Below are 72,089 nucleotides of genomic sequence, written 5' to 3' on the forward strand. Positions count from 1 at the left end.
TAGTCACAGTGTCACAACAGCAATGATTAAAAAATTGCTTAATATGTCATTTTAGAACTCATAAATTCTCATACATTTTGGTGACTCAAATAAAGTCACCAAAATATGGAACAGTTTGTTATTCTCAGATGTGTGTGAATATATGTTGCCTTCTTACAGGGAATTGGTGAGTAGCCATAATATCAGAGCTTTAAAAAGGTGAGAATATCCTGAAGAATACTGGAGCTTCTGCACAATGGAAAGGGTTCTATCTCTCCGAGCAGATGTATTCCCAAACCACAGCTGTATCGCACATGTTTTCATGTCACTCTAGACTGATCACAAACCAGTCTAAGCCATCTCTCAAGGACCTTAGCTTTGCCTCTGCACCCTATGTGAATCATGTCATATTTACCATGCATGCAATGAGACAGATCAAATAGGCTGGCCCGCTTCTGAACATAGAGCAGGCCTGGCTGAATATGGTGGCAGGCTGTTCAACACTCAGGGCTATTTCCATAATTACCCAACAGTCCAATCACTGTGGATTCCTGCAACTCCTGATCTCTGCTGATAATCAGCCAGTGTTCTGGTCAGTGCTGGACCCCCAAGGATGAACAGGTGCGGTAATGCGACTGATTGCAACTAATGCAACTGAGGTCTGTTCTGAGAGGATATTCCCCTCTGGACCTGCAATCTGAAGATCTCTCTATAGATGAGAAGAAAAGAAGACTTGTCCTGCGTTTGGCTCACTCTTATCAGAAACCCTCTGAAGAGCAAGAATGCCAGACATTCTCACAACTCTGTTAACGTAAGAGTGTCAGACACTCAGATCAACAAACTGTCCTGCTGTAGCCCCTGATCTCCTACAGAGCCGTTGGAAGTTAGCATCTAATAGAAATAATTAACTGAGCAAGTGCATAAATAAATATACAATACAGGAGAGATAATGTATTAGAGAGATACAGATTTACATTATCTCATGTGTTGCATTTAGGTTATTCAGTAACCATTTCCTCATCTAAATCCACAAAGTCTATGACTTTGAACTAAGAGCAAATGCAAAGGGTATAAATTATTTTCTTAAGATGGTAACACTTTATTTTACATTGTCATTGTTACATATGTTACATGTAGCTTCTATAGGAATAACTATAAATTATGCATAATTGCATGCAACTAACCCTCAACCAAAACCTAATCCTACCCTATCCCTATAGTAAGTACATGTAGTTACTTAATATTACTCAGTACTTAAATGTCTAATTACACTGTAACAACGACACCTTAAAATAAAGTGTAACCCGTAAGACTTTTTTTTTTTTATTTTTTTTTTTTTTTATAATAATAATAATAAAATGGAGTGGAATCCATCCTTTACCCTCATGTTGTCTCACCCTAAAAAGAAAGAAGTCATACAGGTTTGGAACGACATGAGGGTGAGGGAATGATGACAGAATTTTCATTTTTGGGCATATTATGGTAAGTATCAGTGGTTGCCAGAAAACTATACTGTACTGTTGGTGACTGTATATTTTACACTATTTAATTGTAGCTTTGTTTTATAAAGGGGAATCGATTGATCCTCACTTAACAATATTAATGTAAGTGATTTTAGTAATGTTATTATTAATATTAATAATATCTAATAACATTTGAAGCTAAATGTAACATTTATTATAGACTTAAAGGTTTTTGTGGTGTTTGATATTACATGAACGCAGAGCACGGTGCCACACACAAAGACAAAATCAGGATGACACATGACTGTGAAATAATGCAATAAATATGAAATAAATAATATAAAATGGAACATAAAACACTCCATTTTAGCTGATAACAAAAATAAAAACAAACTAAAATCAATCTAAACAAATGTGATGATCTGGGAATGTTCATCTGCCATATGTTATAAATTCTTACTTACAGCTGAAAAATATATCAATATTTTATAGTTGTTTTATAATTGGTTTGTACTGCTGCAATTAAAAAAAAATGTTCCCCGTTAAAATTACTAACACTTTTATAGTGTATAATACCTTTTCTTTACGTAGGCTACACCATGATGCGCGTTCCCGGACTGGATAGACGTCATCGTGCGCGTTCCCCTTCTCGCGCGCTGGTTAAAAAGAAGGTGGAAAGAGCAAAGAGAAACATGTGAGTGCACTGAAGAGCATGCATCAGACAACTTAGTGCAACTTTTGATCACACGCATCAACCTTTGTGCACCAACGGGATTTAACTTTTTGGCAAGGAGACGTACTACTACGATTTCTGTATAGGCCTATAACCTGATCACTTTTCTTTTTCTTTTTTTTATATATATATACATATTTAATTTCGCATTAATATACAATATCAGTTTTTTTTTTTTTTCATTTTAACAACATCATAACCAGCACTTGTCTTAATTTATTATCGTATTTTTTGTTTGTTATTTGTTTAATATCTTAACTATAATTTAATTCAGACTACTTTATTAATGAATAGTTGCTTAGTTATTTTATAACAACTTTCTGGACGCGTGGGGACTGTCATACAGCAGTCCTATTTATTTCTGAGCAGTCGCGTGTTTCGCTTGGTTTAATCCCTGTAAAATGAAGCATTTGCAATTTGTGCTCTTGTTGGCCGTCGCGGCCAATTTTTGGGAATGTGGTGATGCGAAATTCGGCGAGAAAGGAGAATTAAGTCCAAGGAGGAGGAGATGTTACGATGGAAGTCTGCCGAAACGCCTGAAGAAGAAGGAGAGAAAACTGTCACTGGAGGGAAGCGGTGGAGGGGAGGTTTGTCACAGGCTCTATCCTCGCGTGTCCTGCTGTCCGTCCAGGAGGGCTCCATATCAAATACTCCATCGGAGAGATGCTCGGGTATGTTCAGGCTTCTTGTAACCTCAAATTATCATGCGTGTTTTGTTATGGCAACTGGTTCATAAATTGATTATGAGATGTTTGTAACAGCAGTATGCAGAAGAAGAATGGGAATTCGTGTAATGAACATATGGATAGCCTACATGTGAGCAGTATGCATACAGTAGCATGCATTCAACGCGTTTAATGAACTGTGAGTGCAGCGAAAATAGAACGCACAAGTCTCGAGACGCGTTTTTAAAAGTTTAACTTGTTTTACCATGACACGGCGTCTTTAAACATGGAACGAGACACTTATAAACACAGTGGGACCTTTCGCAATTGCCAAACACGTACGTCGCGCGAGTGTTTACATTGAAAAAACAATTAAAAACAGCTCGGACGGAGGTAAGAACGCGTGCAGTGTTTCCATCCTGATCTGCTATTCACTCGCGAACACGAGGCACGCGTATGAATGAAATCGCTTCACTGCTGCAAAAATATTATTTCCTTAATCTGCATGGCTCTCAAAATCAGTTAAATGTTTGTATGTATACACTACCTATTTTGCGCAACTTTCACGCTGATGTTTCATTGACAGCATATGCTTCTCTTTAGTAATGGATACGATTTACATAAAACAGATGGGACACAAATGTCTCTTGATCGGTAATGAATCGCACCTTTCTGAGGCTTTCTATAGACGTGAGAAGATTCATCTCAATAGTTTTATCAATGAACACATTCTATGCAATGAAATCTCTCTTTTCTCATGTAAACAACCTCCGCAAATCGACATACGCGGCTGGGTGGCATCGCACGTCGGTTTGTGACAAAAAGCCATATTGCATCATTTAATTTGCTCAAGTCATGCAAATAAGAGCGAGGCTGAAAGGAACAAAAAAGAGTCGACATCTCCTCCTCCCCACTACACTGCCCACACACGGAGTCTTTTTGCTTATGGCAAAAGAATAACAACAACACCATTGTGTTTGTTAGTTTCACTAATGGGTGAAGCTGGAGAACATCATTCTCCCCCAGTCCTTGGCTCTGTCCAAGTGTTGGTTAATGCCTTTGAGAGGGAGCATTTGTCCTGCTCCCCACCCCAAACTTACTTACATCAATTCCCAGACGGCCAAAATGGTTTCACTTAAGCGGTTCAATACTAAGCTTACAGGTTTTGTGGGGAAGTTAGCTCAGTTGTGGTTTCATTTGGGGGGGTTGAAGAACTGTGAATTGTGTGAATCATGTCAGGTGATTCATTCTTTAAATAATCTATTTGTTGACTGTTATAGTTGCGGTAACTTCGATCGTTGATCACCTTTCCTGCACCTCACTGAGAACTTGTGAGGTTGTAGCTGCCCTTACTGTTTGTCGCTTAATGACAAGCGATTGTTTTCAAATTAGTCTTTGTGTGTTTACGCTTGTTCTGTCAGTTTCAGTGACAAAGGATATTGTGTGCTGTGATGGATGATCCCAACATCTGCTCAGATTTCACTATATAAACATGACTATCAATAGATTAGTAATCTAAATGTAGACATATTACCATTTTGATGCCGAGCAACACCATTTCTAAGGATCTGCTATTAACAAGCCTCCCAAAATCTCTGTTGAGTAATGGACAGTTGGACCTAAACTCGTATATGCCTCTTATTTGAGCTGGCATGTTTCAACGGTAGTTACATATGGCATTAAAAGGCTGTGATGTAGACCGTGGTGTGATTTGAAGCAGCTTTGAACAACTTTTTGGCATTTTTTGGAAAATACAAAAAAACAAAGGTCCTCTTGTTGCTGGTGAGGCTGATGGCAACATTGGAGCCCATCCCAGCAACATATGGGAAGAGTGCATGGTTGAGAGCACACAAATGCTTCTCTCCATGGACCATGTGCCAGTCCATGGCTCACTAAATCAATGGGCAATTTAAAGCAGGAGAGTTGCCACTCACAGACCAGGGTAACACACCAACCACTGCAAGACAGACCATAGCTTGAAAATTGACACAATTTTAGACTATCTGGTTCATATGGAGGTGTCAATACATTTTTGGACACCGTTTTATCTTCCATGCACAAAGATGGTTTTGACTCACTTGAAAGAATCTGGAGAATCAAAATCAAAGAAATCTGTCCAAATGGTTTACTATGCAGAGCAGTGGGCCGGGAAGGAGCTGGGCTGTCTATACGCTGTCTGCTGGGTGTGTTGGTCTAATTGACTTGGACAGACTGCTAATTTGTTGATACCAGCACAGGAATGATGTGCCCGTCTATCTGTAAATTGGTGTTTACACATGGACCTCACACAGAGAGAGAGGGAGGTTTACCAGACTGCTGTGGCCCAGGCACATGTCTGAGGAAGGGAGCAGATTACATTGTTGTTTTATTACAGCTAATTTGTTACATAAATAAGCCTGCTCATTTTCACTGCCCTAATCTACTGTTTACTTTTGCTTGGTGTCTTAAGAAACATTTTGAGTATCCTCATTTCGATCCGTTCGCTCCAGCATGGGTTCAGCTCTCAGCTGCCATGCGAGGTGCAATTTTGGCTTAGCTGTTTGTGAGCTCAAATAAACAAATCAGGAGAAATCAAGTCCACATGGATGTGTGGTGTTTGTTAAGAAAGATGTTTAGAATGTGAATTGCGTCCAATTAACTAGAAAACATTCCAAAAAATGTGTGTCAAACCGCATCGTTTTTTCCCCTATGATATACAGTCATTATATAGGAAGAACTTTGTAGCATAAGTAAAATATGAATTAACCATTCAATTAGAACCCTTTTTTCTCCTCAGATCTTCTCAACCAATAACACAGAGTGTTCTAGACTTCTGGAGGAGATTAAGTGTGCCCATTGCTCACCACATGCCCAGATGCTCTTCCACTCACCCAAACTTGAAAAATCACCACACAGAGAACAAGATCTACCCCGCTTATGCCACGACTACTGCCAAGAGTTCTACTACACCTGTCGGGGACACGTACCAGGTAACAAACTAAATACATACTAGAGTTTTGCATAAAGATCATCAGTAACTCTTCAGACACATGTATTACAATTATTCTGAACCAATGACCTCAGATTGATTAATGTATCAGACTGGAAAGTTTTATAGGCTTTATGTCAAACGTCACATGAACAAACAGGGAAACATGGAAACAGGTCTCATTGCATCCACTTGTCGGAGAAAGTGTTAACGGCAGTACGGAATTATGGCGATATCTATGGATTTTAAGGTAATCAGCCAACCTTGCTAGTTATTTTTATTGTTGCCACTATTCTTCTCACTAACATATCTAAATGTTAGTGAGAAGCAAAAAAAAAAAAAAAAAAACTTTTACATATCAATCTGCATATGTGATGGGCATTGGTTATGCTCATCTTTGCTTGCTTGTGTGAAACAGCTCTATATTTAATGAAGCACTTACAAAAGACCTGAACCGGAAGAGATGCAACCTGTTTTACAGATGGAAGTTTGTTGCGCATAACCCCCCTATTGTGGGAGAAAACAAATATATGTGGCAGATATGCATGGCAAACTTTGAAACAGAGAGGTTGTTTAATCTGATGTTCGGCAGATTCCATTCAGGAACCACTTGTTGCAGGTTCTTTCTTTCAGGTATCACAAAAAAGCTTAAAATTAATAGTATTATATAAGCATTTAAAATATAATATATAAATGGTAATAATTAAACTAGTTAAATATTTTATATTTAAAATTAAATATGAAATATTTTATTGTTGAATATTAATGAATCCAATGGCAGCGGAATGGAGAATTCAAAAACAGAATGAGGAACTCAAGAACATACCTTAGCTCAGATCCCACCTTGAAGCAGTCTCATAAGACAATCTTTATTAAATCACATGAAAATAATGTTAATGAATACCTTTAATCCTTCTTTATGTTGCTACGTTGGCATTTACCATTGAGGTCCATTCAGTGTTCCCTATTTTGATCTCTCAAAAATCCTGTAATAGCTTTTCAAACTTTATCATAGTTGTTAAGCTTACATGTAAACACACATTGGCGGACACATGCCCCAAACAAAGCTTGAAAATCTGTAGCTGTAAATGAATGATTTTATGACCTGTTTCTTCCCCTTGGTCCTTTGGCAAGCATCTTATTTTACGTCAGCACAGCCTGCCAAGATGTGTTTGGTGTTTATGTGCATCTGTCTCTGGGTATGTGTGTGTGCGCGGTCTGACTACGGTCTAGACATGACTGACACTCACACCTCAGCTCACCAGCAGAACACACACACTTTACAGGATGCAGTGGAAAACGAGGGCTGTTCAAGGCAATGCTCACATATAATCAGTTTGTTTTTCTTGGTGGCAGCCTACGTTCAATGAAAAGACAAACATTAAGGCCTCTGAAATGGGGGGGGGGGGAACAGATGGCAGAGGGGAGGAGTCCGAAGACCTGAAAAGCTCTAAGCCATCATAAGGTTTGTATTTTCTCCCAAACATGAATGACATCAGGAGCAAACATCCCATAGCTGCTCTATAGTGTTGCAACATTCGCTGCATGATGCATTCCATCAGTTGGAATGGTATGCAGAAAGCTGGCCGCCAGACCAAACCTTCTTCCTATCAGCGCAGCCATAACAGATTAGATGGGGGCCGATATGCAAACAGAGAGCAACACGCACATATGCACCCACGGAAATACGGATAGACCAACAAATCAGACACTGTATACATACAGTTTACCTCTTGGTCTTCCTCCATAAAACAGATAAATAAGTGTGTGCAGTCCGTTTCGACTTTTTGCACAAGGAGGAAGCCTATGGGAAGGAGAGAGAGAGAGAAAAATAGTGGTAAAGTCTCTGAGAACAGGAGCTGGGGCCAAAAGACTTACCCCCTCCCCTCTCCGCCTCCCAAATCAGCATATGTGGTGACGAATGACACATTTATTTTTCTATAAAGGTTGTGTATATGTAAAACTGCTGAAGTGCATCAAGATGTCAAGTACTTTGGGTGGCCACCCAGGTTGCTTCGGAAGATAACCAGATGGAAGTATAACTATAGCGCTAAGGATGTGGAGACTTTTTCTCTCTGTCCTGTTTTTCGTAGGCCAGTACAATAAAACTCGAAAGTATTGTGGAGGGGCTGAGACCATAGTTAAGGCCACACAGTGTTTTTGCCGTGTTTGGGGAAGTTACATGTTTGTTCAAATTAGACAGTTCATGTGAGTCATTCATGTACATATTTTTTAAGCATGTTTTTAGACCATGATTGCAGATTGGTTTTCAAGAGTAAAATATGCCTTCATATTTTCATGCTGTTTACTTTCAGTCCCCTTAGGTTAAGGAAAAGTGTTTCAGTTCCAGAGTATAAATTTTATAGCAGTTGTCTTTTCAATGTATTGCTATTGCAGAACTGGATGAAAAATCTAATCAAATAGAAGTTTAAGACTTGGCCTGTCGCTTTTGAGAGGATATATCCACACCCCTCATCAGCACAGACCCAATCAATCAAAATGATTTCTAAAAATACTTATCCAGCAATCCAAAATAACATTGACATTGAAAGGACATGGAAAAATTATGGAAATTGAAAGTGTGGGAACTGCGTAAAGGTTCTGATCTCACAGTTATTGACAATAACTCCCAGACCCTTACTTCTCACAACAGCAGGCCCAAGATAACCACTGTGGTTTGTGTGTGGGTGGCATGGCAGTGTGAGTGTAGGTAGTGGTGGGTGTGCTTGTGTGTTTGATCTCACTGTTGTGTTTAGATGTTTAGGGATATCCTATCACCTCTGTTGTTGGTGCTGCTGCCTCACTCCCACCCGTAGCCCCCTTCCTCAGACAGCATGGGGGACTCGTTGGAGATGAAAGGAGGGAGAGGAGTGTGTTTGTGTTTCTATCACTGCTGTATTTGCTCTACTCCTCCCCATGAGAGGGTTTAGCTAAGGTGGTAACCATATCAGTGTGGTTTTTAGGTCACGCTGGTCTCGGCTACCAAACCGAGTCCTGTTCTCTCCCCTCATCGTCCTACTACTCATTCAGCCAAAAGGAAGACAGTTCCTAGAAACTGACCACGATTTATTTTTGCCACATGCTTAATTTTTCAGGTTTTTCATTGCACATTCCTCAACTCTAGATGGTGGAATTATCTTGGCTACTATTGGAGAAATAAATAAGGGTGTTTTCCCTGAAAGTAAGCAAGCAGACCTAATCTCTGAAATATAATCAATCAGTTTGGGTGTGCACTTATCATTTATTTGGACTTGACCTGCATGTTTCTACTGAAAAATTTAACAGTGAAGTAGATACAGATTGAGCATTGACCGTTTGGCATTTTTGGGTTTAATTAAACTCAACATACGGACCACACATGTCTGAAATGGTTTATAATACCTCACTGGGGTTCAACCATCACATAATTGTAGCACTCAGAAGTGTGTATCAATGTGGCTCTGTCAAATATGACCGTTTATAACAAATGGTTAAAGATCTGGACCAGTATGAATGACCATGGCTTGCACTTGTCAGATATGAGAGGCAAAAACAAATGTCTTCATTTGAGACTCAGTACTTTATAAATGCACCATAGACAAGATTGGAATTAAGCTTGGCACCGGAATCACCACCAAAACGCCCACACAATAAGCAGTCTGATGGCTGAGGACATACTTGACTCGAGTACAGCTTTGACTGTAGGGGATTCAGTTGGTTTTGGAGGTTATTACATCATCAATGGACCCTGTGTGGTGTCTATCTCAGGCTGAGACCAGTTGTCTATCTGTCTGTGTTTTTTAGAACTGTTCCAAGCCGACGTGGATGAGTTCTGCCAGTACTATGGAAGGAAGGACGGTGGGCTGTGCTTTCCAGATTTTCACCGAAAGCAGTTGCGCCGAGATTCCAACTACCTGTTAGATGAAAAAATAGAAGGGATTAACAGGTATATTTAAGTTTTACACACATTTTTATTTTTTTATTACTGTTGAAAACACAATTCTGATTTAAGCTTAATTTGTTTTATATGGTATATTCAATAGAGTTTTTAAATCATACAAGAATAGTTCACCCAAAATTCTGACAAAATTAAGAGTTAATTTATGAAGAATATCTTGGCCAATCTTTGCACTACAATGAAAGTGAAATGGGGCTATCAAGCTTTAAAATGCTAATGGTCCACATGACTTGTAGGAAATATATAGTACCTTGTCTTCTAAAGTCATACAATAACATTTTTAACAAACGATAAAAATATTCATAAAACTCTTGACACCTGCCCTAGTGCTCCTTGGCACGTCGATGAGAGTATAGAAGAGAAGTAACAATGTCTGATATGAGAACTAATCGTTCTTTTTGATGAATCGGATGATCAAGTTCACAAAACCAGTTTGAATGATTCATAAATTATTTGGACTAACTGGTTCTGAAGTTCAGCTCAGACTCAATCTTGTTGCAACAGCCAATGACAAGGAAGATTATCAATGAATAACCACTTTGATTTAGTCACAAATGGTTCTGTATGGCTTCAGAAAACTTGGAATCTAATGAATCTAATGAAGTTGTATGGAGTACTTTTACAGTAATTTTGCATCCTTTTTGAAACTTGAAAGCGTCTGAATAGAAAAGAGGGTCCAGTACATTATTCAAAATTGACATGAGGGTGCTTAAATAATGACAAAAAGACCATGTTTTGGGTGAATTATTATGTGTAATGACATCTGCCTGTAACAAAATTCATCATCAGGCATGAGAGAAACTTCCTTACCGTCACCCCATGTCCCATGGCCCAGTATGACTGACCTGCTTTGACTACTTGATCATAAGGGTAGCCTGAACAAGGTCACCAGAGACAAGACACGCCTGACTAAATTTCCATGTCACAACATTCCTGCATGTACTCATTGACTGGTCCACTGTCCCCCTTTCCAAGCCAGAGCTTTGTGTCCAGACTGAGTTTAGCCAGCTTTAAGAACACAAAGAAAGTGCTTATACTGCAGGAGCTCTGATCCACTAGTGACAGTCAGAAGGCTTTGACTATTTGTGACAGGAGACGGTGACGGATGTCAACTGAGACCGGCTCTGAGAAAAAATTATCCTGCTGATTGTAACCTCAGTCAGAATAGTGTTATTCACTTTGCACAACTTATAATAATGGATATATATGTGCAGTCAACAATACCACCTGTAGGACCCAACGGATCTGGGATGTGTTTCCCAAAATCATCGTTAGCCAACTATGGTCACAAGTTCTGTTGTTACTAACATAGTTCAACGATTTGGCATTTCCCGACACCATAGTTCCAACGTACATTCTCAAACAGCATCGCAAATTTGTGTGGTTGGAACTAAAGCTCTCGATCTGTGCTTAGAAGCATAGTTTCTTATTAGAATGACATGTGGACTTAAAAAGATCATGCTCTTGTGGAAAATAAGCAATCTAACGTAGTACATTCTACAGTTGTAATCAAAATTATTCAACCCCCATTGCAAATCAGATTTATTGGCACAATTTACAGACTTTCAGCTGTTTGCAGTGAACAAATCAAACTAAAGTAATTGAAATTGCTCAACACAACAAATGTTTCAAGTGATTTCTACAAAATTCAACTGAAAATGCAACTTTTAATGACTTCTGCAGTCTCAAAATTATTCACCCCCCTGAATAGAATACCTCATAACAGTACAAATCTGCAAAACAGGTGTTATCGCAAGCACACCTGATGCAACTTTATTAGTTGCACCAGGTGTACTTGAGCTAGAACACATGAAATATTTGAACTGGCTAGGTTTGTTGAGTGTCACATTTGACTGCATGTTAGAAAAATGGCTAAGTCAAAAACAATGGTCCATAAAGTTAAGAGAAGATATCATCGCCCTTCACAAACAAGGAACAGGATACAAAAAGATAGCGAAGGAACTAACTGTTCCTAAAGACACCATTGGAAGCATAGTTTGCAAGTTCAAATGTAAAGTAACAGTGGTTACCAGGTACATTACCTGGACGGGGCAGAAAAAGGAAGCTCTCAATGGCTGCAACCAGATTTCTTAGAAGGCAGGTTCAGAAAAACCCTCAAGTGACTGCAAAAGACCTGCAGTAAGACTTGGTGGCAACAGGCACTGAGGTTTCATCTTGAACAGTAAGGCACGTACTAAACGCATGCGAAACTTTCCATGCCAGAACTCCAAGATGTACACCACTACTGACTCAAAAGGACTAAAAAGGCAGCTCCAATTTGCTCAAAATGATATTAAAAATTCACAGAAGTTTTAGGATTCTGGGACTTTTCGCCCCTATGGATCAGCGGTATGTCTGGAGGAAGAAAAATGAAGCATATGCTGAAAAGAACACTGTCTACAGTTCAGCATGGTGGTGGCTCGTTGATGCTCTGGGGCTGCTTTTCATCCTCTGTCACTGGAAACATGGCGCCTGTGGAATGCAAGATGGATTCATTGAAGTATCAGGAAATCGTAGGAGAAACGTCATGCCGTCAGTGAGGAAGCTGAAGCTTGGGTGTCATTTGACCCTCCAACAGTACAATGATCCCAATCATACCTCAAAATCCACCAAGGCTTGGTTGCAGAAGAATATTATCCTGGAATATTATACAGTGGCCATCACAGTCACCTGACTTGAACTCCATAGAAAATCTCTGGTGGTATTTGAAGAAGGCGGTTGCAGTACTCAAACCCCAGAATATTACTGAACCGGAGGCCATTGCTCATGAGGAATGGGCTAAGATTCCTCAGCAACGCTGCCAGAAGCTGGTGTCTGGTTATACATCTAGTTTGCAGGTCATAACAGCAAAAGGGTGTTCTAGTACTAAAGATGCTTGCCATGAAGGGGTTGAATAATTTTGAGACTGCAGAAGTCATTAAAAGTTGCATTTTCAGTTGAATTTGGGGAAACCACTTGACTTGATTTGTTCATTGCAAAACAGCTGAAAGTCTGAAAATGTTGCCAATAAACCTGATTTGCAATGGGGGGTTGAATAATTCCGATTACAACTGTGTATCTTTCATTCCATTTACATATATATATATATATATATATATATATATATATATATATATATATATATATGTATGTATATATATATATTAGCACTGTTCTTCAACAATTAGCACTGTTCTTGAAGGGTGCTAATGAGTGTAAATGCGTAAGGATCGGCATACATTCGGTAAATAAACCGCATATAGCCTACGAGCAGGGTTTGAAATTAACACCCGCCAACCCGCCAAATGCGGGTAAAAGTAACGCTGTCAAATCACTAGCCAATTTGGCAGGTTACTTGTTATGTTTACTCACTTCGTGGAAGTTCGTGTAAAACAAATCTGCACTGATTTAATGCAAATACTCACCTCGTGAGTCATCATGATATATTAAATACAGCTAATTGTGCAGAATCTGCTCATATCTGGCTTACTTGGACATGACCATCACTGCACAACAAATAACGGCGCGCTTGAAAAAAAGTATTTGGTTAACAAAAAGACATTTTTATTTTCCAGCATCCTACATTTTTATGTTCTTTGTACTGTATTGATCTGTCATTTTTGGTGAAAAGGATCTGGATGAAAGAAGGGAGGAGATGGCTGGATAACAGGATTTTGTTTGAATAAGAACTAAATGTATGAAATCCAAATTTTATATACTGTATATATATATTTTATAATACATATATAAGCTGTCGTAGTTAATCTTTTTTTTTTTTTCTTTTTTTTTTTTGGCTAGTAGAAGTTCTGAATGACCGGTAACTTAAAAATTTAGTAGCCAAAGTGGCCGGTGAGTGAAAAAGTTAATTTCAAACCCTGCCTACGAGACAGTAGTGTGCAGTGGTGTTCTGAAATGAGGAGGCTAAGTCCTCATAGATTTTTTGTATGTTTTTTTTAAATAACTCAAACTTAAATTCATGTTCCAGTTACACTTAATGTTGTCACATTTTCCTGGTTAAATAAACATTACTTTAAAAAGAGAAACAAAGAAAAAAATAAACCAAATTTAATTCAATTTTGTATTTTTACATTAACAATGTAATCAATGGTCTATTTATTAAAAACAAATATAAATCTCATCAAGTTAATGTTTTAAGCATTTTTGCATGCGTTCAATAATTAAAGACAGTAACAATTTAAACAATATATTTTATTTGTGAACTGATGTTCAGCTGTTCTTTGAATAGTCAACTTATTGTGGGATCATTAGTCATTATGCTCGATAAACACTCGGGTGCTTCTCATTTCTTATTTGTGCATCCTCGTTTCCTTTTCTTGCCTCCTTTCCTCGTGTCTCAGCTCCACCCCCTGTAGGATGCGAGGGAAGGCTGCAAGGAAAGATAATGAGGACGGAGGAATCGAATGAAAGCTTTTTTTATACATTGGAATACTTGATCACTCGAGCGTCACTTCACTGCGTCATCAGCAGTGCTCAAAGGATCTGCCCTTATGTTGTTGAAGTTTGTTTATTTAGGAAATTCATAATAAATTATAATAAAGCAAGATACCCTGTTGAAATATGTGAGATGTGTGGTTTATATAAACTGCAAAGGTAAAGTATAAATTAAAATGTTTGTGACCGATGTGAAGGGGGAGGAGAATTTATATGTGCGTCACGTTTTAGTCGATAAAACTCTTCCGCATAGGATACACTTGTGTATCCTCGCTCATGACTCCTCAGGAAGCCTCCTCACTCCTCGACTCCTTGCGGTGCAATTAGAGAATTGAGATGTCCTACAAGATGGCTGAGCTCGATCGGTTTCCGGGTCATAGGATGGAGGACGGAGGAGTGAGGAGATGAGGAGGGATATTGAGAAGCACCCCTCGTCACAGACACGAAGATGTACCTTTAATTTCACCAAGCTGATTGCTCATTAAAAAACTCACACAGTCATCATGTTTTCAGGCCATTTCAAGTAGTGGTCGACCGATATATCGCCAAGACCGATATATCTGCCGATATTTGGCATCTTTTAAATATCGGCATTGGCCGATAAGTTTTTCTGATTGGCCGATATGTTGGAAGAGGGACTTTTATTTTGACGGCGCTCCGGACTTTTATTTTGACGGGCGGTGCTGAGAACACCAGCGCCTGAGTGTAGGGGGGTAATCCAGCACCAGGAAAGCATACCATCCCCGGGGGCCGCCATTGGCAAACAAGCCATCACCTGCTGTTAGCATTCCATTGACTCCCATTCCTTTTGGCTTACATCTGAGGCGTTTAAAGACTCTATTTGTCCATTGTTTATTTCTAAAGAAACACGACAATGTATAAAAGGCTCCATTACCTTGTATCTTACGTTATGGCCCCGTAGAAGCAGTTTTTGTAAAAATAGGCTAACGATTGCGTCATAACCACGCGACTCTCTGGAAATTAACCGGATAGACAGGAGAAGAAGCTCTCAGTCAATCGGGGGTACGTGGAGGCATAAAGTCCGATAAAGTCAAGGGAGAAGCCCATAGAGAGTCATAAAGTTGCTCCTGCTCCTAGCTCATGGACAGCTCCTACTCATGCTTTCCGCAAGATTCAGAAGGGAATGATTCAGATTTCTCTTGGCACAGCTACTAGAAGACTTACAACTGTCAGACAGGTTGCTCACGTCACATCTACGTCATCAAGGTCAGTTTGAGTCTGCGCAGTATGCTCAGCCATCAGGAAGTGAGTGCTTCTAATTTGCTTCACTTTTCTCCATTGAAGTCTATGGGGTCGCTGTGTCCATTTCTTTTACTGTCTATGGTAGAGAGCCGCTGCGGCTAATCACACAGCGCTCACTCACATTCTACGACTTTGTTTGTTTACGATCTCTGTCAGTCATATCTAATACTTTGTTAGACAGAACTGGTAAACAAAGAAAGTAAATGGTATGCGAAAAAGTAAAGCTTTGCTTTTATATTATTTGTTACGAAAAAGTAAAGCTTTGCTTTTATATTATTTTTTACAGAAAAGGCAAACAATCAGGCTAAAATACTTTCTCATTTACCGTCAACTTTCAGCAAATGCGCACCTACATCATTTAAACAAATCTCTGAATATCTAATGAACATTTAATTTCACAAATCTTGCAGATTTAACCGAATCCATCTGTGATCTGTTGTGAAGTGTGCATTTGTAGCGTGCATAAACGTGTTACTGCGAGTGATGGTCGGTCCGTGCAAAGTGAGTGAATGCGAACAGAAGATCAGCTTCACAGGAGACGCGGTCGAAAAACTTTAAATCCTTCATTTTAAAATATGCTGTGCTATATCCAGTTGCTCACCGTCATATTCATATAGTTTTCACGCTTTATGTAAAGTTAGCATTACCTTGTCTTTATTTGAAAAAATATGATTGCCATTGCTGATGGCAACTACCAGATTACTGACTACCAGATTACTGAGTGCCCTGGTACAGTGTTTACTTCCTTTTTATTCACATATTCATATATTTTTAAACAATTACTTTATTTGTGAAAAAAACTGTAATAGGATTGCAGATACAAGAAGTTGCCATCTAAAGTATAAGCATGCTTATTTTAAAGATTTGTATTGATTTTGAATATTGATTCAAATAAATATAAAGTATATATATATATATATCTGCATGATGTCATTTACAACAGTCTGAATTCGTTGAACCAATGACCATGTTACTATGGTTTCTAATGTTACTAATGGTAACTAGTCTCACTAGCTAGTTATTCCCTAATCTGATTTAATGACACCTTTCAGTGAAGTGTGACCTTCATCTTCTTGCTGACCTCAGTTTAGTGTTAACCGTGATAAATGCCTCACTTTCGTGTGACCTTCTTAGACAAATAATCACGAGCTGTGAATCCACTGTGTGTTTTGAGAAGGCCTTGAGCCCACAGTCATTGTAAACGAACGTCATATTTCTTCATCGGATCTCCCAGTGCGAAGGGCCAGTAAAGCAGCATATCTGATCAGGCAAAGTGACTGCTAGAGTGTCAGACTGACGTTACAGCTCAGGCACGAGATGTCAGACATACGTTCACTGCCAGTCCACCCCCTATTACATCTATGGAAAATCCCTCGAAGACTGCTTGTTAACTGGAGCACCCACACCGCTGATGCCCTTGTTTTATTTAAGGCATAATGTGAGCTGGCGTGTCCCCACATCAAATGTGACTTGTGGTTAATGGAACACTTGTTTCACAGCTTGAGATCCCCCAAAGTCTGACTGTGTTAAATGAACTTCCACTGTGGAGTTTTATTCAGTCTACTCCCAAATCAGTCTGTCAAGCAGAAAAATTGTTTATAACAATTCCACTTACACAGTTATACTGTTAACAACAAAAAATAGACTTTTAGTTGTTTTTATTGAAAAATTACAACAGTTCTAAAGCCTGATGCATAAACTAATCTAACAAAATGTATAATCTTGCCATTCCCTTCAAACAGAAAACATAAACACAACTGCTACTGCGCTCAGGAGATCCTCAGTGGTCTTCGACAGCCTGTTGGCGTGGTGCATTGTGGGGATGGATCACAGCGGCTTTTTATTTTGGAGAAGGAAGGCTTTGTACGAATCCTAACATACAACATGGAGCTCCTAAAAGAGCCTTTTCTGGACATTCATAAGCTGGTCCAAAGCGGTATGAAGGTAAGTGGCACTTAGCTCTTTTTCTTCAATAAAAGGTGTTATACATAAAGACATAAAAATGAGATGTACAGTATGTTTACAGTCAATCACTTATGTCAGATTAAGATTCCAGTCTCATCAGTGGCCTGAAAAACTTTTATTTCAGAGCTTGAAAACAATAATCCATGTATGTACAATTTTTTTGGGCCTCGTAATGTTTAATCGAAATAACATAACTTGATATTCTGGTGAAAATGACTTCTATGCGGTGTCGTATGCCGAACTTCTCCAGTCATTTAGTCTGCTTAAATCCCGCCCCTTCAAAAGCGACTGCAATCTCACATTCAATTTTGAGCGCAATGACTATATCTCAAAATCCAATTAACAACTGATGGATAGAAGTCCTCACCCTACATATATTTTCTTCTGCAATTCCACTCTGATGTATGTCACAGTATGGAAGAAAAGATGCTACTTCCGTTTGACTGTGACTTTAATTATAAACTATTTATTTAGCATGATGTTGTTGCATCCAAGCCCAAGACAAATGCCGGCTAACACAACATGTACTAAAATGACAGAGTGCACCTATAACATATTATACAATGCTAAACATTTATCAGGATTGTTTATTCAGAATCGTATCCTAGTTAATACAAGTATTTTTAAGCATGCTAATAATGGTGAGTTTTAGCTAAACTTGACGTATGCTAAACTGACATATCTGCCTCTGAACTAGCTGCTATTTGAAATTCATGCAGCCTGACCTCCCACCATCAGAGAAGTCTGTCTTCCATAAATCAGTAAGCCTTGCTGAAACCTGAAAGATCTGTTGTTCATCATTTTGGTTTGGCACCTTTTCAGACAAAGCCGAGGTGGGAGAAATGAAGCCCCCTAACAGAATACAATCTTAAAGGAGCACAATAACAACTTCTATGGATTTATTTCCATTTTTCCTCTCCTCCCACCACAAATCAAAACCTGAATAGAGGGTGATATTGAAGCCAAAAATAGTGTTGGCACAATAATTATATTATTATACAAATGCATTCTATATGTGGGCTTCTATGTGTGTGGTTTGCTTGCTGTCAACTTGACTGCCAGCAGAGGAAACCTTGTGTTTTGTTGTTGAGGATCAGTGAGAAAGGCTGAAATGTTGCCAGCTGTAGCATTCGCTTACATGCATGTCTGTCAGCAGTAGTTATGGCGTGTGTCACAACAGATGTTTATCTGCCCCCACAAGAACTGAGGCATTCTGTAATTCGAGAACATTTCATTTAGGAAGTGTCCAGAGATGTAGGAAGATGACTGCTTTTTGACAGGAAGTTTATGTATATTGCATACCTCCTGTTGCTTCACTTACTGTATAAAGGGAGAAGGAGCAATTATGGAGTCAACAGCCCCACAGGAAAGACCCCAAATGTGACTTGTCATCATTAAACATAATTGGCTGTGGATAAAGTAATCATTATGACAATTAGAGTAAGCTCAAGCCCCAGCGTTCCCCAAGAGTGCTATTCTGTCAAGTTTGTCCAAGTCATTCTGAGTAAGCCATGTTTACTTGGAGCATCAACAGGACATGTGCCCTTTGTGCCCGTGGAAGGCCTCGAGACCCGCTGGGACCCAACTTGGGCATGAAGGGGAATGATAGTGTTTTATCATGAGTTTGATTCTAATGTTCTGTATTTCCTTCAAGCCCAATCCCCTCACTGCCAATTAAGCCAAACTGCTTGAAAACAATGCTCTGTCTACTTGAGGGAGTCTCCCAGAGCACTGTGGGTGTTCTCTGATGAAACCATATATCTTCACTCACTCACTCACTCACTCACACACGCACACACACTTTGTGACATTATCAAATATTCTGTGCGATTTGCGCTTCTCGGATTACAGCTAGAATGTTTGTACTGAAAAGCAAAGGCACCCTCTCCTCCATGTACTGACATGATTTTCATTTCTGGATTAAAATTTATTGTTGATATAAATTTTGGGGGCATAAAGTAAAAAAAAAAAAAAAAAAAATGTCAGGGTGATACAACTGTTGTGATATAGAAAACAAGGTTGTTAAAAGCCTTTTAGTTTGGCATTATGTTTTATTGTTATATATTTCTTTATCATAGACACTCTTATCTGTCACTGACCCAAATTCTGATCTTCTGCCTTAATGGTTTTGGCCAGGCGGAAACATCTTTGCCATTTTGCTTCTGCTGCATAGAGATCGCAAGGTGGATTGCACTGGCTGCTGTGGAAGCATGCCATAGGATTGTGGTCCAGTTTGATTTATTTCAAACTACTTTATTACAGTCTCACATCTGGGGCTAGTCTTTAAAGTGCAATCCCACACCAACCTGACTACCATGTACTAGTTTAAGCAAAGTAAGAGTGCTATTATTGGGCTCTTAAATAGTTAACTACCAGTTAACTAATTTGAGATGTCTTGCGAACACGTTACGGGGTTCCAGATGCTGAAAAATAGTCATACAGTGACAAGCAAAATCCTGAAGTGTAAGATTTCAGCGCCCTAAAGTGTTTATCTTCTAAACTATTTGTGTGAAAGAGCCCCGGTTCAGTCCATGTTGATGTGATAGGTACACAAGTATGGTACTGCTTTGTTGTTGTCCTTGCTAGATGTAGTGAATAAGACATCTGCACGCAATGTGAGCGCAGTTCCATTGTGGTGTATCAACTAACTCAAGGGGTCCAGCTGCAAAAAAATATTTCTTGCCGAAGCAAATAGATCACAGCATGTTGTGCACTCTGTCACTTGACACGCACAGCTGTTGAGCTCTTTCAGCTAGACAAGCAGGAGGGCTCTTGACTCTGTCAAAAAATAAGTATCCTAGCTTTGACAAATGGACCTTTTCCTCTCTCGTCCTTTGACTCTTTTAACAGTTCTCTTTGAGAAACAGCCGCTGCTTTGCTGTCATCTCGCATAGCTTCCTCTGAGTTCCTGGCCGAGGTTTAGACTTTGCGAGGACCCCCGAGACAGGATGAGCACCTGTGATAGAGCCATTCAGAAGATTTGTGGATTGCTCCAGAGAGCTGCCTCTGTATTGAGTGAATGTTATCCTACGATTCGATCTGCTCTTTTCACTGCTTGAAAATGAGCGATCCTCACCCAGAACTCCAGTGCTGCCACAGGATTAATGTGTGTTAACAGGTGGAGGAGGGGGATTTGACTTGGGTCTTGGGATTCATTGTGTTGAACTAAATGGAGCTCTGAATTAGTGTGAGCATTTCAGATTGCCTTTGAGGTAGGCACACATTGTTTTTCTCCAATCAGCTCGGGTGGAATGCCTCTTTATGTAGGATTGCCTGAGCCAATAAGGATCAAAAGGTGCTCAGAAACAATGTGCAAGCCAGGCCATGCATCAAGTCCTGAAAGGCAAGCAGCTGCCGATGGGTTGGGTGGGGGGCTTGGAGGGAGGCGATAGCGCTCTGTTCCTGTCTGCAAATTCATCTGACCCCTCACTAGCATTCTTGCTGAGAAGCTGTTACAACCTAATCTTCGGACTGTCAAAGCAACAGGCAGTGCACAGAATGCTTACAATAACATAGCGTAGGACCTCTTTTGAAGCCACATTTTAAAGCTGAAGAGTTCCTATCGACATCAGCATGCTGCAAGGTTACCCTAATTAAGTGTCTAACAAACGTTCTTGTGGCTGCTACAGTGGAACAATATGTACTAGCTTTGCAACTAAGCTGAGGCTTGTACACATAGCCCTACATCTGCTATGATGGATGGAGGGAGGCTATCATGAAGTTTGTCTTCTCTTAATTAAGTTTTTGGTAGAACCCAGAGGAATGGGCCTGGAAAAGTAAAGATTTTTTTGTGCCTACTTGTTGAAGGAACGATCATTAGCAAAAAGCTAATATTTCAGCTAATTTACAGTTGTTCTTTGGTGGTCCCTGGCCTGAGATCATACGACTCTCTGGAATTCTTAACTTGACCTGCTCCCTCTGTGTTTGTTTTGGGATTCAGGTCAGTGCATCAGGAGTCCAACATGTTGGGAGGGAGTTTCGGGGAAAGGAAGAATGTTTCATTTGAAAATGGAGAGAACGGATAAATGATATCAACCTGCTGTTAACTCAACCCAACCTCATTTTGTGTTTGACTAATGTAGAACAGACATTTAATGGGCACCACAAAGTTTTGCTCGTGTTTTCGCTTTGTGGTCAACTAAAGAGGCCTCCTGAGTGTTATTATTCGTGTCCCTACAGATCCAATTCGAACTCCTCTGGAGCATTCCAGAGATGAAGCGCTAGCACTTGAAGCCTATCCGAATTGGATTACTTCAGCACAGCCCAACAGAGCTGCTCTGACCAATTTATGATCTGTATGTTTTGGCGTGTACCGTGTGCTGAACCACACCGCTAACTTCAGCAATCCACAGAAGACCTCTTTTTGCTAAATTCCTGTGAGAAATGAGAAAGGAATGCCGCAGAGGTGGCACAGACAGCTAATTTCATGAAAACTCTGTTTGTTTACTTATTTGACAGCCAATATCATTGAATTGTTACTGTATGTGTTGTAATTAAACTGCCATTATGTCTTATCCCAAAGCATTAAATCACAATCATTTTTTCAGGGATTCTCCTCAAACCCGTTTGTTCATTCATTGTTTCGTTCATTCATTCATGAGGCATACGCTTAGCAATCCGTTCATTCATTTCAATTGTGTTACCAGAAAGAAAACAAAGTTGGGAAGATGAAAGGGAGGAAAGTCCAACATTATTACTTTCCCCAGGAACTAACGTGACATAGCTGCTTATTACAACAGGCTATGATGAGTGGACCACCAGAGTAGTGACAACTCATGTAGTTGCCTGCGGGATGAGAGGTTTTACCTATTACACAAGCAAATTCAATGTTTTCCAACTTGTTGCCAAGACAGTGGGAGTTTTTTTTCTTTTCTGTCCATTCTTTTTCTTGCCTCTCTCAAATGTTGCACGGGTTTAAAAATAAAAAAGAGACGGAGGGGAGGGGGGGGACTAAAGGAATCCTGGACTTTTGTGCTCTCTATGAACTGCGAGCGAGCTAATGAATTGTTTCAGCCACTCAGCACTGCATTCACGGATATCCCCCTAAGATTACACACACAAATCACTTTCACAATGGAGGCCGCAAGGAGGGCCTAGGCATCCCAGAGGAGCCTGGCCCCAAATACAAGCGTCTATAACCAAGACAGGGTTGGTGAAAAGGTGGGTGTGGAGGGGGTTTGCATGAAGTCAAATGTTTTATAATCATTTGTAATGCAGTAGTCAAGGAGAGGGGAGGTAAAAAAAGCAAGGGGGCAAGAGGGCATGGGGTAACTGGCCCCCATATGGAGAAAGACTGAGATGGAGAAAGACGGAGAAAAAGGAGAGAGAGAGAGGGGGACTTGGGGAGGCACTGCTTAAGCATTTTGCAGCCCAGCCCAATCTAAAAAAGGGACATAATTAACTTCTGGATTCTTTGTGTACCCCATCTGACTTGCAGGGAGGAGATGAAAGGGGCTTGCTAAGCCTTGCATTCCACCCCAATTATAAGAAAAATGGAAAGTTCTACGTCTCCTACACGACCAACCAGGAGCGTTGGGCTATCGGACCACACGACCACATTCTTCGTGTAGTCGAGTACACGGTGTCCAGGTAATGGGAAACCAGTCACAGCTTGACCAAGAACAGGGGCAACTAACCAGTCGTAGCCATCATAGAACGTATCCTCCTTCATATTCAGATATTGTCATGATTTACAAAACCAACAACAACATAATATTATTGTCTTAAAAAAGGGAAAAAATCTGTTGATGACAAAACCAAGCTTTACCCACACATTTGGTCGCCCCAATGTCATTATGTGGTGAGGGCCTTGGATCAAACACTTTACACATGGACGTGCATGCGTAGTGTTTGTTTTCCATCTGGTTTTGGATCCGTCTTGAGAAGCCAAGCTCCTCATGAAATGCTTTCACTGACAGTGATGAATGGTTTATAGAGAAATGTAATCACAACATATAATTATCACGATAGCTGACATCCATTCTGATTGTTTTTAGCTCCCCAGCTGCAATGCAAAACACCCAGCCTTAACAAAACATGCTGAAGTATACATTTTGTTTTAATCACATTGTAAATTAGCCTTTCAGATGTCAAGCTTGCCAGTGTCATCTGGTTGGGAGTTATAATCAGGCTTAGGCAAGTTTGTTGACTTTTCTTTTTCTGTGCTAATTTTTAGGTGCAATTTTTTTAACTATTAAGTATATTAAAATATATTTGTATATCTTACAATTTATTTTACAGATGAAAAAAAAAAAGTATATATTAATTTATTTTTGTATTTAAATGTATTTAGTTTTCTATGGCCTGGGACACTTAGATAGGCTTCAGCATACCTGCGACCCTATATAGGACAAGCGGTTTGGAAAATGTATTTTCCATATATTGGATGGATGTAGTTTTGTGTTTAAAAGTTTTATTTTAATATTTGGTTTTAGGAAAAATCCAAACCAGGTCGACACGAGGACTACTCGAGTGTTAATGGAAGTAGCTGAGCTCCACCGAAAGCATCTTGGAGGTCAGCTCCTCTTTGGGCCTGATGGGCTTCTGCACATATTTTTAGGTGATGGCATGATCACTTTGGACGATATGGAGGAGATGGATGGTCTAAGGTACAGTACTGAATGCAGTAACTGTGATAAATCAGGCTCTATTAATGAGTCAAGCTATGAGGCTAAATAGTGATTTCAGTATTTTTTTAAATATGTTCAATGGAGTGTTTTTCTGCCATAGTGATTTCACAGGATCTGTCCTTCGAGTGGATGTGGACACAGATAGTTGTAGTCCGCCCTACTCTATACCCAGAAACAACCCCTATTTTAACAGCACAAATCAGCCCCCTGAAATCTTTTCCCATGGACTGCATGACCCAGGAAGGTAAGGTCAAATATTTCACTGACTTTCCTTTCTAAAAAAACCCAAAACAATTTATAGCCAAATGTAAGGGGACATTCAAACAATTGTCGGGCATTTAATTTAAAAACCACTGATAATTTGGGAGTCTGTCCTTCCTAACAGCTGCTCTATGAAGTCTTTCCATTATATGTTGTAAAATGGATGTGAGAATTTGCACCCATTCAGACTTGAACATCAGTGAGCTCAGAAACTGGTCTGGCTTCCAGTTCATTTGGGTTCAGGTCTGGGCTTTGTACTGGCTAGTCCTCTACAACAGACGCTGTAAATGATTTATTTATGGACCTCGCTTTGGAAAAGGGCCCACCCAAACTGTAACCACAAAGTTGGAAGCACACAGTTCTCTAGAATGTAATTGTGTGCCATAGATTTAAGATTTTTCTGGAATTAAGAGACCTATGAATTAGAATTATATATTATATTATATAATATTATTATTATATATATTAACAAAAATATCAGTGTTGTTTACATTGCCGCTGTCTTGAAAAATGAATTTTACAAATAATAATTTGTGTTCTAGGTGTGCAGTGGATAAGCTCCGCATGGACACCAATGGGAGTCTGCTGATTCTGTGCACAGATACTGTTGGCAAAAATACGACAACAGGCAGGATTCTACAGGTCATCAAAGGGAAAGACTATGGTATGCCTGTTAGAAGTGGCTGATTTCTGAAAACATGATGAATTACTGTACAGACAGAAAGGCTTTTCAACAAGCAAAGCAACCAGGCAACACTCAAGAAGTTTCTGTATTGTGTTTCAGAAAGCATTAAATTATCAGTCCATGTCCTGGTTATAAAATTATGTTAAGTTTTTATGCTGAGAACAGCGTGTCTTCAGTGGAATGAGGGAACACTCCAAAAAATGTATTTAAGACTTTCTGTAGAAACCGATCAACGCGTTATTCGAAAATACCATTGCAATACTATTGTTTCAAAATGTGAGACCACACTTTAAATATAAAAATCATTTTCATTCCTGGGAGCATGCAAGCACATATATTTTATATATAATTATACATGTATACAATATAATTTATCGCTGTTAAAATTTGTTTATATGGTCATTTAGTGCATTGTTGTAACATAGAATGACCAACATAGCAGTTCTTCTCTCAGTCGTTCTGACTAAGACCTTAAATCAATACCAGAAGTGAATATATATATATATATATATATATATATATATAATTTCCTATCGCCAAAGTAATGGATTGGCTTTCTTGTACTCCTTACACATTGGCAGCAAACAAATATGGCTCTCTCCCAACCAATGCATTTAAACCCCAAAAAGATTGTCTCACAGTGTGCCAAATTACCCCAAACACCAGGCCCTTTACGATGTTAAACCATCACCATGGTGAATGACTTACTTCATTAAATCACATTTTGTTGTTTTACAGGGCTCTGACTGTAACATTATAATACTCGCCATTCCCTAAGCTGCTGTAATCTTTGTAGCCATACAAATTTACACAAATATATGCAAACACTCAATAGTAATTGTAGGATTACCTCACCCATTCTCCGTTCCTCTCGTGTCCATTCCCTAATCTATTTGAGCTATAATGTGAACTTAACAGTGCTCAAACTAAATGTTAATAAGGACATTTAGTGAAATGAACACAGCCCTCCATATCAAGTTTACATAGTGTTTTTATAACCGTCTGGGGAATAGCTAATTAAAACCACCCTGTGTGAAGTGCTAATGGTCTCTTGACAGATTGTGGTAAACATGGATATCCCTTACACAAACAAAGGAAACTGTTATTATGGTGATAAATCAACTTTGCAACATATGTAGGGTGGTGATTGAAGACATTTAGTTTGTTAAATGTGTAAAATTGAGTTATCTAAACAATACAGATGATTAGGGTTCATTTCTTTTAACTCAAATAACCCATAAAACCCATGTCGACTTGTTGCTTGGTTTTGCTTTTTTTCCTTAATAGTGAGTTGTTGGTATGTCTGCCCACAGAAAATGAACCATCTATATATGACGTGGGGTCAAACGGAGGTGCCACCCCAGTTGGTGGATTCATTTACAGGGGATGTCAGTCAAGAAGACTTTATGGAAGTTATGTATTTGGAGACAAAAATGGGTATGTTCAATTATTATAGGATGTGATATTATAATTATTAATTATGCTAAACTACTTTCTATCTGTGCACTCCTAGTACAACTTGGTATGTATCTTTAATTTATTTAAACACAGTCAGAGACTACAAAATGGTTATGTTTCCAAAAAAAAAAAGAAATAAAACATATTGAGCTCCAATTTTCATATTCCTTATTGATAGGGTTTTGTGGTAATCATTCAACTGCGAAAGGAAACTGCCATCTTTCCTGTGTTTTTGACTGTGCCAACACACACACTGACTTGCCACATACCCCAATGAGGAAAAATAGTTTTTTCAGGGTAAATTGAGAGCAGGTTTCCTGCCAGGTCAATTGGCCACTGGTATATGTTTTTCACACTTTGCACTGATTTGTAATTCATCCTCCTTCACTATCAGCCTTCCGTTTTTGTCAACAGTGAGAGATAAACTGTAGAAAAGAAATTGTTCCTTGAAAATCCAAAGCAGTAAATAATCCCTAATGTTTTGTAACAACCAAGATGTTCACTCAAGTCTGGGGCATCATAAATGATAGACAGCAAAGAGTATTGGAGTATTTATGATTTAAACCCCTGACTGTATGATTGTTTCAGGAACTTCAGAATCCTCCAGAGGCCTTCAGAAGACAGATCGTGGCAAGAGAAGCCTCTTTGTCTTGGTACTAGCAGTTCCTGTGGTTCTTTGCTGGTAGGCCACATCCTGGGGTTTGGCGAAGATGAATTAGGTCAGTGAGCTCTCAATAAGCTTTATGTGTGTTCATTTCACCGCAAATTTTGTGTGCTTCTGTCGTAACCTTTTTTCATGGTTCTGTCAAGGTTTCTTTAAACACTATTTTATGCAAAGTAGTAGGGCTGGGCGATATGGCCAAAGATACCATATCATACGTTATCGATCATTAAAGGGGGAAGGAAATACTTCCCACATATTTGGTAGACCTTGAGAATGAATGTAAACATGTAAACTTGTTTGTTCACAATTAAACTCCACATAATACAGTAGTCAACATTTGAAGTGGATCAAAAAAGTTCATCAAAGTTGTCCTAAAACAAGAATTGTATAACTTTGATGAAAGGTTTTGATCCACTTCAAATGTTTACTTCTGTATTTAACTTTTAATTGAGGGCCCCATGAAATCCATTTAAATTTTCCCAAAATTCTGTGTTTTCCATTTTATTTTTATGGAATCTGTGCTTTATGATTTAATACAAATTTATATAAACTTTAACAATTTAATAAAGCTTTTAAAATGTAATCAAACGAAAATATAACAGTTAATTTACACCAAAACATTGCATTTTTATTTTTTGTCAAATAAGATGCTACGCACCAGAACAGAAATTTAAAACATGGATGAAAAAATATCCTGGTTGTATGAAATAATATTATTTAGTATTACTTTGAGAAGTACATTTTAGTATAGAGTAGTGATATATTTCAGTCATAATTTCAAACCTTTATTTTCAGTTTGTCATGAAGATATTTTAGTTGTAGTGCATTTGAAGGTAGTTTTTGAACGGTGGAAAGCTTGTGAAGTGACTCTCAAAGCAGCTCATGTGTTCATGTCCTCATATATTGAGATGGCAGACGCTGAAAACACTGTGAGCGTCACATGTGTGTGAGTTTGTGTATCAGACGAAACCACACCGTTTATTCACACAGAGACACAACATGCACTGACTGGTTGTTTTCAAAGTTATTTATGTTGTATGATTGGCTGTTAGATTAATCCATATAGAGTAAAAATGTCCAGAGCTTATTATCATTATCGACATAAATTTGTAACGATATATCATGTATTACCCAGCCCTACAATGTATATATGTTACTGTTCAAAAGTTTGGGGACTTCAAAAGTTAGTAAGATTTTTGTTTTCCTTATTCAACAAGGATACATAACATTTTTCACAACAGTAAAGTCTTTTACATAGTTACAAAAAATATATATTTCAAATAAGTGCTCTTCTTTTAAACTTTCTATTCTTCAAAGAATTCATCCCAAAAAAAAAATGGTTTCCACAAAAATATTAAATATTAACTGTTTTTTTACTATGATAATAAGACAAAAGGAGTAATGACTGCTAACAATGATGCTTTGCCATGACAGGAATACATTACATTTTAAAACATTAAAATAGACACCAGTTATTTTAAATTCTACAATATCAGTGTTTTTACTGTATTTTTTTTAAATCTTAATGACCCCAAACTTTTGAACAGCAGAGGTGTCAAAAGTATTCACATTCATTACTCCGGTAGAAGTATAGATACTAGGGTTTAAAAAGACTTCTGTAGAAGTTGAAGTATCAACTCAAGCTTTTTACACAAGTTAAAGTATAAAAGTACTTGTTTCAAAACTACTTAAAGTATAAAAGTAAAAGTAATGTAAGGAAAAAAAATCTCTCTCTCTCTCTCTCTCTCTCTCTCTCTCTCTCTCTCTCTCTCTCTCTCTCTCTCTCTCTCTCTCTCTCTCTCTCCGCGATTTGCCCCGATTTCTCCCTCGCTTACCGCATCTAGGTTTTTTGGCGAGGAGTTTTGGCGCCGCGCACAACCAAATGTGACTTCAGCCTCTCACAAGTTAGAAAGACACCACAACGCCAATCAGTTTAGCGATGTGTATTCAGGAGGCGGGACTCAGATCTAAACCGTTTGTGTAATTGGCCAATTTTTTATTTTATTTTTTTTACGACGACAAGCCGGAATGAAAACAAGCCGAAATTAAATAGGAGTAACGAGGCTATTTTTAAAATGTAAGGAGTAGAAAGTACAGATAATTGCGTGAAAATGTAAGGAGTAGAAGTAAAAAGTCGTCCGAAAAATAATTACTCCAGTAAAGTATAGATACCCCAAATTTCTACTTAAGTAAGGTAACGAAGTATTTGTACTTCGTTACTTGACACCTCTGTTGAACAGTAGTGTAAATACATAGCCTGGCCAGCCAGACGTACATCAAGATGTTTAGTCTGGCAACTCACCATAGACACGGTCAATCTGATGGGCGGGATAAACGGCTGTCTTTCAAATTCCCTCTGCACACAATAGGACAGCGCTTCAACCAACCAGAGCGTTTTCCCAACAGCGGAGCTAACGTTAGTTGATAGATTCAACTTTTAAATCTGGCCGACAAAACTACGAACACATCTTCCTTTTTTTAAGAATGACTTAAGTGCCGTTCTTTGTTCTTTTCTCAAAGAAAAACTTAACTCCAAGTCCTCCAGAGTTGCGGCCAAAGCCGATTCGAAAGACCGCTGTTCTCCATCCGCAGCAGCCATTCTTTGTTTTCAAGTGGCAGGGAGCCGTCGCAACTCTGTCGTCATATGTTAAGCCCGCCCCCGCCTACTCTATACACGACGTGATTGGCCTGACCCAATTTAGGTTTTTGCAGCAAAAAGGTCTATTGAGAGTTGCTAGACCCACCCTGGCTGCGTCTAGATTTCTAGGCTAGTAAATACAGACATTTTTCAAAAGAACTAAAGCAAAAGGTCAAATGAAGCGATCGTTTTATATTAAAATGTGTATACCGTAGTCACAGGAAGGAGAAAAAAAATGCTGCTGGAATCCAAGAATCATCTGAATGATACAGAACAGAAAGAAAACCAATCCCTTGTCCTACCTCCCACTTTCAAATATCTTTCCTCCAAGGAACATTCTGGCATGACACAGTACTCCTTTAGTTTCCTGACAGATTACTTCCTCTTTTTTTACTGCTGACAGACGGTATGATTGGAAATCAAAGGTCAGCGTAATCTGTCAGCACATAGGGTTTATATGCACAATCTGCTGCCTTTCCTTACGTGCACATTTAACATTGGTAACAACTGATTTTTGGCACTAAAATGGTAAAGGGGTTAATTTATGTAAACTTGACGCCAGCCCCTCTGACAGTGCATTGCGAAAGCAAAGTTATGCCCACTCGCTGCTGCTAGGCTGTACTCTCTGCCACCATGTAATATCCCCACAGCTCAGTGCATCACAGGGAACATAAACTCTCGAATCCAAACACCAGGTCAAGTGTGACAGAGAATAAATCTCATGCTTTGCCAAGAGTGGGCCTCTGTGAGGGAGAGATAGCATTTGTAAGAGGGATTCAGTGGAAGGCTGTACTGGAGACCCACATGGCAGTCTCCTGACACATGTTTACAATCTGTGCACAGTGCTGCAAGCTTGCTCCTCATTAAATTACTTGCATGAGGATTTAATGAGCCCCTCTCGAAACCCTCTCATACACCAGTGTCAAGTGCACCGAGTAGGAAGGAAGGAAGGTGAGAGAAGACAAATGCGATCCCTCAAAGACCTAAATGTTTTCTTTCCTCTGTAGGTGAGGTCTACATCCTTGCCTCCAGCAAAAGCACGGTGATACAGTCGCACAGCGGAAAACTCTACAAGTTGGTGGACCCCAAAAGGTGCGTTGAGCTTTGAATACACAGAGCAACATATTGTATACAACAGAGTTTATGCATCAGCCTCTCTGCTTTTCCGTTTTCATTGCTCGCGTGTAAAAAATATGTGATGTTACTGCTAAGCAATGCTAATATTGAAACTCGCATAATTAATTCCATTTTTATTCCGCTTTACAAAACATCCCCTGGCATTCTTCTTACATGCTATTCTTTGCACATCTGCGTAGTTAGTTCATACCAAGAGAATGAAGGTCATTTTAAAGAATGTTAAAACTGATTTTGTTCATGCAATGAAAGTCAGTGGGGTCCGAAACAACATTGAACTGCATTTCCTTTCATTGTGTGGACAAAAAGACATTTTACAAAATAGGCTTTCTTTTGACTTCTACAGAAGAAAGAAATACAGGTTTGAAACGACATAAGGGTGAGTTAATAATGACAGAATGTAAATTTTTGGGTGAACTATCCCATTAAAGCATTACTTGTTTTCGCTCACACACACGCACAAGGAGTCTAGCTTCCCTTAAACAAATCATCACACAACTGCCAGTCTTGGCCAACACAAACCTCAGCCATAATTGGAGAGTAAGCATACCATTTCCAAATGTTAGTGTAACGTGTTTCTAACACCAACACAGTCAAGTTGGCTCGGACAGCGCTGGTTAACTAGCGAGCCTGTGTGGTCGGTTGGGTGTTTTCCTTGCTTTGACAGGACTTACACACCTGTCTTCAACAGAGGGAATGTTTTCCTTGAGAACACAAGTATGTCCATATTTTGGCTAATCTGCAGACGAGCAAAATGTACCCAATTTACGTACATGCGCAGGGGTTCACGGCAAGAGATTCAACGCATGTGAATGGAGTCAGTTAAAGGATTTAATCATTTCTGTATGCTCATGGGCTTTTTTTTAATATGCCGTAATTTACCCCGTGTGTTATACACCACTAAAAGCCACTTTTATGATAGATCTTGAAAATATGTTCTCACCACGCCAAGTACATATGAAAGGCATATCATCTATTAGAAATGAGCATATGAATTCCCACATAACAACTGCCAAAAGTGTTTGCATGTTTAATAGATCCGATATATCATTTCCAGAAAAAAGGGACATTACAATAGGCACAGGCAGATCTGTAGAGTCTCTAATTCAAACCAATCGCTCATGAAACGTGTTTTTGCGCTTTCTACGCCATTCAAAATCCTTTTGCTGGACATTTTTACACCATTAGAACTACACTACCGTTCACAAGTTTGGGGTCAGTAAGAAGTTAGGGTTAGGTTTTATTCATCAAGGACACATTAAATTGATCAAAAGCGGCAGTAAAGACATTAATAATGTTACAAAGGATTCTATTTCAGATAAATTATGTTCTTTTAAACTTTCTATTCATCAAAGAATCCTGAAAAATAAAATGTATGGCGGTTTCCACAGAAATATGAACTGTTTTCAACATTGATAATAATCATAAATGTTTCTTGAGCATCAAATCATCATATTAGAATGATTTCTGAAGGATCATGTGACACTGAAGACTGGAGTAATGATGCTGAAAATTCAGCTTTGATCACAGAAATAAATTACACTTTACTATATATTCACATAGAAAACAGCTGATTTACATTGGAATAATATTTCACAATTTTTACTGTATTTTTAATCAAATTAATGCAGCGTTGGTGAGCAGAAGAGACTCTTTTAAAAACATTAAAAATCTTAGCGACCCCAAACTTGTGAACAGCAGTGTATATAAATTGCTCACAATTATCAGGTGAAATAATTTTAAACCTGAACAGAATCTCTTTTTTGAATTCTTGAATTGTTTTCTGTTGTGGTGGAAAATTAGCTTATTTAGTCTGTCATATGTCAAAGCATTGAAATTCACAGCTGAAAAATCTCACATTTTAATAATTTGCAGGTACACCTTGCAATAATATCTTCTGTTAATTTACACAGTTGTATGGTTCTAATGAGGCCACAATTCTATCACAGTTGGTCTTATGTAAACCCTAAAAGAAAACGTAATCGGAATAAAAACTCGTTTATAATAGACATCCTTATTTAAGTGAGGACTGAAGGCTGTGGAAAAGAAAACTAACTTCCAGAGAAAAGTATAAAATAATTTCCAAATGAATATCTAAGAGGTGGATTGTCAGTTCAATAATCTGGAAGTGGAAGCAACCCAGACACTGACTAGGTTCTTCCTCTAAACTCTAAACCACTAAACCATACAAACAAGAAGCAGAAAGGCTAATGATCACTTTGGAGTTCAGTTTTTTAAGAACCAGACAGAGGTGCACTAGTCAATTATATGATAAGAGTTCTTTGTAACACTGACAGGTATAGGGGACCATGAGACTGCACATCTGAAGTTTTGCTTAGTAGTGTGGCCATGTTGCAGTTTTGGTCCAGATAAGACCTAAATTCAAAGCAATGTGTGTGGCATAAAACTACACTGGCCACATCTTGGTGTACACTATACCTGCAATTAAGTATGCTGGCGAACGCATCATGGGTGGCTATGTTTCATCAGCAGGAAGTGGGTATCTTGTTAAAAATAAAGAGAAATATGTATCAGTCTGCAAAAACACTACAAATTACAGTAACAAAAATGTCAGTGTCCTACCCTCTCAAAGTCCATTCTCAATCCAAACATTTTTACAGTCCCAACTGAAACCTGGAGCAAATCTGCCTGGAAGAACGAGGCAGTATCACATTTAAATAAATAGAAATGGCCATTCCTGCAAAAAGTGAAAATATTATAAATAAAATAAAATAAATAAAAGATTTTGTGTATTGAATCATTATGCAATTCCATTGCATATGAAATGCAAATATTGTAGAGAACATTTACTTGTAGGAATTCAGCAAGGATTGAGAGAAAATTGCTTGAAGGTCTGAATATTTTTGCAAGGCACTGTATACCCAGGTGACGACAGTGCCACCCAAGTCTAATGCTATTAATTACCACAGATGTTTCCATGAGTCTCCTAAACAAGGCCCCTCAAACTTACTTTATTTATGTTTTCTGGCATTGCTGCATTTTTCCAAAGAACAATTCTTTCTACCATTGATTGGAGTTGTTTAGTCTGTCAGACCTGTGGTGTTGGGTTCACTGTTTTATACATCTTGTCACTTTTTGTGATCTAATTACCAAATAAAAGAGGTGATACAACAATTCTGAGGGACTAGCACTGTCAAGTGGGGTGGTCCAGCATTTACATTTCAAGTATCTACATTTACATCTTTTCTGTACCCTTTAACCTTTGCGTTCTGGCTAGGGTTGAGAGCTTCAAAATACCCACGTTGTTTTGATTTTGATCTGCTGCATTGCATTTTTGGGTTGTACAGCTGTGTGGTAGAAGAGAGAGTGTTAAATATCATGTGAAAGTCTAGTGTTTGAGATGACTGCACGCATCCGAGTTTGTTTAGCAGTCCTTTAATGTAGAATAATAAATAGGCCACCGCACATTGAAATGTATGCATGTCGATGTCAAATGTGGACAAGAGAGAGACTGTAAGATTGTTTATTGGCCGGCGGCAATAACTGAGAAGATGCCAGTAACTGAACTATGTATTAATTGGTGTTAGTAATATTAAACATAAACTGACGCACATCCTCAGTCTTATTCCTTTTTTTTTTTTTTACTAGTCTTTTACTAATTGAAATCAGTAGCGGCTCCTGGTTGTAAATGTAGGTAGGGCAGATTCTAGAGCTAGTTTATGATAAACATTTTGTACGTTTTATAACCTAATCGCTGAACACATGCAGAACACTTTTGGAAGATAAAGGCTATTCACATGAGCACATTTTAACTAAAGCATTGATCATTCATTTATTTGATTTCATTCATTTGATTTTCATTAAATTAATTTCATTCATTTGATTTGCTACTCCAGATAGGAAAAACAGACATGTTAGGGTATGTTCATACATTTAGTCTTGGTCCGCTTAGTGTTCACATTCAGCATTTTTAACATCAAACCTAAAGATACCAAACTTAACGGCATAGGGATGCGTTCACAACCTGATTGGTCGGCTTTTAGATCATATATTTCAGGACGGAACTTACCAAACATCCAAAACAATTCTGTGTGCTGGGCTAAATGCACTCGTTGTATGTATGTAGCCTACATATGATGGTATTTTGACCAGCTGAGAACTTGTGAAAAGCAAAACAGCGACTATGATGAGAAAAAACAGGCATGCTTGAGCATTCTGATCTTTTTAGGGTTGCATCTTGTGACATCATGTCCTGTTTTTGTCTTGTTTGCACTTGTTTGGTGTGCACCAGGGTTCAGATGGTAGCGTTCACACTTATTCAAAAGAACCACACTAATAGAGCAATCGCACCGTGGTTCGTTTTAACCGAACCAAACATGCAAAGTGTGAACATACCCTTACTGACGTGATGCAGACTAATATACACATAGCTGAAGTGGATTGATATTGTCTTGGTCTGGAGCGAATTTTACGTAAGGTAACGTGAAAATAAGCAGGGCAGTTTCAAATCTGCCCCAATGGCTCTCAATTAAGTGCGCTGCAGTTCCATTTTTCTGTTGAGGCATAATATATATATAGTTTAGTAATATTTTGCGGGACTCTGCCACGGCTGATTGAAATGTTATCTCATGTTATCTTGGTGTACTCTTACAAGCAATTTAGCTTAGCAGGCAAATTTCATCACATGTAAGATACTAGAAGTGAGAACTTAGTAGCGATTATTTTGGAATATACACTCTGTTCTGACAGCTGTATAAGATCATCCACAAGAAATGTTTGAGGAACGCATCACAGGAACACATTTCTCATTGCTTCTTCACTAGAATAGTTGTGAGCGTTGCAGGGATTTGGTTGAGTGTTACTTGAGTGACTTCTGAAGTGACTTTTATTCATTCATTCATTCAGCATCAGAATGGAAGTTATGTCAAAAAGCAAATATAACAATGTATCTTCCATGACTTTGGATTTTGTTGGCTAAATGTATTGAATAGGTTCCGTAGAAGTGCTTTTCTGTAGCGATATGGAGGTAAAACATTTATTTAGGCCTAAGTGTGTGTCAAGATATACAAACACTTTAAATAGTGATCACATTCTCCTGGTCCCCATCTCTGACAAGTCTCCTTTATTTCATGGTCCGTCCTAAATCTCTCCCGCTCACAACCGTGTTCCTCCCCTTAACAAAGACCCTTAGGGGTGGTACTGAATGGCCTACAGCTACAATACACAGTAAATTTTTTGATACAATGTATCCACAAAGAGGTGCTAACAAAAGAGAGAGATGACAAAAAGGACAGAGGAGTCACACAGAGTGCCTTGATGAAGCCTTTTTTTTCATGCTCGAACACTCCTGAGCTCTTCACCCCTCTACCCCGTGCACTTGCTTTCATCAAATAACTCAACTGTTTCTTGCTATCACAGCCAACAAGTTAAGCCAAGAGATATTAAACTGTCTTCTCAGAGAAAAGCTCAAGAGACACCGGACTCATTACCCATGAGTGGTCGCACACAGAATTCAAATTCCTCAGAAAGCTCTGCAGATGTCCACAGAATTGTATTCATTCACCAAGTTCTACATGTCTCTCATCCCTTGCGTTTTCAGTTATGAAATATTGTAGCTTAATAATTGTGCTTTTAGTTACCAATAAGTGTCTAGTATTCTTAAGTTCAACACATCTAAATCGATTCCTCATAATTCAACAATACTACTTCTAAAATCAGCATAAGAGGAACCAAAAAATCCACAACTTCCACGACTTTGACTTCCTCAGCTTCGGTGTTGATTTCTGCCTAGGTGGAAAATGCAGAACAGGGAGGAAAACTGGTATTATGAATAGCATATTGTGCCAAACAATCCTTGGATTCACAAAAAGAGGGGTTGGGCAGCTGATGTGTTCAACCTCCCATTCAAGCTACAGGACAGTCTTAAACTAATAAGCTGGGGCGTTCTTTTAATTTATCAGTCTGTGTTTTATGCAAGTGGCCTCACAGAGTTGATACATTCCCACAGTGCCTGTTGACCCAGCTGTCTTTGTCAAGTGCCATGGCAGCAGGTGTTGTTTTCATGGCCACCCTGCCAGTAATACAAACTGTTTAGTAGTGCCGCTGACCCCAACGTCATTAACAGTGTTAGCCCAATCCTCTAGGGAGCGCCTCTTTCTCTCCTTTCCCTCCCTCTCTTTCTTTTTCACTATCCATTCCTATTTCTTTCTTCCATATCTTTTCTGTCTCCCTGTTTTTTTAACAACGTAACAGCCTGTCACAACAACACACACAAAAAACAACAACAACAAAGTGTTGATGAGAGACAAGGGAGACCTGATTTGGTTGCGGAAAGCGTTAGAGGGGAGCATGGGAACTGCTCCCCCACTAGACCCCCCAGTGTATCCTGCCAGAATTCCCTTGTTACCACCCAATTCCTGCCATCAGTCACTAAAGCTGTCAGGGAAACTCAGAGATCCAACATCCCATTATCTCATAGACACTCATAAGGCTGTTTCACACTGTCCTGATGAGCACCAACATCCAACGGTTGTTGGGTTTGGTTAAACCTGTTTCAGTTTGTTAAACCTGTTGGCGTTTGTTGTTAATGAATTAACATGTTCAGTCAATGTTTGGAATATCACACTTCATTGCGAACTGTTGTCATGTCAAGGTAAGCATCCCTGCCAGCTTCATAGAAACAAATGTGCACAGGAGTGGCAACTGCCTTGGTGGAGCAGAAGAAATAGGACTGTCAATCACAATTTATCAAAATGGTTTAGGTCAATGTGTTAAAACAATGGAAACAAAACAATTTGTGTCATTGCTGGACTATGGAACTGTGTTAAAATAGGCATCAAGTACAAAAAGACACCGTAAAAGTAATCCATGTGACTTGACCAGTTTATTCCAAGCCTTCTGAAGAGATACAATCACTTTATATGATGACAGATATGATTTTGGCCTTTAATCATACATAAAAATTGACCAACGCACATACATAGAGCTCATCAAATACAGTAAACATGGAACCATACTTGCTTTATGTATAAGAACCAATGAGGTTTGTTGGTACTTTCATTGGTACTGTAGCTTGGTATGAGATCAAACTGGAGTGAAGTACTTTCAATCCTGGGCTCTCAGTCCAAAGAACCTTCTGAGAAGGTACCACTACATAAAAAACATAAAATGTAAAAACAATACACTGACCGTGAATAACCACCTCCATTACATAAATTTAGAAGTGAAATGGCTGTGGGAATAAATGAGTATCTATATCTCTTAGTCTTACTGTTAACTAAAGGAAATCTAAACCGCGAGCCGGAGGGTATGGTCTAAAACTCAAAGTAAAGGGGATGGGCTCTAACTGATAAAATAGATTTTGAGTCTCTTGCACATTAAACTGTGTTTGGTATTTTTACATTAATAAAATGACACACTTCACTTCAATCACAAATACTGTGCTGAAAGCACAGAATCGTTGGCCACCTAACTTTCCAATACACCAACTCTAGTGAGATACACAGGATGTGAACTCACCAAGAGCTCTCCAGCCTGTTTCCCATAGAGTTACTGCTTCACTGGAGTCCAATTACAGTGTGTTTGTGTGTGTGCTGGCCTGTTGGGTATGTCAACAGCCCTGCTGCTCACTAATAGACAGCCTTCAAGAGATTTGCCTGGCTCATTAAGCAGTGTTTTTAGCTGAGTGATGCATTAGAATGTTTGGAGAGCCGAACTTCGGACAGGTTCATCACAAGCCACTTACTTTGACACTGAGGTTTTACATTTGAAATTCATTACACACAAAAGCATTATTGTTTCCAGACATTGCCATGCAGAGCCTTAGTTTTGTTGTGGGACTTTTGGTATTGTTCAAAGTGCATTCAATTTCCACACACATTCATTTTAGGTGATATAGGTGAGAATAATGAATTCACAAAGATCAAACTAATCAAATCAATACTTATGTCTTTCTGTCTGACTGTTCATCCGAAGTAGCATCTTTTCTCACACTTACTGTACAGATTTTCTGTTATAAACAGACAGCAAGATGAAACCTAAATGAACATTTTGTGAACATTAAATTAACTTTTTCAATTACTCGTTTTTAAATACCTATGGTGAATATTTACTTGTATTCTAGTAATTGTCAATGGTTTATTTTGTAGAATGTTTCTGTGAAAAAACAGCATATAAAAAGATCAGCATACAACTGCATCCCACAAGTGACAGTAACTAAATTTTATTTATTTTTCACAGCGATAAAAATCAGAGGCAACAATTGAGAGATAGACAAACATTCAAGTGAATGGATGTCTTTGTATATGGATGCACCAATAAAAAAATTATGGACAATACCAATAAGCCAATAATATTTTTTATTTTATAGCCAATATTGGATAAATAGCTGATATTAACATTCTGTACTGTTTGTCAAATTTTTTAAATCAGTCATCACATATTATGTAAATGCCATGGGGGCTGTCTGGTAAGGGGTTAATGTACTTGCAGCAATTTTACTTTTGATAAAGTCTTATAAATCACTCCATATAGCAAAAGTTAGCATGATGCCCTACCATCATAGGATGGCTCATTTGTCTTTAAACAAGTTTTCCACATGTTTGCTTATTTATGGAACACTATGCTTTATGAAGGCATTATGAAATACTATGTGTTTGCATGTTTGGCAAGTGTTTAATTTGTGACCCCTAGTTGACCATCAATGCTCTGTGACTCCTGCAGGCCACAGGTCCCTAAGGAGTGCAGACGGCCGGTGGAGGATCCAGAGATGCTAAGCACCGCTTGCTCCCGCGAATGCAAGAACGGCCACTGTACACCCACTGGCAAATGCTGCTGCAGTGCTGGCTGGGAGGGCCCCTTCTGCTTACGAGGTACAGAGCCAATCAGAGTACTTTCCCTCTGTCTTTGATTTCAAAGTTGCATAAACCTCCAACCTCTTTCAACATTTTTTCAACTTATTTCTGCTTTTGCTTGTCATTTGCAGCCAAATGCGAACCCACCTGTCGTAACGGTGGGGTCTGCGTGGAGCCCAACAAGTGTCTCTGCAAGGAAGGATTCTCCGGCGGTCAGTGCGAGAAAGGAGAGCGAGGAACACGAGGGGACGGTGAGAAAGACAGCATCCTGGAGCACATCATTGACATGACGTCTTACCTGCTGGATCTCACCAGTTATATTGTATAAAAAGCAGGGCAGGATAATAATGCGCTCTTCACCAGTTGGCAGACTGAACGTTACGGAGGCCTTTCAGAGTTTGCCTTCAGAACACCATCCCCAATCTCCAACTGCCCCTCACCTGATCCTCCTCTCCCACCACTGTTCGTTTTCATGAGCCACAGCCTTTGATCTTCATGCTCCCCTACACCATCTGCACTCTCACCCATATGCACAAATACACAGGTAAAACAATAACAGGGTGGCCAATGGAACCTCAAAGCGCATAGCTGAAGGGGTCGCATGTTGGAGGTACCACGCAGGGTTCTCCGGTTTTTACTGCTGGTATGGTGTGTAAAGTCTGGTCCACTTTAAAGTCAAGTGTCCCTGCAAGAGGACTCACAAAGCACTGGAAGCCCCACATGAGACTGACTCGGATGTTCGGTCCAACCCCAACATGGGCACCAATAAGTCTGTGTACTACAGGACAAATTGGGATTTTAGGGAGTCAAAAAAACGCTCATTTAGGAAAGTCAAATGGACAGTCTAGCAAACTGAACTGTACCATAAAGAAAATCACTGCCATGGATTCACAGGTTGTTTAAAGAAGGGAGGGGAAGTAGCTGTCAGTACAGCCACAAAACCATACAACAGACTTAGTCTTATCCAGCAGGTCTGTGTATAACTGGAGAATCATTTTGATGGGACTTGATGCCAGTTTACATGCAGTTTAGAAAACGGATCTGCTAAAATGTCATCCATCTTCTTGATATAATTGCTGAAATGATCAATGAAGATCCTCCAAAGTCAAAACTGAATATTGGTTGTATCTCATTGATGTTTCATTTAGATGGAAACTAAAGTGAAATGTAAATCTTTAAGAATGTTCGGACAGTCACTTTTATTACATTAATTTAATAATTAAGATGACTGGTTTGCAGAGAAACTAACCTAAAGAGGTAACTGCTCTGGTTAAAGGTGCAGTATCAGCTATACTATTTTCCTATAGTTGTTCATGACCATGCACGCTGCTTTCATTGCAAATTGTATATCTTATCATATTTTAAAATGTTCATATATCTTGTTTCTGTGAGATATCAAGCACAGAATCTGTTTTTAGCAAATACTACAATTTTTGTATCACTTTAAAAACACAAGTTATTTGACGGTCACAATGGGAATCTTCATTTATTGTTCTCCTTTTTTTCGAAACACCAAACCATATTCAGTTTTGTCATAAGGGGAACAAGACTGGTGACTGGTGTACATTTCATATAGTACTGTACTGAGATAAGTACTTTTTAGATTTGCCATTGTTTTAATAAAGGAGGGTTTATTTTTTTAAGGAATAATATATGGGAGAGGAGCAGTTTTGCATTAAGCCTGTAAAATCATTTTACGTATTTTACTTCCACAGTTCCGTTGAAGATACAACTTCCATAAAAATCTAATTTAAATCTATAACATTGTTCTCTTGCTATCAAGAGTGCTTTGACAAAAAATAAATAAAATAAAGATAGATCTTTCCTTCTGACTATGTGATGTTTCTCTAAAACGAGGCTCAAGCTATAATTTTAGAGCCACATTTTTTTAGTCAATCTGCTCATGACTGAATAGAAGAGAATGTTAAATATGCTATATGATATCATCAAGACCCCATAGTATCCCTCTAAAACTGATTCTTTTTTAGAAAGTAGTAGAAGTTGTTGGTTGAGCTCTATCCAGTAGATGAACTAGCAAACCCACTACAACTCAAGTAGAAATTGTCCTATACTTCATTTTTCCTCATCAGATCAGCTGTTTAATTTACCGAATAACTAATATGACTAAAACTACTAGACTAATATGAGACCACTAGTATGTTCTGTTCAGTTTTAGACTCATTTGTTAACCAGTGAGGTCATGAATATTAACCATGTTTCATTGAGCCCTTTTGTGATGTGATTCTTCTCATTGAAGGTTTGCAGCCCCCTCTAAAATAGTCAGGTGTATTCAATGTTTATAGTATAATCACTTATTTCTCCCAAAGACAAGTATAATTAACAACAATCCCCGCCTGTTTATTACTTTCTATTCGGTGCATTTTAGCATTCTTTGTTGCAGTATGTGTAAGGAGTCCAAGCTGTAAATCTACTCTATAATTTTAGCACTTAATGTGAAACCTGCATTGGAGCTGCTGGGAAGGTGTCATGTGAATAGAGTAACCCTGTTTCTTTTATTATTTAAGTAGTTACACCTTAAAGTTATTTAAGTTGTCTACAATGTTTTTACTGTTGTATGTGAAGAAATATGGTCATTTATTGTAAATAACTAGGTTTATCTTGGGTTCTTCTCAGAAATATCAATATGTTTATTAAAATGTATAGCATGTTTGAGAACTTATTGAACGACTCCTTTACTTTTTGTCTCTCTAAAATTTGATCCGATTTGATCTGAATATCTGATATGAGTGGTTTATCATAAACATTTTACTACATGAATCTATATTATATCAGCTGATAGTATCTGTAGGGTGTCTGCAGTTTTACACACATGCATATTCTTTGTTTTCTCCTGCTAAACTAAATAAAAAAGACAATATTTCCCAGTTAATACAAGCTATCAGAGTGTACACGTGCATCTGGTATCAGTTGTAGTACTGGGAAGTGTCTCATTTCTTGTGTCACTATCCAAATGTCTATTTTCTTCTGTCATCAAGGTACAGTGAACAGAAAGGTTTGCCAAAGAGGACAACATTTCCCAGTGTAGAATGTCAATAACTTAAATGTCTCCTTCAATACTTACGCTGCTCAGATGAAAGTAATTTATTTAAATGAGGGTGTTATATGGTATGCCCACAAAAACAAAACAATTTCTTTATAAATGCCTGTTCAGTGCTGTCTTCTGCAAAGCTTTATGGGAAACTTCACAAACAGAGCAGTACATGTTGAGTGTAGGTTGATAGCATTATTAAATTCCATCTCCAAACATCAATCAGGTTGAGTGGTCGTTATAATAATGAATGAGGACCACCCACGTCACCATAGTCACCCCCAATGTATTTAGAGTAACGCAATACTAAGTTGTCTGTGCCTTGTTCGGAGCCAATCAAAATTGTGTTGGGGGAGCAGGGCCGATAGGGGTGTATTTGAGTTTATATACTATCTGTGGCATGAATCATTACTTTTCATTTGGAATGGTTTTCTTTCTCTTCCCCAAAGGGCCTTTGCCTGGCTATATTTCATAAACAGTGTAACCCGGCACTCAGCATAAACATGACGAGTCTGTATACTAAATATTTGCAAAACTCTGATGGTTGGAAAACTCGCTTATAATATCATATACACAGAATAAAGACTTATCAGGCAGATAATGGGTTTAGATAAGAGAATGACAAGAGATAGGGACATAATATTATTATCTATATTGTATATGTTGATATATATATTGATGAACTTCCAGGAACACCATACTTAATCTATTAAACAAAACACCAACATCTACTTTTATCGCGCCCGTGTTTTAGCAGAGTATTCTATTACCTCCTATATTTATGTGACTGAGTCAGTGAGGACTACTGCTGCAGAGTGTGTGTGTTCATGACTGAGGAAGTCTGAGTCCCTCAGAGCCTCACTGATGAAGCTATGGATCAAAACGCACCCTCAAAATTAGAGCAAACATGCATCAGTGATCCCTTGAGCCACCTCCTAAAAGGGATAGTTCACACAAAAATGAAACTGCTGTCATCAATTACTTGCAATGAATTGCTTTCTTCTGTGGAACACAAAAGCAGATATTTGAAGAACTGTTTTTTGTCTGTACAGAGGAAGTCAATGGGGTCCAAAACGTTCAAGCACCAAAGAGCACATCAATTTAGCGTAAAAGTAATCCATACAACTACAGTAGTGTAATCCAAGTTTTTCACATGATACAATCACTTTGTATGATGAACAGAGGGAAATTTAAGTGGTTATTTACTGCCAAATCAAAACAACCTAAATTAAATATGGCAATAGACCTTTGTGAGGGAAGTAATATTTAATTTTTGACAGGAATGAAAATGAGGCTGTGAGGGATAGAAGTACAGTGTGTTCAATGGAGGGTACCGTTGTTTAACAACATAATGATTATTCAGCTGACAAAATGTCTTTCCGAAAGAAAAACAAAAACTTTCAGGAGACATAAACTTTTGAAAATTACGTGATCTATCACTCACAGCCTTGTTTTCATCCATGATAAATTCAATCTGGCACCTAACATGACCAAGGTCTATATGGCGAACATAGATACTAATCAGACCTCTCTGGTTCTTGAGGGAAGACTTCATGATGTTATATCACATGATAAAGTGTCCGTATCGCTTCAGAAAACTTAATTTAAACCACTAGAGTTGTTTGGATAACTTTTAAGCAACCTTTATGTCCTTTTTGGATCTTGAAGTTTTGGACCCCAATGACTTTTATTGTGTGGAGAAAACAGCTGAAACATTCTCCAAATCATTTATTTTGTGTTCAGCAGAATAAATAAAATCATTTGAGTTGGGAACAACATGACGTTGAGTAAATAATGACCGGTTTTTTTTGATGAGCTATTCCCATTAAACTTCACAAAAATACATCAGCACACAAGGTAGTGATATATACCCTACATGCCAACAGGTCCATTCTATCTTCCAGGTTTTACCTCTGCTAGTAGAACTAACCTCTCTTTGTCAAGCGCTCTAGCACATTGCATATGGCAGATTAGCTTAAAAGAGAAACTCTCTCCAAGGCCTTGGATCTCCACTCCTGACTCGCATCCATGAAATGATGCAATTATTGTTCCTACTGGGGCCCAATCTGTCATGTAAACACACACACAGCCCCATCCAAGGACAAGGACTGTAGAGTGGCAGGAGGAGACAGGTAGATGTCAGGATGAGAGAATGATAGAAAGACTTGTTTGCGTGAGGTTTTTTAGACGTAGGATAAAATAAATACAAGGATAAAGAAACATGGGTGAGTGTGTGTGGCACTACACTCACGCAATGAGACACTTTGTCTTTTTTGTCCATCTTCCTGAACCGCGATCCTTAGCGGGGCTTAGTAAACAATTGGTATCAACAGAAAGGGACCACCCAGGTAAAAGTTTCCATGTTAAGGCATTTTTTCAAACTGTGGCTGCAAATTTTCCCAAACACATTAAAACAAGCTAGGCAAATGTTTTATGATGGTACTTGCGTAGCGTATTGTTATATTAACCTGTGCAAATGGTCATTCATCTTGGCAAACGTGCTGTTTCTGTGCTTCAGATCTGAGGCTCCTTGAACTTACCTAACTAAAAAGTCAACAGGCTACATCAAAAGCCACAGTCCAGCCTTCTGCTGTATGATCAAAGGAGACAGATAGGCTTTAGCTTAAAGATGTGCACTAAATCCTTGCAAGGTCATCTGTAAAAGTGGATAAGGAAATTATCCTAACCTTTACATATTCTGGCATCAGTGAAGTGATAAAAATTTCATGTAAGACCAGCAAAGAATTGCACTGGGTATATTTCCAATACTTCTGTCCAATATACTAACTGTTGGTGTTTGCCCCGCTGAAAGCTGGTGAATTATATTATAGACCGCTGCAGAACTCTGGTCAGGGAGTCGGAGTCATCAGATAGAGTTTAGCCATTTATTGCACAAGAGTGACCATTTACACACAATAGTGTAGGGCCTACTTGAGGTAGCTTCTGAAATAAATGAATTAACAGAAATAAATACTCAATCCAAATATATTCGACAATTTAACAGATTATAAATTCAAATATAACATCTCTGTAAAATGCGCTGATAGGCATTTTGCCTTTTGGGATATTGTCTGGGCAACTAATTAATGAGACTGATTGAGAAATGAGAAACACTGGGGCGGGAGCTGTGTATTAAGAGACTGGGGTGGAAAAAGGTAATGGAGCGCAAAAGACGATGGACGGAGGCTCGGTTCCGGTTACATTGTGGGCAACAAGACAGTGGTATGCACCTTTTTTTTCTTTTTTTTTTTTGAGGTGTCATTCGTGGTCGGTTAGGGCCACCGGCGATGAAGATAGATAGATAGCAGGTGTGGGGAGAGAGTATATGTGATGCGATCTGGGAAAACCTGTCAGATTTCCCCGCTGGTACGTTTTCAGTAAGGTCTAAAAATAGGTAGAATATGTCAGTTTATTTGTCAAAATCGGGTTTTCATTAAATTATTATTCTATAACATCTTGTCTATCATCTCTTTCTCTTAAAACTACAAAGACAGTTCACCTATCAAAATAAACCACATAACATCTAGAATAAAGGTATATCAATGCGCATTTCCCACCAGTCCTGTGTAAACTACAACTGCATGCAAGTTTTTTTTTTTTTTGAACCAATGTTATTGTGAGATGCGGAGCGGAGCACAAGAGAACAATGGAGTCTGAAGTAGCTGCTCGCTTAAAGGAACACTCCACTTTTTTTGGAAATAGGCTCATTTTCCAACTCCCCTAGAGTTAAACAGTTGAGTTTTACCGTTTTCTAATCCATTCAGCCGATCTCCGGGTCTGGCGGTAGCACTTTTAGCATTGCTTAGCATAGATCATTGAATCTGATTAGACCGTTAGCATCTCTCTCAAAAAAAAATGACCTAAGAGTTTCGATATTTTTCCTATTTAAAACTTGACTCTTCTGTAGTTACATCATGTACTAAGACCGACAGAAAATGAAAAGTTGCGATTTTCTAGGCCAATATGGCTAGGAACTATACTCTCATTCCTGTGTAATAATCAAGGAACTTTGCTGCCATACCATGGGTGCAGCAGGCGCAATGATATTACGCAGCACCTGAAATAGTCTCCAGCTAGGTAACTTCCAACGTGACCGGCACCAAGTTTGTGTAGTTGCAGCCAGAAAATTAGGTAGTGGATTTACCTGTGCGATTAGTCATGGTTCTGTGCATTGTAAAGGGCTGTGATAGTAAGTCGAAGGAGTACTCTACCATCATGTTTCACAGAATACCAACGAAAAACAAGGAACGAAACAATCAATGGTTGGCTACTCTGAACATAGATCTCAAAACACCGGTAGAATCAACCAAGAAATGGTGTGTTTGCTCAAAGCATTTTGGGCCAGATGACTATTTGGAAAACATGGACAGTACGGTACGGTGTCTAAAGGATACGGCCATCCCAACAATCTTCAGAGGTCTTACAGACAGGTCCAAGTGTATCATCATCACCCATGGTTGTAAGTATAACATTATTATTTTTAGTTAGTTTGAATGACCAGATTGAAAAAGCACTGCTGTTGTCTTTAGCTACCTGTGAAATGCAATCACTGAGGGCTAGGTTTGCACGACCATTTGGCTTATACAGTAACGTTAGTAGTTTTGTTGTAGAGTTCTGGTGAGGTAGTGTATAGTTTGATTAAAAGAAACTTGTGGAATTGTCGGTATTGTTTATCTACAGTTTGTATGGTACAAAATACTAGTGATGTTACGTTCTGTGCCGAGGCTTCGGAGCGTGTGTCGAAAAATTATCTCATTGATGACGTCCGAAGCCTCGCTTGGCCTGACTAGTTCAGCTGTGCATGTCCATACTTTCTTGCCTTTCACGTTCCAAAAGCTCATCTTCAGTGTATTCCGGTTCAAATAGATATGGTTCAGGATCTGCAACAAAGTAAATGTCATCTGAATCATCTCTCACAAATGTCTCCATGGTTACAAGGTACGCTGTGCAAGCAGGTTGTCACGTTGGTTATGTTGACGGAAGTTAGCCTATTTTTTTAGGCGCTGCGTAATATCATTGCGCCTGCTGCACCCATGGTATGGCAGCAAAGATCCTTGATTATTACGCAGGAATGAGAGTATATTTCCTAGCCATATCGGCCTAGAAAATCACAACTTTTCATTTTCCATCGGTCTTAGTACACAATGTAACTACAGAAGAGTCAAGTTTTAAATAGGAAAAATATTGAAACTCTTTGGTAATTTTTTTGAGAGAGATGCTAACGGTCTAATCAGATTCAATGATCTATGCTAAGCTATGCTAAAAGTGCTACCGCCAGACCCAGAGATCGGCTGAATGGATTCGAAAACGGTAAAACTTAACTGTTTAACTCCAGGGGAGTTGGAAAATTAGCCTATTTCCAAAAAAAGTGGAGTGTTCCTTTAAAAGATCTTGCTCGCCTCTCAATCGTCCAACTTCAAAACGGTTTTCACAGGATGAATTTTGAGTTCGTAAGCTTTCGAATGATACCTAATCTGATGATTACTAAAATATGTGATATGAAAAAAGGCAATAAAAAGAGCACCAATCATCCTGCTAGCAGGACGTGACAGTTAATTAAATCAGTTTTAATTTAATTCGTTTTTCTCAAAATTCCGTTGCTGAAAATCATAGCGATCAGCCGAATTCAGATAACCATAACTTTTGTTACCGACAAACGATGAAAGAAATAAAAACAGATTTGGAAAGGGATTGAAACCAGCTTTAATATGGTAGCAACCTGTAATAGGTAAAATTTCACCATGTGATGGGTTTTCCCAGATCGCATCACATATAGGGATGGGAAGTTAGGAGTGCCGTTGCTACTGTGCAGTGCTGATGCTACTGAATTGCTCTGTTAATAAAACTGCATATTTTGATTTAAGTTGTGGTGGTGTGTTGTCTTCTGGTGCCAGACCATACTGGCCAAAATAATGAAAGGTGGTGGCAGTAGCCTATTAAGAAAGTTATATTACAGTGTTGGCAGCGGTGGGAAATTAGGGGCCATTATGTTGGACCCAGAGGGGGATAACACACCATCAGCTTCTTTTGATAGGGTGCTAACAGGGCAAGGTTCAGTGTCTAGGATGGTGACAACACGACCAGTTTTTATGCCTGAAACTTTTACAGGAGCTAATCGTGATTGGTCAGATTGGATAGGACAGTTGTTCGATTATGTGGGGGAAGCTTCTGCAGCTAATGGGGGTACTATGTACATTCTAGGCCGTTGGCAAACTATTTGTCAGTTTGGTTCCCTAGCGTTAATAAATGAGTTTCCCTGATATTTTGTTGGTGATGGATTTTCTGCTGAAGTATGGGGCAATCATTGATTTGAGAGGAAAAGTGCTGTTCAGTCATGCGTAGGAAGTTCCCATAATTTCATCAGGGGATGCTTGTCAGCCTAAGGCTGTCACTGTTCAAATAGACTCCATAGTACAGCCGTGTAGTGAAACTATTATTTCTGGGGTAGTAGAAAGGCTCCTTGCAGGACAGATTGGTGGAACCCTCCTCTTCTTTATCAAAACACTGTGACCTTTTAGTGGCTCGAATCATTTGTAATGTGGGGCAAGGAGTTATTCCTGTTACAGTGATTAATATAACTGATAATCCTCTCACCCTTAGGCAGGGGACGAAGATTCGGACCTTGTCTACAGACGTGGTAGTTGGTCCTGAAGCTAGATCAAAAGGGGCTGTCTATGGTTGAAACGCAGGCCATCCGTGAGTTGTTGGGTATAGTATGCTTCAGTGTTTAGCACTGGGGATCATGATCTAGGGCGAACCCACCTGACTTTGCATCAGATTAATACAGGGGATACAAAGCCAATTAAGATACCCCATGTCGGGTTCCGTTGCATTTGCAACAAGAGGTGCATGATCACATTAAGCAAATGCAAGAAAATGGGATTATACAGTCATCATGTAGTCCATGGGCTGCTGGTTGCCCCAGTAAGAAAGAAGGATGGTAGTTTGCTCTTTTGCGTAGACTACCGGAAGCTGAATGATGTTACAGCTAAAGATGCCAATCCCCTTCCCCGAATAGATGATACCTTGGATAGTTTGACTAATGCAAAGTTATTTTCCACCCTGGATCTTGCCAGTGCTTACTGGTAGGTTGAGGTAGATTCTAAAGATAAGTGCAAGACCGCTTTTACCACAAGACATGGGTTATTTGAATTTAACGTCTTAAGTTATAGCCTTTGTAACTCACCTAGCACATTTCAGCATTTAATGGATTGTTTTAGCGGACTTGCAATGGACTATGTGTTTAGTTTATTTGGACGGCATTATAGTGTTTGGTCATTCATTTCAGGAGCATTTATCGAGATTGGGGGAAGTATTGGCTAAGCTGAAGGCTGCAAATCTGAAGGTAAAACCCTCTAAGTGTGATTTGTTTTCCTCTTGTGTTAAGTATTTAGGGCATATCATTTATGCGGAAGGAATTTTGGCCGACCCTGTAAAGGTGGAAGCAGTGAGGGAATGGCCCATCCCTAGGACTCAGATTGAAGTTAGGAGCTTTTTAGGTTTGGCCTCCTATTATAGACGGTTTGCAGGCATAACACGTCCATTACATCAGCTGACTGAGAAGGGGAGGAGATTTAGGTGAGGAGTGTCAGGTAGCCTTCAATCAGTTGAAGGCTAGGTTAATTACTTCCCCTGTGCTCGCTTATCCTGACCCCAATAAAACCTTTTTATTGGACACTGATGCTAGTGATGTGGGGGTAGGAGCTGTGCTTTCGCAAGAGGAGGGAGGGTTGGAAAGAGTAATAGCTTATGCCAGTTGGGCCCTTACCAAAGAGGAATGCAAGTATGCAACTACAAAGAAAGAGTAGTTAGCGATGGTGACTTTCACAAAGTACTTTAAGCATTTTTTGCAAGGTAAAGAGTTTGTGTTGCGCACAGACCATAACTCATTGAGATGGTTGCATAACTTTCAGGGCTTAGACTTTTTAAGCATGGCAAAGTAGATGCCTTGTCGCGGCTACCAGCTTATGTGAAAGCCAAGGAGCAAGAAGGCCCCATCAGCCCAATTCAGGGGCCAGCTATATTAGTGTGTGCTGTTAAGGAGGGCCCCCAGGGGGTGCAGAAGAAAGCGAATGTTGGGGTGGGTGATGATTTGGGACAGGCCCAGCGAGATGATCCAGAATTGGCCCTCCTAATTCATCTTAGGCAGGACCCAGATGATGAATGTTGCTGAAGTACAGCAGAATGCTGCCCTGAAGAAGTATAGCTCTATTTGGGGCCAATTGCGGTTGCAAGATATGTTGGGGCCTCTACCTGAGACACCTAGAAAGCATAGGTATATCCTTGTCGTGAGTGATTATTTTTCTAAATGGACTGAGGCATTTCTCCTTCTCAACCAGAAGCAGAGGCGGACAGAGTACACAGCTTCATTACTTGAGTAAAAGTACAGATACTCCTTGCTAAATTTTACTCAAGTACAAGTAAAAGTACTACAGTCAGATGTCTACTTAAGTAAAAGTACTGAAGTACTTGTTTTTAAAAGTACTTGAGTATCAAGAGTACATTTTCTAAATATTGCATTACTACTGCCACAGTGCTTACATTGGTAAACACAGCAAACACTTGAATCGAAAACTATCATTAACTTGTTCAGAAAATTGAAATAGTCTGGCGAGGTGGGGCCACGGGTTGGCACATTCCCGGGATGGACCTGCTGCGTCTTCATCCATTGTTTCGTCCATGGTTTCGTCTCTTATCTAAATCTGACCATGGAGTTGACTTTGGCGGAAAGCTGAAGGTGATTGCTGATAGGCTGTCCCAATCAGTGGCGCCTGCACAATCCAATCACGTTTGAGAGGGAAACAACAAATTGAGGGTTTCCGAGATTTTCCTTTTTTCCTTTTTTTTTTTAGAGGAAGTAACAGGTACTCACGGTTATGGATAGAAATGTAGCGGAGTAAAGAGTACAATATTTGCCTCCCAAATGTACTTGAGTAAAGTCATGAGTACTCCCCAAAAAGGATACTCGAGTAAAGTACAGATCCCTCAAAATTGTACTTAAGTACTGTACTCAAGTAAATGTACTCCGTTACTGTCCGGCTCTGACCAGAAGGCACAGTCAGTTGCTTGTGTCCTGGTTGAGAAATGGATATGTCGCTTTGGCACTCCCTGCAGTAGCAGCAGTAGTAGTAGTAGTCCCCTTTTGTGACTGAGACTGTCAGACGTCAACGTGAGTGCTGAAGTGATGACACACCGCTCACAAGGAATGGTGTGGAATCTCCCCCGCAATTGTGAGGGGCAACGTCGCCGTGGGCGAGTTAAGTGGTTTTTAAAGATTGTTTCTGTTTTTAATTTAAACTGATGTATTAAAGTTGTGCTTCGTAATAGAGGGTGATAGTAAGGGTGGGTGGAACTGAAACCGGGAGGGTTTAGGGAACAGCCATGGGTACCATTTTGCACATGCATGAGGTTGAGGTTTTAAATGAGTTTGAAGTGCCACTATCTGTAATTGATTCTGGGGTTTGTCACCAATGAAGTGAGTGAATTCACGTAGTGCTCTTTGTAGTTCTACGGCTTTCCAGGTTGTGTTTAGCCTGTCCTTGTAGTCCCCTCTGTTAATAAAACTGCATATTTTGATTGAAGTTGTGGTGGTGTGTTGTCTGTGTTGACAATCTGTGTTATTAACAATAGCCATAGAAGTAAACTTACTTCGTCACAAACTTTCTCTTGCACATAAATGCTGCACATGAATGTGTGCACACAATATGATCCCTCAACTGAAGTAGCTTAGTGAATGGGAAATTACGCTGAGTTCGTACGTGCTGAGAACCGCTGAGAACGCTGCACTACGTTATTTGCGTACAACGCAACTTAAAACGTCACACACGTAGCAAACTTAAAGGGGTGGTATAATGCCCTTTTCACAAGATGTAAAATAAGTCTTTGATGTCCCCAGAGTGTGTAAGTGAAGTTGTAGCTCAAAGTACCCCACATATATTTTTATGTAGCATGTTAAAGTTGTCACTTTTTTTCCAGATAAAATTACAAGCTACTAACAACTGTCATATATGTAACACTGCCTCACCTGGAACGTTTTTACACATGGGATTTTGGGATTGTCCAGTCATCTCTAAGTTCTGGTTGCATGCAAACTCAGTTTTAGCGGACATACTTGACATTTTTTATGTTCCTAATCCTGGTTTCTGTCTCCTTAATGATAATTCTGATATAAATCTAAAGCAAATTCAGTTCAAAATGGTATTTGCAGGGTTTACCTCTGCAAAGAAAACAATTTTGAAAAACTGGTTTATTCCGGATATGTGTATGAAATCATTCTGGATCCATAGCCTTGTCAGCATTGTCAATCTTGAACATACAACTGCGCGACTCAATAAGGCGGGATCAGAGACTGTACAAGCTTGGAACTCTTTCTCATCTAGGATAATCTCTTGGACCAGGGACAACAGCTAGGCAATCATTGTTGTGAACTCTACTGGCCGAACATATTTTTGCCGCTTTATGTATTGTCTTAACAATGTGTTTTTTTTTCTTATCTCCCTTTCTTTTTTCTTTCTTTTTTTTCAACATACAGACCCTTTCCAAAAAATTAGAATGGAAAAGTTTCATGGAAAAGTTTATTTCCATAATTCCATTCAAAACGTTAAACTTCCATAGATTATAGATTCAGGGCCCACAACTTAAACGATTTCAAGTATTTAGTTGTTTATTTGTACATAATTTGGGTTTCCAGCTCATAAAACCCACGAAAACAGGATTTCAAAAAAATTGAATATTACATGAAATCACACAGTAATTACACAGTGATACCATGGTCATTGAACCAGGTTTTGGTTATTTTGGCAGTGTGGGCAGGTGCAAATCCTGCTGGAAAATGAAGTCAGCATCTCCATAAAGCTTGTCTGCTGAAGGAAGCATGAAGTGCTCTGAAAATGTCCTGGTAGACGGCTGCGTTGAGTGGACAGCACAGTGGACCGACACCAGCCGATGACATGGCTCCCCAAACCAACACAGACTGTGGAAACGTCACACTGGACTTCAAGCATCTTGGATTGTGTGCCTCTCCATTCTTCCTCCAGACTCTGGGACCTTGGTTTCCAAATGAGATGCAAAATTTGCTCTCATCAGAAAAGAGGACTTTGGTCCACTGTGCTTTATTAAATCCAGAGTCAACGCAGCCGTCTACCAGGACATTTTCAGAGCACTTCATGCTTCCTTCATTTTCCAGCAGGATTTGCACCTGCCCACACTGCCAAAAGAACCAAAACCTGGTTCAATGACCATGGTATCACTGTGCAATTACTGTGTGATTTCATGTAATATTCAAATTTTTTGAAATCCTGTTTTCGTGGGTTTTATGAGCTGGAAGCTCAAATTATATACAAATAAACAACTAAATACTTGAAATCGTTTAAGTTGTGGGCCCTGAATCTATAATCTATGGAAGTTTAACGTTTTGAATGGAATTATGGAAATAAATAAACTTTTCCATGATATGAAATTTTTTTGGAAAGGGTCTGTAGTCACATATGATTTTGGATATGTCAATAACCCGCGTTACAATCTATAAATCGCGTTCCCGGGGGAGGGGTTTATGTAAATTGTGATGTCACTAACCCGGGAGGAATGTCATGTAGTCCCTACCAGACGTATGATGGAGATTATGCTCGGTAATCTACTGCTTTTCCTGCAATTCCTGGATGTCGATGTTGAATTTACTGTCGAATCTGAACCACTGAATTTGTGGAAGCGAATTTGTAAAGCGAAATAAAATGGACCGAAAATTGCCTGTTTAATATTATAGGTTGTATTTTTAAACAGTTTGAATATTTTGGAAGTGAAATATGAAAGGTGAATATGGATTATTGAATTTCTATTAATGCAAATGTGTTTGAAATGTTTTGAATTGAAATAGTCACAGTTTAAATATTCAACCATGTTGAATTTCAGCCCATAAAAATGCAAGCCCTAAAAATATAATGCATTAAAATGCAAGCATGGTTAATGCAATGCATATTTTTTTCAAGAAGTGCAATTCAACAGGCTTTTTTGTTCAAAAACATTTGGCATTATTTTACTTCCATAAAAAATACACTACAGACATACAATGAAATTGTGGCAAGCAGGACGAGGGCCGTGGGAGAACGACGCACCGGTCTCGTATCACTCACGGAGGAGCGGAAGCATAAAAGGAAGAGCGACGAAAGTGAAGGATGAGAGAGGACCAGGCCTGGACATTTATGTTATGTTTTTATATGTGGCGGCAGTCGTCCGTGAGGGGCTGCCATCTTTACTTTCGTTTTGTTGTTTGTTTGTTTTACCATGATTAAAGTTTGTGAACGTTCGCCGGTTCCCGCCTCCTCCTTCCTTTACATAACAACATACCTTTACTACAGAAATATTATTACAACTTAAAATAAAAAAATAAAAATGTATTATTATTATTTAAAAAAGTTTTAAAATGTAATTTATTCCTGTAATGGCAAAGCTGATTCTTTTGTGGATTCTTTGATAGATTTTTTCCAGGATTCTTGCATAAATAGAATTTTCAAAAGAATAAAATTTATTTGTATGGAGCCCCTACATGTTTTTTTTTTTTTTTTTTAGCCTTTTAGATGTTTTTATGAGTGAATGCAAAGATTTTCGGCGGAACGCAAACGTTTTTGCGAGGGAACGCAAAGTTTCTCAGGGGAACGCAAAACATTTGTGAGAGAACACAAAAGCATTGACAAACATATTTTTCACCATGTCCCTTTAGGGCAGTGGTTCTCAATTCCAGTCCTCGGGACCCCTTGCTCTGCACATTTTGTATGTCTCTCTTATCTGACACACTCAGTTCAGTTCATGGAGTGTCTCCTAATGAGCTGATGATCTGGTTCAGGTGTGTTAAATAAGGGAGACATACAAAATGTGCAGAGCAGCGGGTCCCGAGGACTGGAATTGAGAACCACTGCTTTAGGGGGTCCGTATATTTGAAATATAATTATTTGTAACAATATAAAAAACTCATGTTTTTGCGCTATTTAATGCATTCCTGCTGAAAAAACTGTATTTATTTCTTGCAATCTCACAGACTCTAAAGATTTGATTGGTAGTTTTATATAATTAATTTAAGATTCAAGATCAGATCAGATTAAGATCAGGGTCAACAAATCTGTGACTTGTCCCCTTCCTCAAAAAAGAATATCCGTTTTAAATATCCACAAATTACTGATGAATTTACACATAGATGTGATAGTCATATAAATGTTTTTGTGTTATGTTCCTCGCAGTAGAGCTTAATCAGCACAGTATGTGCTTATGACTCAAGCACGTTGTGTTTACAATGGATCTTTTGTGTATCGGGTGGGTTAATGAGGCCAGGCATAGCTGGACCATGATGTGCGTGATGATTTCTTGTGTTGCTGTAGTCTGTGTAAGTTGCCTTACTGTCTGTCAACTCCCTGAGAATCTGGAGTTTATAAGCTGCATTGTGAATCTGAAGGGATAACAGTCAAAACTGACAGCCCACACACGCTCCTGATAAACATGTACTTGTGCATGTGGAGAAATACACAAACACACACATCTTCAATGGGAAACATCCTGATCTAACCGTGGTATTGTCCACCCTGAACCAGATGTGCATGGTGAAATTAAATTAATCATCAAAAAGTAACTTGCATGTTTTATAACACGTTAATATAATAAGAATCAAGTGTGTCTTGTTGTCCATTGATATTATTGTCCTATATACTGTATCTGTGGTGTGTGGTGGGAGGCAATGTCAATGGATTTTTTTTCCTTAGCCCACTGTTAATTTCCAGCCCTTTCAACAATCTAGACCAGGGGTGTCCAAACTCAGTCCTGGAGGGCCACTGTCCTGCAGAGTTTAGCTCCAACCCCAATTAAACACACCTGAACCAGATAATCAGACAATTTAAAATGTACGCAATTGAATTTCAGAAAAAAATTTGGTTACACTTTATTTTAAGGTGTCCTTGTTACAGTATAATTATGCAGTTAAGTACAGAGAAATATTAATTAGCAACATGTATTCAACTATAATTGGTAGGGTTAGGAATATAACTTACTATTGTAGGGGTCAGGAATAGGGTTTGGTTTAGGGTTACCTGTAGCTGCATGTAATTAAGCATCATTTCCTGTAATTACTACAGTAAGCACTGTACATGGAACATACAGTATGTAATAAGAACACTAAAATAAAGTGCATCCAAAATTTCCAACCATTTGGATTACATAGTTTTAACATACACTAATAAAGTACCGTAATTCCTCAAATAAAAACCGGTAGTCAATTAAATGCCGGGCCTCTGATAGTGGCCGGGGGCGTGGTCAACACGGACAAATAAAGGCCGGTCTTAAATTATGCTTTTATTAACAAAGTTCGGGAGGAGCACGTTCAGATAATTAAACACAGGTGGAGCACATTCAGATAATCAAACCTAATTAGACACGAGTGGAGCACACTCTGTTAATCAACCCAATCAATGAGTTAAGAGGTGTGTATATATACAGCAAACTTACCTCTGTTCGTTGACAGTTTAACAGCATTTGGCCCCACAGTACCTTCCTAACATGTCCGAATCGAGCTCTTCCTGTCCAATGAAGAATCTTTCGTCCTTCAGAATCAGGATCTTTGCCGCAATCTTCTGGTGTTATCTCGCTGACGTCAGGCCAAACAAACGGGTCCTTGCAAACATCCGCAATCTCCTTCCGCGTATTTCTCTAAACCGGACCATTCAATAATTCCTGCCATAGAGAAATGGACAATAAAGGCAATGCCGCCCTCTTCACGTGAAGGAACTGGCCTTCCTCCTGCGTCAGGCCGCAGCAGCAGGCCCTAAGTAAGCCACGCCACAGATTCAGTCCCGGCCAGTCCACACTCTCACATTCTCTCTCCGTGAGTGCTCAGCTCAAAACCTTCTCGTTTCTGTCCCTGGTCGAACTTCGCATCGCTTCAGTTGTTGAATCACGACCCAGTTATGCCATCTGGATACTCATCTTCATCGGGGAATACGCATTTTAAATCGTTTCTGTACAAATAATTTACAACAAGACAAGCATCGGCCCACCAGGCCCCACTCTCCTCCTCCCTTCTCTCAGCCACACACCATGGCTTTTCCAGCCGCTGCTTCCCATACAACAATGCCCGCTCCTCTCAACGAATAGCTTCCCCTTAGTGCGAGGTTGCCTCGGCTAATGGGGCAAGCTCAGCCATTTCATCCCGCCGTCTCTAACTCTCCCCATTGTCTGTGGCCTGCAGACCCCATAGCGTAAGGATGCCTCCGCTAACGACGCAGACACAGATAACACTTCCTTTTCCTCCCGCTGCCTCTAACCTTTATTTCCCTACCAGTGGCCTACAGCTCCTTCAGCAGCACCTAGCGTGAGGCTCCATGTCTGGCTAACCTTAACTCAATTTTTCCAGGAGCTCTGTTTTTCTGGCAATTTTCTGCACTGCCGCAGCAATGATGTCTCCTCTGCTCCCACAGGAGTTCTGTTTCTCTGGCTATTTTCTCCACTGCCGCAGCAGTGTTGTCTCCTCTGCTCCCGCAGGAGCTCTGTTTCTCTGTCAAATTTTCTCCACTGCCGCAGCAGTGATGTCTCCTCTGCTCCCGCAGGAGCTCTGTTTCTCTAGGTAAGTTTCTCCACTGCCGTAGCAGTAATGTCTCCTCTGCTCCCGCAGCAGCTCTGTTTCTCTGGCTATTTTTTCCACTGCTGCAGCAGTGATGTCTCCTCTGCTCCCGCAGGAGCTTTGTTTTTCTGGCTAATTTTCACCACTGCCGCAGCAGTAATGTCTCCTCTGCTCCCGCAGGAACTGTTTCTCTAGGTAAGTTTATCCACTGCCGCAGCAGTAATGTCTCCTCTGCTCCCGCAGCAGCTCTGTTTCTCTGCCTATTTTTTCCACTGCCGTAGCAGTGATGTCTCCTCTGCTCCCGCAGGAGCTCTGTTACTCTGGCTATTTTTTCCACTGCCGCAGCAATGATGTCTCCTCTCCGGCACCTCACTATTCAGAATTAATATTCCCGTAACTCACCTGTAAAAACCCCTACTCGATCCCTCGTTCTCTGTCCAGCGAGCATTGGTCTCCCAGCGGACGTAGTATATATCTGTTTCCTCTTTCTCTGTCCAGCGAGCATTGGTCTCCCAGCGGACGTAGCATGCATCTATGTTTCCTCTTTCTCCGTCCAACGAGCATTGATCTCCCAGCGGACGTAGTGTGCATCTATGCCTCTTTCTCTGTCCAGCGAGCATTGGTCTCCCTGCGGACGTTGCATGCATCTATGCCTCTTTCTCTGTCCAGCGAGCATTGGTCTCCCTGCGGACGTTGCATGCATCTGTTTCCTCTTTCTCCGTCCAGTGAACATTGGTCTCCCAGCGGACGTAGCATGCATCTATCATTCCTCTTTCTCCGTCCAGCGAGTTTTGATCTCCCAGCGGACGTAGTGTGCAGTTTTCCTCTTTTCCCATCCAGCGGGTATTGATTTCTCAGCGGACACAGCGAGAAATCTCCCAGCCTAGCTTCCAAAATTCGTCACTCCGCCGTCGGTTGGTAGGGCCCAACAGCCAAACAACGTGAGCTGCTCCCGTCGGAGGCTACATGGGCCCTCTCGGTCGGCAGTCTTCGATCTTGCTGCTCCCCGCCCATTGGTCGGCAGAGCTCACCCGTCTGACGGCGTGAGCTGCTCCCATCAAGACGCGGTGTGAGACCTCCCTCCCTCCCTCCCTTTCCAAATCTTGCTGCTCCTCATTCGTCAGCCAGTAGGGCCCATTCGCCTAACGCTGTGAGCTGCTCCCGCCAGAGGCAACACGGGCCCTCCCGGTCAGGCGGCATAAATCATGCTGTTCCTCATTCATCGGCCGGTAGGGCTCGCCCGTCCGAAGCCGTGAGCTGCTCCCGTCAAGAAACAGCACAAGCCCTCCCGACTGGTTGTTCCAAATTACGACTGCTCCCCATTCGTGAGCCAGCATGCCCTCCTGGTCAAGCAACCAGGCTTATTCTCAAAACGCCAGCCCGCCAAATCTCTGTTTTGGGGGGTCTTTAGTCTGGCGGCTGTCCTTTGCTCTTTTGCTTTTTGGGGGAGTACTCTGGGTTTGGGCAAAAATTCTGAGCTCGGAGCCCTCCCCCCAGACAGCAGGCCAAATACGCATAATCTTTACTCTGTTTAATTGATGTAAGTGTGAACTCGTGAAATTAAGGCCGGGGAAAATTTAGTGTGGATAATCTCCGAAGTGCCTTTCAAATAACATGCATTCAAGTTCATCGTAATGTACAGGTGCCAATAGATGGCAGTAGCTACATTGGAAACTCGGGTGAAAAAGCTGCGTGACATTTCGACATTGACCCCAGGAGAATCCGATACTGGAAGAAACAGAAGGATGAGCTGGAGCTAGAAACAAAGCTGTCAGAGTGGATCTACTCCATGCGGGACAAAGACAACCGAGTATCAAGAAAAATTATACAAAATAAAGCGTTGGAGATCTACAATTCCGTGAGTGATGGAGGAGATTTTTTGTGGCTAGCAGGGGTTGGCTTAGCTACAAAGATTTCTACAGCGCAATGGTTTCTCACTTCAACGTCGCACCACCATGGCCCAGAAAAACCCAGATCTACTAACTGAGAAACTTGTTTCGTACGTTGACTACGTTAGCAAGGCTATCAGTTTGGTTTGATATGGTGTCTCCCACTACTGTTGACACATGAGGAGCAAAGAGTGTGGCTCTAAAAACCACAGGACACGGGAAAAGCCAGCTTACCGTTGTCCTCGCTGACAAGGCTGAAGGCACCAAACTGAAGCCTTATATAGTTTTTAAAGGGGCAATTCCTGAAGTGAAGGCAATGCAGCAGCAGATCTGCAGCGCAGTAATCGCCACTTCTGTGAATGGCTGGATGAATGACACTCTCACGGCAGACTGGCTGAAGTCTGTGGTGGGAAAATTCAACTTCACCCCGCGGCTGCTGGCGTGGGACTCATAAGGCTGCCACATCAGTGCCGCCACCAAAGAGGAACTAAAATGTGGCTACAATATCACAACAGCGGTGATCCCGGGAGGCTGCACTAAATATATCCAAGTCCCCGGCGATGTGATGTGGAACCAACCCTTCAAGGCGAGCCTGCACGATGCCTACGGTCAGTGGATGGCAGGGGATGCAGATAAGGAGTACACAGCCGGAGGTAACTTAAAAGCCCCCACCCGACGCCTGCTTGTGGACTGGGTGGTCGCTTCCTGGGAGAAACTGGACGTGGATATGATCAAAAAGTCTTTCAAAGTTTGTGGACTGTCTGTGAAAACTGACGGGAGCGAAGATGACCTCATCCTCTGCTTCGGGGAGGGACAGCCTTGCGTCGCTGGACAGGAGGCGCTCGATCAGGTCCGACAGCAGGGCCGGGAGAACCGGCGCGAAGCACCTCAGGAGGAGGAAGATGAAGAGGAGCTGTTTAACAATGAACTTGTAGTTCTTGATGATGGTGAGGATGGTGATTTTGAGGAGGAGGACTGACCACCAAATATTGTTACGGGTAAGTACACCGTTTCATTTATCAAGGTAATCTGCAACGATGTTATTTTTAAGCAATTTTGTTCAGATTTTGCTTGCAGCTGAATGTTATTAGATACCGGCAGTTGACTGTGCTGTCAGGAATGTCTTTTGACTTTAATGTTACAGTATCCAGAGTAGCGTTACTTCAGATTTGTTGTTGTTGTTTTTATATTTTGACACTGTATGCCATGATGTGACATATGCTTAGTACACGTGTAATTTAGCATATGTGTAGCTCTGAGGAAACACTGATTTTTTTTTTGTCATGTTCATAACGTTAATCAGATACTGGTGTGCTGCAAACCAGCAATGTGTTTTACATAGCTACCGAATGCTCTTATTGTAATCTACCAGCAATACTGTAGTACCTGTATTTGAAATAAACACCCAGTACATTTACAGGGTTCAAACTGACACAATGGTGGCGTTTGATTACGTAATTCTGACCCAAATTGCTTTGTCGCCCTTCTGGCTGTTGTTGTATATGGCGTTATTTTTGCAAATGTTTCTTAAAAAATGAATGATCTCTGTCCACTGGAACGCTATCACTTTTAATTTAAAATGGTTTATTTAAAACAATTATTTATCAAACAGATGGAATTAGAAATAGGCCTAAAGGCCTGCCTCTAACAAAAGCCTGCTTCAAATAAAAGCCTGTTACCTTCTGCAGTTCAGGTAAATAAAGGCCCCGGTTTTTATTTGAGGAATTACGGTAATGCATATTTGTCAGTCATATAAATAAAACAGGTATTTAGTTGAACCGTTTTCAACTAAAAACGTACAACTTTTTATGTGTTTTGGCTGTTCGTTTACACGACAACGCCATTTTGGGTGCCTGAAAATGCAAACTTTTGAAAATGGGTTTCAAAGTGCAAGTTTGATGACATCATGTACACAAGTATTATGTGTTTATTATTGATTGTCTATTTAAGCCCTCAGTTTCTTTAGTTCTGTGTTTGTCATTAAAGTTGGTATTCTTTCTCTTTGTATGGATTAAACTCTTGCGTCATACATTTCTGTCATTGTTGGAATATACTACACTCAACCGTTACACCAGGTTTATTTATTTATCATCAATAAATCCAGTATGTTTCAATCTCATACATTTTATTTAACTAATTGAACATTGCTTGCTCCACACCTAGCCACATTTTAACCGTTCAACATATTTATGCACTTTCAAATCCTTCACTTCTTGTCGTCTGAGATACCTTCATCTGATCGATTTTTGAAGGCAGCATAGATGTATCCTTCACTGCTTTTGACATCCCACAATCCTGTGTGTTCCATTCTGTGACAGTTGAGCTAAAAATAAAGATGGCATCTGAAAGTTGCGGTTGGTGATCAGTTTGTGTGTAAATGTGTTTTGACCAATGTTTTCCACTTTTGATGTAATTTCTAACAGGAAATTACAACTGAAGTCATTAAATATTTGCTTAGTTAAAGCTCTCTCTATTTTGTTATAGTTCATTAAACCGTTAAACTGCCTCAAAAGTCTGTCCGAAATAAATGTTGTTAGGTACTTTAATGTGCAAAAACTGCCTTTAAATTAGCATCAAACTACTCAATGCACCGTTAATGTCATATTTAGTATTAGTTTACTTTATTTCTGTATCTTCTTCTCGTCTGATTTTTTTTTTTTTTTGGAGGCACTGCCGCTGGATAATCCCCGCTCATCTGCTCATTCTCACTCATCAAACTCATTCATGCTATTTATTTATTTTAAATCCAGCTGTATGCTTTTTAATAACTGGGAGCGAAACAATGATCTTCATTGCCAGTTTGTACATTTACTTTTCAGTCCTGGTGCAATCCTAAAGATTTCTTTGCACTGAGACGCATATTTGAGTGTGTTGATGTTAAAATAAGTGCGCCATGGTGTCAGATTGAGGCTCCTCTGGTGAAGCACTTCTCATTATCATTATGTGAAAAGCACAAAATAATTTGACTTTATTGCTTTTTATTACCACATCTAAATGGGCTGCATGGCATATAACGGGCAAATAACAATGATAGCATGCCAGAAGTGTTTCTGTAGTTCATGTAGACTTTGTACGAATGTTTTGGAATCATCACAATATTTCTTCATAATGGTAAGGACAAAATGCTGAAATGCCAACATCTCTATAGATAGATATAAGAAATTAAAGAACATAATAAATCACCACCGCCAAGGGTGTCACCTATATAGAATTTCACGTACAATTAATCAATTGGCAGACAACAAAGGGCCTTTCTGACTTTGAGTTGTTATATATATGACTCACCCAAGAGCTCATCGTCTTGGTCCCCCACCCTTGTTGTGTCAACGTGTCACAAAGATATGCCTCACTGGTACCCCATCAACCCTTATGCAGGTGTCTTGTCACACCCTCTGAACCCTGTGGCTTGACCTATGACCTCCAACACCTGGAAGAAGCCCAATTCCTTATAACCTTTGACCCTGCTGTTTTCATCACTGCTGGCACCTGTTGAACACATCAGAGAGCTCTTCTTTTCACATAAGAAACTTTCAACGTGAGGTCAACAGGTTGTGAGGGAAAGAATATTTGGTTCAGTTCTTTTTTAAATGTCACAACTTTCAAGTAATATGTCATATTCAGCATATCCAAATGACAGATCAAAGCTTCACCTGCAAAAGGATTATCATCACACACAGGACAAGTATTTTATTTTATTTCAAGTCAGACAGAAGTTGGTAGTCCTTCCACATAGCTCCTCATATACTATACCCAGTGAACCCAAATTTGGATAGTTAAGGCAAACTTACATATCTATAAATGTGATTACATTAGATGTTTGTTTGAACATGTGAATTTAAACATATTTGGATATTTTTTGACTGTCAAACTTAGTGGTATGCTAAAACTGTGTAAACTTGTAACTAAATTAATTAAAGGGATAGTTCACCCAAAAATGAAACTTCATACAAGTTTGGAAAGTTTTTGAGTAAACTTTCCCTTTCATTTTTACAACATTTAGTTTTGGTCCTTGAATCTGATTGGTTGAGCAGCATTCCAAGAATGCTGATATACAGTAACTGTCCAAAAGCACTGGGATCTCTGGGCAAATTCAACTGGAAGTGAACATCTCTATGCCCTACTCACTCCGAAGGACAGAACCTATAAGTGGGGACTTTGGTGGAGCAGGGCACTTGTGCATCATAATAAAACCATTTGGAACACACTTGGAGGACTTGCCACCCTGTGTCACATGACCAAAAATGTTAAAATGACTTCCTTCAAGTGACCATCGTATGCACCCTTCACTAATGGACTAGTGGAAGGCCACTTTTTAATTCACCCTCTGCATCAATGTGCTTGTCATTGTCTAGCACTGAGACAGACTGCTTCCTTCCACCCTTCTGAAACCTAAAATGACAAATGGGACACCCAGTGCCAACTACCATGTGCCGCTTAGAGATATGCAACAGTTCAGCTGAATGCGTGCGCATGTTTAAGTCCACAAAACTGTTGTGTGTCCTGTTTGTCATTTTAAGTTTAAGAAGGGTGCTCATGAGCGATGTGCACTTTTGCCAAGCGCACACTGAGGCAAACTTCACAACAGACTTCTACCCGACAGTCAAATCAGCATTATGTCACAAAAGTGTGGACCCGGAGGAAAAACTCAAGGGCTTAGGGTTCCATTTGGGACAGGGCATATATTGCTGGTGACGCAAAAACAGATTTAAGAACTGTCAAATTGTGTCTGCAATGTAAGTTACTCAGTTTTACCTTGTTATTTATTGAACTGTTATAAAGCAATATCACTGTCACGCTAAGTGTCCGAAGATGATGAAGAAATCCACGAAGCTAAAAATAAAAACAAAGTTTATTAAATAATTCAGAGGCAGGTAAATCCAAGAACGAGTAAGTGAGTAACACAGCACAAACAATACCTGACAAATGTGAAGTGTGGACAAAACTTAAATATACGGCAAACAAGGGTGATTACTGACAAACACCTGTGATGATTAAATTAATCTTCATAGCAACTCATAAATGGCGGGAAACTGAACCAAGGAAAACAGGAACTAATGAATACAAACTAAAACTCAATGAAAATTAAACTAAATGAAGCACATGACTGACAATTCGTGACAGTCACAATTGCAATGATGTTGTTTATGGCTGTGATCCCCCCGTAGCGAGAGGCCAGTGAAACAACACCATTTTTGCTTGTGTGGTATTGCTAAGAAATATTCATTAAATCCTTGGGAGCGGCTTGTTAAATCTAATTCCAAAAATAGCTCCGAAAATTCAAGTTAGTTCTGATATCTATGCAATGATGTTAATTTAAGTATTACTTAACTGTCCAAATACTTATTGGTGTCACTATAAACTAGTTAGTTCTATGGAAAACCGTGATGTGATATAGTTAAATCATCTGCCGGGGTGAAGGGGGTGGGTGGCATCACATCAATCTTAGAACCAAACACTGTGACAATCCAGGAGCTTAGCATCGCCTCTGCATGATAACACACTCGCTCAATTACCAGTATTATGTTTAATTGCGTTATCATGATGAACAGACTCTGAGGTTTGGCAGGGAGTCAAAGGCAGATAATGCTTACTGGTCTTTCTACCCACCCAGTGATGTGCAGCGGTGCACTTGACAAATCCAAGAAGCTTTAACGAAGTGAAATGCATCCTGAAACTGCTGTTGCTCCTCTGCACTGATTGTGTCATTGTGAATAAAAAAGGTGCTGTGATTGAAATGCCACACATGCTTTTATACAGTGCCATTTAAGACTGATTTGAGTTCTTTGAGTCAAGTGCAGTAATCTCATAATTAGTATGGTGCTCCGCCACTATAAACGTGTACTCATTCTGTGAAAAAAAAAAGTAATTTCCTTAGGGTACATACTTGTTGGAGCTATATTAATCCTAGCGGGCTAAATAACCGTAATATGTACAAAAGGATTTGTGTCGTTTGCTTGTGTTCAGATGCCAGATGTCTTCTGTTTTGGACAACATTGTTCTCTCTTTGGCTAATTGGCCTCGTTGTTTGATTCAAAGAAGCAGAAAGCAATATGGAAAGCTTTATTTTTCCTTAAAACTAAGCAGACTTCTTTCTTAACTTAAAAGTGCATTCAACATTGTGTTTACGTTTAGCTGGGTCTTATTTGTACTAGCAGTACCAGACAGTGGTTTTTAACTTTGTACTGACACCTACTGGTGTGGATGTATGAAGTTTATTAACTGCTGCCACTTCACACAAAACCTGTTTGTTCATCAGGGTTGTGCGGCATTCAAAATTAAAACGGAGATTTAAGAATGCAGAATTAAAATTAAATTCATCAACTATTTTTAACTAACTTGAAAAGCAAATGAAGTTTGAATGTTGGCTTAAGTTTAAAGGTTGAAGGTTAACAGGCTTGAAAGGCTTTTAAGGTTATTAGGCCTGATATATGTTTGAAATGTCAGGAAAATATTAGTATTTAGCTTATTTCATTTGGAATGTATGTATAATTCACTTTGTTTCCTAGAATTACAGTTCTGTAAATTCCTTTTCCTGTCATTCCAATTCAAATTCAAATTTACCTTTGTGGCCAATACGATTTACACCCATGAACTAAAAGCGAGCCATTTCTGCGTTTTACACAGCCCTGTTGTTTATCTTTTAGTTTTGTTCCTTTTCTCAGTCTCACAGTACAAACATACATGAGCTCTCTTCCAGCAGCGAATGTGTGTTGGACAGAGCCAATTTGCTGTGTGTCATGTGTTTGGATTCACTATTGTTTAGACGTTCTATTTTTCCATTCATACTGTTTGGACCACTGAATTGCACACATGGTAATCCATGCCATCGCACTGGACTGTGCTGCAGGCTGTAGTATGTTGTTTTTGGTGTATTGTTTATATTGTTAATGCATTGTAAAGTGCCTTGTATAAAGAAAACATATTATTATTAGTAACTGGTGAATTGCACGAAATGGCTAGTCATGTGGTGTCAACATGGCGGCACACATGAGGGGGTGATCTGTTCCATGTAGAATAAAACAACCTTCTCTAGAAGAAAAATACAGAGCAAGTGTCTTTCAGGCCTGTCACCATCTAAGACCCCATGGCGATGCAAGGGGTCTGCAAATTATTGTTTGATCTCAAACTAATTTTTGTTATGTGTGATACAATGTTGTTATTTTCAGAAGTCACACTATGGTGTTTTTATTTTTTACGTATGACAATATGAGATATGCTGACATATTGCAGATGGCGAACCTAACAGACCGACCGTCTTCAGTTCCCTAACTACCCTCACAGTTGCTTCCCACCACAACAGAGTCTCCTTTCATCTGCACGCAGGTGACATGACCTGTCTACACTTGCACACAAGCGCACACAATTCCCATCTATTTGTCAGGGATTTATCAGGGACTGTCCTTTGTCACGTCTGACACAAAGGAATCTACTTCTAGGCGGTAAATCAGCTGTAAGGGAAGTGCTTTTCGATGTCTACTGAAATAAAATATTATGTCTAACTTGACTTGATATGATGCCATTTAAAAGCTGTTTGAAGGGTCGTATCCATCAACACTTCTTCATAATTGGACTTCTCTTTGTAGTTCCTGACCTAGCCATTCCCAACAGGTGAGTAGAAATTTAAAAAAAAATTCACGAAAAAATGTGTTTATTGAAGCTTGCATGACTATGCATGACTATTGTATATCTATGCAAACAAAAACAATTAAGGTATTGTTTATGCTTTTTATCCTAAGTACAACCTGTTTTTCATAAGCTGTTTATTGAATATTTCATTATTGTCGTTAACAGTTAATATGTGGATATTCTACATTAAATACTAAAAGTTTCTAACATGTTGATTTTGAAGACATCTGAATGTCATCTCAATCCACACTGATCTAAAAACATAAAAAGATGAAAACTTGTTGAGGTGAGAACAACCTTTTTTAATTTTTCTATGCCAAAACAAAAATCTAGAGTTAAAAATAATTAAAAATAATTAGAGAAAGATATGTAAAATATATGAATGTTGGTTAAAATAGATGGTATTTTCAAGTGCTCAACCAAAACGGATGGATGTGACTTGGATTGTGATTAGAGATTGACTTAATGTTAAGCAAGAGGTATTATTTTCTGTCTGTCATTTTTGGAAAATAAAGAAAATGTCTGACTGAAAACATTTCTTACTAAGGTTTGGATTTTGTGTGCCCTGTATGGAACATTAATGTCCTTTGTCAGTCATTAAATCATAAGGTTAGTCAGAACTGCTTAAGTGATGAACTGCACTATTTGTGATTGTTTTCAAAGATGGTAACACCAGTGCTATGTGCAAAAAAAAAAAAAAGGTTAACGTACAGCCCTGTACTAGATTACTTTCATTTAGAAACTGACAATATTCAATATTCTGACAGACTCCAGACAAAGACAGACCTGCCAGCAGAACAAAGAAAGCCAGGGCTCTGTGTGTTACAGCCATCTATGTCCTGCTGCTATGGATGGAGGAACATTAATGGTGTTTGCCAACGTGAGCAATATAATTATTCTGATTATTATTAGCCTATTTTTGACTAACAAGCTAAATCATACACATAAGATACTTACAAGCCTTAGAATAGTCCAATGATATAGATTATGTAGACTAATTATAATCTCTAACAATTCAATAGTGCTGATGGAAAATATATTTAAAAATAGTTTTTATCAGTGACATAATTAAAACTATTATGTAATTTTAGCGACATGTAAAAAGCCCTGTGAAAATGGATTCTGTGTTGGGCCTGACCAGTGCTCATGCATGAAGGGTTACAAGGGCAAATATTGCAACGAAGGTAAGGTAACAAGTATAATAGTTTCAAATAGCATTGATTTTAAAGGGTGATATTATGAGGAATATGCTTTATTTTTTAAACGAAAAAGTATGCTTTTATTGGCTATGTGTAGCACCTTTCTTTCTGCATATCTTGAAGAATCCCAACGTTTCAGGAAATGAGTGAATACAGTGTCATTTTTAAGGGGCCGTTCACACAGAACGCTTTTTTCCATTCCAATGCGCTACTTTTCCATTGTTTTTTTATGTAAACACGCGCTAGACTGACTGGTATCACATGTCTTTTGCAGCATCTCGCACATGAGCAAAGTTAAAAGAACGTCTCAGTATACGCATGTAACCATGGTTTCCTGAGAAGGGGAACCAGACAATGCGTCCCCTAGAGGGCGCTATGGGGCAATGCCTCCGGCATGACCAGTGTCTGAAGCATGAGTCTAAACACGTCAATGAACTTGACATTGGCAGGTGGCAGCCTATGACGGCACCACTGAATATAAAAGGGCGACCGTGAAATATGTCATCCACATCTATTAGGCTCACAAAGAGCCTAACAATTTAGCAAACTGCCTAGCCAAGCTTTAGGAGTGGAAGCCTCAGCATGACGACTCTCTTAAATGAGAGGAGACCTAACAACGCCCCATCTTCAGATCCTCTTGCAAGGAGGCTCACAGAGAGCCTAGATCTCCCAATTGCTATCCTAGCAGAGCTCTGGAGAGCGGAGGCCCCAATAAGATAACTCTCTCTAGCGAGAGGACGCCTGACAATGCTTGCAGTAGCCAAGAGGCTCACAGAGAGCCTAACCACTTAGCCTATGCCTGAAATCATAGGACGAATACACTACGCCCTACGACTGTGAAGGAAACTACATAATAGGGCAAGCAGCCTGATACAATAATCAGCGGTCCTCAGAGGATCGGAGGCCTCTAAAAGAACGACTCTCTATAGCAAAAGGAGGCCTACTAACGCTTTAGTTGAAGTGACCAAAGAGGCTCACAGAGAGCCTAACAACTTAGACCCAGGCTGCTCAGGGGAGCGAACAAACAATGGTAAAAAGTACTCCCACCTAGATACACCAGAGGAGACTCAGGGAAGGAGAGGCAACAACTTAGTGCTGCTGCTAATTCTGCCTTTGAGAACAGAGGCCTCAATATGCTGACTCTCTAAGATGAAAGGACGCCTATACGTTAACCTAGAACTGAGGAGCAGTTTCAATAAAAGCAGTAGCCAAGGAGGCTCAAAGAGAGCCTAACAACTTGACAACACTGCCCACTAAAAAGCAGGGTCTTTAAAGGGTCACTAAAAATCTTGTCTCCGGTCCTGAGACTGGGACGAGCCAGACCCCTTCGCAGACTGAGGTATGGACCTGGACCGGCACGATATAAAGATCTTGAAAGCTGCGGAGCGCGCCTTCGCCTCTCCAAACTTCCTGACCACCGTCTCAACAGATGTGCCGAAAAGTTCAGAAGGCGAAACCGGCACATCTAGGAGAACTTTTTCCTCTCTCTCCCCGATGTCAGTCAGGTTCACCCAGAGATGCCCCTCCGTAGCCACCATGGATTGACCGATCACAGCAGCCGTCTGTTTTGTGGCACGGAGAGCCAAATCTGTGGTGCGACGCAGCTCCTCTACTGCCTCAGGGGGAGCAGCAGGTCGGCCTGGTAAGCCTGTAGCACAGCCATAGTGTGCAGCGCCGCACCTATGCCATTAAGATGCGATGAGACACGCAGCAGTTTAGAAGGCAGAGACAGAGCCTTCCATGCATATGTCTCACCCATCGAGAGATAGCTAGCCAGCGTCTCTTCAAATCGAGGCATCGACACATACCCATATTCCCGCATCCCCTCCACATTAGCATAATTAGCTTGAGTGTAATGGATGCAGGCTGAATACGGCTTTCCCCAAGATCTCTCCACCTCAGCATGTAGATATGGGAGAATGGGAAGGCTCAAATGAGCTGGATGGTTGTGTGTCCTGACAAAAAAAACTTTCATCCAAGCGACTATGAGCGAACCGCGCTTCACACTGGACATAACTACCAGGACGCACTGCCGGATGACCTGAAAGACAACACATTATCATAATCTGGCAGCTCAGTCTCTTCAGCCACAGATGAATGAGAATTATTCATACCTTTCTCGAACTCATCCGCGAACTCTATCTGCGAGCCCCACGACCTCAGCCGAAGCAGGTCCTGAACCGCAAGGCACATATGACTGTCCCAATTCCCTCGAGAAAAGGGACAGACGAGAGCGATGTTTCTTCATAGAGAAGCGCTCATAATGCATGCAAACTTACCCCTGAAGGGCTGAGCGTGCATGCTCCTTGACCATGCAAATGACGCACATATAATGTGTGAAATCATCTGACACGGATGCACACACATCCTGAAGGATTTAGCGCTAGCGCTAGCCATAATCATTGTTTAGACACATTCAAACAAACAGGTATCCTGAAGCCAAGAAAGAGGATGACGTATTTCACAGGTGCCCTTTTATACTTACGGTCGCAACAGTGGTGATGTCATAGGCTGCCGCCTGCCAATGTCAAGTTCATTGTTGTGTTAATTCTCATGCTTCAGACACCGGTCATACCAGAGGCATTCCCCCATAGTGTCCTCTAGGGGACGCAGCGCAAGTTCCCTTTCGAAAGGGAATTTCAACTTTTACACATAGCGCTGCTCATCAATGTCAGTTCCAAAACAGTGGACCAATCAGAAGAGCCCAGAGGCGGGGCAAGGGTTGCAAGCCTGTGTTTACAGTAGCAAGTTGACATGGTAACTGTTTTATTTGACAGCGTCAGAGGACGGGGTGAACCTAAACAAATCACTGTCCCGTTGTTCTCTGAGCAGCGACACAATTTTTATCAAAGTCAAATGCCATAGCTAGTGTTACTATTTTATTTTTATTTCATGCCAAAAATAGTAGCTATCTATTCTCGACACTCTTGCGTTCTGTGCTGTGCTTTTTTAAAACCTTTTTTAGATGCAAAGATGTGTTCTGTATGAACGACCCCTTACAGTGTCCCTGATCATTTTAGAGGGTAAAAATGTAATCAAAAACAA

The 72,089-nt window shown here is 39.7% G+C and overlaps 1 protein-coding gene across 1 annotated transcript; it reads left to right on the forward strand.

Moving 5' to 3' along the window:
• Nucleotides 1-2,132: 2,132 nt before the first annotated feature.
• On the forward strand, nucleotides 2,133-42,366 carry hhip (hedgehog interacting protein). The gene is made up of 13 exons (XM_084390193.1): nucleotides 2,133-2,846; nucleotides 5,617-5,809; nucleotides 9,592-9,733; nucleotides 17,182-17,383; nucleotides 22,842-22,993; nucleotides 23,839-24,012; nucleotides 24,134-24,277; nucleotides 24,837-24,958; nucleotides 26,293-26,416; nucleotides 27,026-27,156; nucleotides 30,747-30,831; nucleotides 39,556-39,704; nucleotides 39,818-42,366. Exons 1-13 carry the CDS (start codon nucleotides 2,577-2,579, stop codon nucleotides 40,012-40,014), a joined length of 2,085 nt encoding a protein of 694 aa, XP_084246319.1. The 5' UTR covers nucleotides 2,133-2,576; the 3' UTR covers nucleotides 40,015-42,366.
• Nucleotides 42,367-72,089: the final 29,723 nt, after the last annotated feature.

This window comes from Rutilus rutilus (genome assembly GCF_951802725.1).
Source record: "Rutilus rutilus genome assembly, chromosome: 2".
NCBI classification, from domain to species: domain Eukaryota; kingdom Metazoa; phylum Chordata; class Actinopteri; order Cypriniformes; family Leuciscidae; genus Rutilus; species Rutilus rutilus.

Coding starts and splice junctions, on each gene's coding strand:
- hhip (XM_084390193.1), top strand. CDS start 2,577: ATGAAGCATTTGCAATTTGTGCTCTTGTTGGCCGTCGCGGCCAATTTT. Junction 2,847..5,616: donor TCCATCGGAGAGATGCTCGG/GTATGTTCAGGC, acceptor TTTTCTCCTCAG/ATCTTCTCAACCAATAACAC. Junction 9,734..17,181: donor AAAATAGAAGGGATTAACAG/GTATATTTAAGT, acceptor CCCTTCAAACAG/AAAACATAAACACAACTGCT.